This window comes from Vicia villosa, unplaced genomic scaffold (genome assembly GCF_029867415.1).
Source record: "Vicia villosa cultivar HV-30 ecotype Madison, WI unplaced genomic scaffold, Vvil1.0 ctg.000418F_1_1, whole genome shotgun sequence".
Lineage (NCBI taxonomy): Eukaryota > Viridiplantae > Streptophyta > Magnoliopsida > Fabales > Fabaceae > Vicia > Vicia villosa.
In genome coordinates this window covers 212,354-284,442 of record NW_026705196.1, presented here as the reverse complement: position 1 = coordinate 284,442, position 72,089 = coordinate 212,354, and the positions used below count along the sequence as shown (strand labels likewise).

The 72,089-nt window shown below is 33.5% G+C and overlaps 3 protein-coding genes across 7 annotated transcripts; 2 read left to right on the top strand and 1 right to left on the bottom strand.

Moving 5' to 3' along the window:
- The first annotated feature begins 33,217 nt into the window (after positions 1-33,217).
- Positions 33,218-37,788, top strand: LOC131627995 (protein SPA1-RELATED 4-like). 4 transcript variants are annotated; one of them, XM_058898858.1, is made up of 9 exons: positions 33,228-33,373; positions 33,508-33,528; positions 33,681-34,736; positions 35,089-35,246; positions 35,366-36,302; positions 36,431-36,577; positions 36,712-37,023; positions 37,123-37,182; positions 37,278-37,788. In XM_058898858.1, the coding sequence occupies exons 3-9, from the start codon at positions 33,915-33,917 to the stop codon at positions 37,464-37,466; spliced, it is 2,625 nt and encodes an 874-aa protein (XP_058754841.1). In that variant the 5' UTR covers positions 33,228-33,373; positions 33,508-33,528; positions 33,681-33,914; the 3' UTR covers positions 37,467-37,788. The 4 variants fall into 4 exon arrangements, with proteins under 4 accessions (XP_058754840.1, XP_058754839.1, XP_058754842.1 ...); XM_058898857.1 differs by lacking the exon at positions 33,508-33,528 and having other exon boundaries at positions 33,218-33,373; XM_058898856.1 differs by having other exon boundaries at positions 33,219-33,528.
- A 10,662-nt stretch (positions 37,789-48,450) lies between these two features.
- On the bottom strand, positions 48,451-51,370 carry LOC131627993 (beta-glucuronosyltransferase GlcAT14A-like). 2 transcript variants are annotated; one of them, XM_058898855.1, is made up of 5 exons: positions 51,069-51,370; positions 49,985-50,716; positions 49,823-49,898; positions 49,623-49,738; positions 48,451-49,288 (listed from the first exon to the last, which is right to left on the bottom strand). In XM_058898855.1, the coding sequence occupies exons 2-5, from the start codon at positions 50,565-50,567 to the stop codon at positions 48,789-48,791; spliced, it is 1,275 nt and encodes a 424-aa protein (XP_058754838.1). In that variant the 5' UTR covers positions 50,568-50,716; positions 51,069-51,370; the 3' UTR covers positions 48,451-48,788. The 2 variants fall into 2 exon arrangements, with proteins under 2 accessions (XP_058754838.1, XP_058754837.1); XM_058898854.1 differs by having other exon boundaries at positions 51,163-51,370.
- Positions 51,371-59,016: 7,646 nt separating this feature from the next.
- On the top strand, positions 59,017-63,248 carry LOC131627992 (proton pump-interactor 1-like). Its single transcript, XM_058898853.1, has 8 exons — positions 59,017-59,246; positions 59,944-60,344; positions 60,796-60,969; positions 61,086-61,265; positions 61,377-61,571; positions 61,864-61,962; positions 62,091-62,582; positions 62,691-63,248. The coding sequence occupies exons 2-8, from the start codon at positions 59,970-59,972 to the stop codon at positions 62,994-62,996; spliced, it is 1,821 nt and encodes a 606-aa protein (XP_058754836.1). The 5' UTR covers positions 59,017-59,246; positions 59,944-59,969; the 3' UTR covers positions 62,997-63,248.
- Positions 63,249-72,089: the final 8,841 nt, after the last annotated feature.

The following is a 72,089-nucleotide window of genomic DNA, read 5'->3' as shown; positions in this document are numbered from 1 at the left end:
TTAGATTCAATTAGCTTAGCTAATCCGATAGCTTGGGAGATTGAAACAGGGCGGTGGATGGCTATTTCCGAGCGTATTTCAGGTTTTAACCCAGAGATAAAACAGTTCATAATGGCATCAGGGGGTAGTCCGACAACTTGAGTGCCCAACTTCTCAAACTTAGTTTGATATTCAACTACAGTACCTTCCTGTTTTAATTTAAACAAAGCTGCTTGATGGTTCTCATATGTTGATGGACCGAAACGCACTTGAAGAGCATGAATGAAAGAGTACCAATCTGTGAGGAGATGACTTTGATGCAGCCATTTAAACCAACTCAATGCATCACCTTTCATATAAAAGGAGACCAAAGACAATCTATTTTCAGGGGGTAGGTTGTAAAACCCAAAAAACTGTTCAGCCTGGAAAATCCATTCTAAGGGGTTTGAACCGTCAAAAAGGGCAAGTTCGAGTTTGGGTGTTCTTAAAGGGGGTAGAGGTGGGATATTAGGTATTTGTGGGTTGGTAAATGTGTATGGAGAGAAAGGGATAAAGGTTGAGTGAGACGTGGAATATGGGTTTGGTGGGGGAGGCTGTGCGGCTGTGTTAGGAACAGTATCGCTATAAGTGTTAACGGAGGGGATAAAAGGAATGGAGGTTGAAGGAATGAATGTTGTGGAGTTGGGTGTCATAGGAATAGAGAGGAAAGTATGGGAGAGGGTAGATGAGCCTGGAATCGGTGAGTTATGTTGTGGTGTAGATAATGGAACAGCAGGTTGTTCTTTAAGTTTAGTAAGGATGGACATAATGGATTCAAACCTGGAATTTGCAGCTTGCGTTTCATTTTCCAAGCGGTTATGCAGTTGACCGATATGTTGCTGGAAATCCATGGTGGATTTGTGGAATCTTTCATCAAGCTGAGCTTGGGTAGCTTGGAGAGCGTTTTCGAGCTGAAGTTGAGAGGTTTGAACGGCTGCGTTAACAGCTTCATCAACAATTTCACGGGCAGATGGGTTAGGTGGTTTAGGAGGAGCCATGAGCAACAAGAAATGAAAGCACCAATGTTACCAATATTGATTAAGAACAAGGATTTAACGACAGATCTACAAACTAGGAGAACAAAACGTAAAACAGAATTTAAAACTTTTCTTTCTTGCTTTCAGCTGCCACATACTACAATCTTTAAATACTAGGGTTTTCTAGGTTATGCAAGAAGTTTGGGCCTAAACATAAAAATAAATACTTAAAGAGTACAAAAAAAAGCCCATTAAGTGTAGAAATCTTTCAGCCAACTTGGACCCCCTTTTATCCTGCTGGGCCGTCCATCCTTGTTGGTAACAAGATACATCTCCGTAAAATAGTATCAAATAAAATTGTCGATTGCCCATTCCACGAAGTTATACAGAGATGTATATCTAAATATTTAAAGCGGAAATTTTAGAAATCTGTCACATTTGCATGTCAGATTATTCCGGAGATACATCTTCAGAAAAGTCAAATGTGTTATTACTAAAAACAGTCACCTGCATGATCAGATCTCATTTTCATTTTATTCCGGAGATACAACAATTTGTTTTCTGTTTTAGATGACTCTTAGTATTTTATGTTTTTATTTTCATTAGATATGGTGCATCCCGATGTTTTCTCCAAACCTATTGTGCCTCAGGATGCTTCACTTGTAGTTGTGAAGGAGGTAGATGTTGGCAACCATTTTAGAAATTATTGGTGTTACCTCTATTGAGAAGACTTATTCTGTCAGGTTTGTATTTCTAGAGTGCGAAAAAGAGGAGAATTTTACTTAGGCTTTAGAGGTATGTCAGGCAATATTGAAGAATCAAGAAGAAATGCCTAAAGTAATTGTTACTGACCACGACGCTCCTTTGATGAATTCGATTGCAAAGATATTTCCTACTTCTTATGCATTACTTGGTAGATATCACATAACAAAGAATGTGAGAAATTGATTTATAAACCCGAAGTAGGGACAAAACAGACAAAGGGTGAAGATGGAAAAATGGCCAAGAGGGACGTCATAGTGGAAAAAATTGTGGATGCATAAAATATTTTAATAAATTATTCTACAGAAGAGTTATATCACAATGTTGTTATACGATTCAAAAAGTTGTGTGAAAAAATCCATATTTATTAAAATGTGTTGAAAGTACAATTTTGAACCAGGTTAAGGAGAAGATTGTATGTGCTTGGACCGATCAGGTTAGACTCCTTGGAAATACAACAACTAACTGAGTTAAGTCTGCCCATGCTACTTTGAAGAATTGGTTGGGAAATAGTAAGAGTGATTTGTATACAGATTGGGATTCTGTGAACCAAATGATACAAAACCAGCATAATGAGATACCAACATCATTTGATCGTAGCATCACAATGTTGGAACACAGGTTCAAAGACAACACTCTATATTCTCAATTGGTCAACAACATATCTCGATCAGCTTTGAATTATATTTTTCACGAAGCCAAAAGAGATGATAATCTAGGTTCTGGTGGCTTAAAATGTGGTTGTACACTTATGAAAACCTATGATCTCCCATGTGCTTGTGTTATATCTAAGAAGGTGAAACTTGATAGCTCGATGCGAATGAGCGAAGTTTGCACTCATTGGAAAAGGCTCAGTTTCGATGATGATGATGATGACGGTGTCATGAAAGATGGTAAATCGAATATCTCTATCTTGACTGAATAAGATTGATACAAGAAAGATTTTTGAAAGCCGATGACAATATGAAACTCCACATTAAAGAGCAATTGAGGAAGACTGCATATCCGGAGACCACAGACTTGAAACTACTATCTCAACTGGTAAAAACAAAGGAGCGCCTAAGAAGGTCAAACCTACATTGACTGACAATTCAACGATTCAGAGTCCCTCATATTATGAACATGTTGACAAACTTTTTCATGATTCACCAACTCCTAAATCTTATAAAATGTTTTTAAAGGAGCCCACATTAGCAAACCACCCCTTCACCTCCTCCGCCAAAAATCCCATTCATTGAGGAGATGTTGTTTTTCATGCACAAATACATTGAACGAATAATCAAATTCAATTGAGATACATGAAACACATCATGAAGATTAGCAAGCGGCCGTGTCAACGTAATCGGATAGGCCACTTCCCTTATCCTTCCTAAGATTTGGTATGGACCAACAAAATGCAGCGTGAGCTTTTGAGACATCAAAGCTCGACTAACACCAATTATCGGGGTAACTCTTAAAAAATGTGATCTCCCTCTTGGAACTCAAGTGCTTTCCTCCTCCTCCTATCATGATAACTTTTTTGACAACTCTGCGACACTTTTATTCTCTCTTGGTTTATCTTGATCTTCTTAGTCGTCTTTTGAACAATCTAAGGTCCAAGCACAACACTCTCGTCTGACTCATGCCAACACAAGAAGTTTTACACCTCCTACCATACAACGCCTCATATGGTGCTATTCCATTACAAGAATGAAAATTTTTGTTGTAGGTAAACTCAACCAATGACAAGTAGTTATCACAAGCACCTCCTTATTCTAACATACAAGTCCTCAGAAAATACTCTAACAACTGGATAAATCTCTCTGTTTGACCGTTCGTCTATGGATGATAAGCATAACTCAACTTTAGCTTAGTACTAAAAGCTTCCTTCAAACTCTCCAAAACCTTAATGTAAATCTCGGATCTCTATCTGACACAAAACTCGAAGGAATACGATGTAGTTTCACAATATCATCAATATATAATTTAGCTAGCTTCTACAAAGAATAATTGATGCTCATTGTTATAAAATGAGCCAATTTGGTCAATCTGTCAACAATCACTCAAATGGAATCACATCCCTTTGAAGTCTTCGGTGAACCTATTAGAAAATCCATGGAAATATTATCCCATTTCAATTTTGGAATATTCAACGGTGGCATAAGACCCAACATCTTCTGATGTTCAATCTTTGACTTATGGAAAGTCAAACACGGATACGCAAACTTAGCAACATCTTTCTTCATCTCTGACCACTAAAACATCTTCTTCAAGTCTTGATACATTTTGATCTCATATGGATGGATACTCAGCTTACCACAATGTCTTTCCTCAAGAATACTCTTCTTGAGTTCAGGCACATCTGGAAAACAAACTCTATCTCTGAATCTCAACACACCATTCTCGCTAATCATGAAGTCACCACCTTCACCTTGATTGATCAACACTAACCGGTCAATCAGTCCCATGTCAATCTTATATCCTTCTCTTGTCTCAACAAGAATACCCCTAGTCAGATTCAACATACCCAACTTCACACTGATAAGAGTCTCTTCACACACCAAACTCATATCTTTTAATTGCTCAATAAATTCCAACTCCAGTGAAATTTTAATTGTCTAGAAGCATAAGCCACAACCTGACCGTTCTGCATCAGCACACAACATAAACCTAACTTGACACATTACAATACACCAAAAATGACTCACTTGGATTCGAAAAAATTAATACTGGAGCAATCATCTACTTCTTCTTGAGTTCTTGAAAACTTTCCTCGCATTTCACATTCCAAACATAAGCTTAGCCCTTTCGAGTCAACTGAGTCAAAGGAAATGCTAATCTTGAAAAACCTTCGATGAACCTCCTGTAATAACAAACAAAACCAAAAAAACTTATGATCTATGTAACAGACTGCAGAGTATTCCAATGTAACAAGACATTAAATTTTGACGGATCAACAACTATCCCTCCGCTATAAATCACATGCAATATAACTCTCAAATGCTCTACATGTTCTTCATCAGACAGAATATATCAAGATGTCGTCGATAAACACAACCACAAACTGATCTAGACTAGGATGAAAAATTCTATTCGTATACCCCATAAACACATCAGGCGCATTATACACTCCAAACGACATCACTGAATACTTATAGTGACCATACCTCGTTCTGAATGTGGTCTTGTGGCAACCTGCCTTAAAATTTACGTTCAAACGAGTCGCCACCCACTTTGTTTGGGCAAGTGAGAAACCCTTACGAAATAATAAGAGATTAGGGTAAGTAGGTTAATTAGGCAAAGGGAAGGTGTTAGGCACCCTTTTTCTCCCTTGTACTCAAGGGGACCCATTTAATCTTTAGGCTTAGGTTTTATAAAAAAAAGTTTGACAATTGTTAATTAATAAATTAAAAAAAAAACCTTTAGCCAAAAGGGTAAAACCCCAAAGGTTTTGATAAGGTCATTGTCAGATCGAGACAACAATGACCATGGCTAAACAAAATATAGTAAGAATAAGAACAAAATATAGCAGAATAAAAAAAATGACCTCAGAGTATCATCATTGGCCAAAACAATATTTTTTAAAAATGGATGTCTCACGTTAAATCATTGACCAAAAAGAGGAAACCCAAAAGTTTGTAAAAAGGTATTGAAAATAAAAATACCTTTTTAATAAAAGGGTGGACTCATACCAAAAGGTTAAATCATTGGCCAAAAGGGTAAAACCCAAAGGTTTTGATGGGGTCATTGTCAGATCGAGACAACAATGACCAAGGCCAAAAACCGTGGATAGTAAAAAATAAAAGATAAAAGGGCCTCAATGTATATCATTGGCCAAAAAAGGTTTTTTTAAAAGTTTAAAAAAATGTTTAAAAAAAAAAGGGAAGGCCTCAGGTATCATCATTGGCCAAAAAGTTTGTTTTTTTTAGTTTGAGTTGAGGGATTTGCGTTTGAAAAAGTTGGAAAAAAAATTCGTTTTAGAAAAATGTACGTGAGAGTGGGAAAAAAGGTCCTTTTTTAGGGTTGCCAAGACCCTTTTTTTATAGAATTAGAGAATTCGTGACTTCTTATTTGCAAGTCTTATTTCTTACCAATTGTGCTATGTTATTTATTTGAAATAAAAACCCAATTGAAAGCATATGAAAGACGAGCTAATATTTTTATTTAAAAATATATAAATAATTTAAAAGTAAATTATTATATTTTTAAACAAATAATTACAAAAATCCAAAATATTGTAAATAAACCAAGGAAGTTTATAAAACTCAAGTTTAAAAATAATTATGAATTTTGAAATTGGGCCTCATATTTTATGAATAATAAGCCCAATTAAATACACACTTTTACTCAATGCATACCCTCATTTAATCAATAAAATCTAATGACCTCACATCTTATGGATGCTAAGCCTAAGAGATTGAATTGAAGTATACATGCATTTTATAATCTTGATCACACTTATATATATATATATATATATATATATATATATATATATATATATATATATATATATATATATATATATATATATATATATATATATATATACACACACACACGTATTTTAAATGATGTGACAATAAGAAGGAACAAGTCTTAGTGGGTCAAATTTGGGGTATGACAGGTCTTTCGAATATATTTAGGCTTCACACCGATCTGATGATATCCTGACCTCAAGTACATCTTACAAAATACACAAGCACCCACCAATTGATCCATGAGATCATTAATTCACGAAAGAGGATACTTGTGTTGATAGTAACTTTGTTAAGTTGTTTATAGTCAACACACAACCCCATACTGTCGTACTTCTTCTTAACAAGCAACATTGGTGCACCCCACAAAAAAACACTTGATCGAACAAATTTCTTCTTAAGCAAATTTTCCAGCTGTTTCTTTAGTTCACCCAACTCGGAAGCAGACATCTGATACGAAGCCATCGAAATAGGATTAGTACCAAGTACCAAGTCTATGGATAATTCAACTTTGCGCTATGGAAGCAAGTCACTGATATCATCAAGGAATATATCAGGAGAATCACACACCATTGACATATCACTAGTCGTCACATTGTTCTCCACTCTCAAAGAAGGGAACATCATAAATACGTGATCATTCTCCCTTAAAGACATCTCAACTAGATCGGGAGACAAGAATCTCGAATCCACATTCTCTTCGAGTTCGGGAAAAAACACAATCGCAACAACACATGCGCTCTTGCAATTAGAGGCACGCTGACACAACTATCCACACCTGCAACACCTCAAAGAAGCAGAAGCTTCTCCCCCACTTGTTTCAATCCCACTCCTGCAAGTGGTTAGAAAAACAACGAGTACTAGCAGTGTTTCACACACATGTCGCATACCAAGGAACAAGAAAAGTTACATAAACCTGATTGGATGGACCAATCAGATTCTGATACCATTATGTAACACCATAAACCCCAAAACTTAAATATTAAGCATTACACGACAATCTAAGGTGTCACCAACGACAATTCTTTAACAATACAAACATTTAACGAACATGCAACGAAAATATCAACGTCATACAATACTTATCATCGCACACTCACCTTCACTTAGAGTATCATTGCGGTGGTATCGATCTTATTTTAAATAATAAAACATTGCAACTTAGACCTTTAGCCTCAAACTTCAAATTATAATAAATTGTTTTCAAAATAAAGAGTTATCATATTCAACTTTTAACAACTTCAACATAAACCGAATAAAACAATTAAATGAAGGATAGAAAAACACTTAGAAAGGGGGGGTTTGAATAAGTGTAGCTTTAAAAACTTGACAGATAAAAATAAATTGCACAGTTATTTTTATCCTGGTTCGTTGTTAACTAAACTACTCCAGTCCACCCCCGCAGAGATGATTTACCTCAACTGAGGATTTAATCCACTAATCGCACGGATTACAATGGTTTTCCACTTAGTCCGCAACTAAGTCTTCCAAAGTCTTCTGATCACACACTGATCACTCCAGGAACAACTGCTTAGATACCCTCTAAGACTTTTCTAGAGTCTACTGATCAACACGGTCACTCTAGTTACAATCTGCTTAGTTCACTCCTAAGACTTCCTAGAGTATTCTGATCAACACGATCACTCTAGTTACTTACAACTTAATGTAATTCTAAGAGTATTACAAATGCTTCTTAAAAGCGATAATCACAACTGTGATATTTCTCTTAATCGTTTAAGCTTAATCTCACTAATATATTACAACAGCAATGTAGTGAGCTTTGATGAAGATGAAGATTCTGAGCTTTGGATTTGAACAGAGTTTCAGCAAGTTAATTTGAATTATATTGTTCAGGATCGTTAACCTTGCTTCTCATCAGAACTTCATATTTATAGGCGTTGAGAAGATGACCGTTGAATGCATTTAATGCTTTGCGTGTTCCGTACAGCATCGCATTTAATGTTATACGCTTTTGTCAACTACCTCGAGCCTTGTTCACGCTGTGTCTACTGACGTAGCCTTTAATAGCTTTTAACGTTCCTTTTGTCAGTCAGCGTAGCTTGCCACTTGTACTTTCTTCTGATCTGATGTTTGTAAATACAACGTTTGAATATCATCAGAGTCAAACAGCTTGGTGCATAGCATCTTCTGATCTTCTGACCTTGAAGTGCTTCTGAGCGTGATACCATCTTCTGAGCTTCAGTGCTTCTGATCTCATGTTCTTCTGATGCTTCCATAGACCCATGTTCTGATTCTGCTTCGACCATCTTCTGATGTCTTGCCAGACCATGTTCTGATGTTGCATGCTGAACCCTTGAGACAAAGCTTCTGAGCGCTGAATTATGCGTACTCTTTATATATATTTCCTGAAAGGGAAATTGCATTGGATTAGAGTACCATATTATCTTAAGCAAAATTCATATTATTGTTATCATCAAAACTAAGATAATTGATCAGAACAAATCTTGTTCTAACAATCTCCCCCTTTTTGATGATGACAAAAACATATATAAATGATATGAATTTGCGATCAGAAAGAATAGACGGCAAAAGACAAATTACACAGCTATAGCATAAGCATATGAATATGTCTCCCCCTGAGATTAACAATCTCCCCCTGAGATAAATAATCTCCCCCTGAAATAAATACTCGAAGAACTTTAATAAAAGACTTCCCTGATTATTTCGGTAGAGACGATCATATAAGCTTCTTGTCTTCAGAGAATTCATAGCTTCTGACTTCTGCTTCCATTCAGGACAGCTTCAGAACTTGAATTTCTTTGATCTTCTGAACATTCGCAGCTTCTGATTTCTGCTTCCCTCGGATAGCTTCAGAGCTTTGAATTTCTACCAACATCACTTCATGCTAGATTTGTATCAGAACATTGTTGAATGTACCAGAGCATCATCTGAGCATCTCTACATCCTGAAATGTTACAGAACAAAAACTAAACGACAAAAGTCAGCATGAACGAGTTAGAACATAGAATGTATGTTTGAACACATTATATGAATCAGAGCCATATAGGCTGAAATAATGTATCAGAGCAAATAATGTATCAGAGCCATAACATTATATATATCAGAGCAAATAATATATCAGAGCAAATAGAATTTTGTCAAATCAAGTAGACAAATATAGATCAAATTCTATTATCAGTGCTTCTGATTCATTCTTCTTTCTTGCTTCTGATCTCTGAAGCTTGACAGCACTCGGCTTGCTTCAGTTTCCATGGTTTTGCTTCTTGTGTTTGCTTTTTGCTTTGAAGATTCTCTTCACTTCTTTATTCCTGCAAAACACTTAAACCATGTAGAACTTGCAGTTCTTGTTAGTGAATGTGTGGGAGCTTTACCCAGCAACTGATAGATTTAATCAAATCATTTATCATTTATCTTTCTCCCCCTTTTTGTCATAACATCAAAAAGAATATTTCAAAAGATTTAGATGCATAAAACGACAAATAAAATCACTGGAATGTAAATCAAAGAAACTTTTCATTGATAATCAAAAGATATTACAAGAAGTTCCTATGTTTAACAAGATGAGAAACATTCCTAGCAAATACAAAAAAGAATTTCCAAAGAGGAAATCACTACAAAAATTAAAAACAAAACCCTAGCAAGACACACTCTGTGTCAACCCATCAAGAATCCCTGAGGACTCTTGTCTTCCAGACTGGAATCTCCACTGTAGGAGAGATCCCAGAGACCAAGGAGGAAGTGAGGGACAGTTCACAGACAGAGAGCTAATGTTGCAAACGGGGCTTTCCCTCAACATAGAAGTTAAGAATATCATTCTTAACCTCCTCCCATAACTCAAGAAAGTCTTCTGTCTTTGGGTGAAAGTTGATAACAACATCAAAGAAGAGGTCTGACTTGAGAGGTATTAGGAGAGCCATCCCGAGATATGCAGAGATCTGTCGCCTTTGAGTCATAGATCTTCAACAGGCTTAGGGTGAACGCTAGGTTTGAGCTAGGATTTTTTTTTTTTTTTAAAAAAAAAAAATTGTTTGAGCAAGAGACGAAAAAAGAGAGAGAGAAAAACTTGATGAAGAATGCAAAGAGATAGAGAGAGATGAGAGGGAAAGAGAAGAGTTTGAAGAGTATTTAAAAGGAAAATAAAATGAAACGAATGATGAAAAGCATTTAATGTTACGTGACGTGAGGAGAGATAATAAAGACAAATGAGGTGACTAGCACAGTTACCTATGGTCGGTGTCCCTTCAACTGCACGCACGTTTATCCATGAATAGTAACGACAGGTTTACCATCCCGAGATAAAACGTAACAGCTGTTTTGCTTTAAAAGAGGTTCTGAATCAACTTAGACAATGAAACGTTAGTAATAACCGAATCATAATTTCTAAAAGATTTCAATCAGAACTTCTGATATAAAAAATAATCCATTTTCATTTCAGAAGATACTCATACATGAGAACTTCTCATCTTCTCATTCTGGGCATAAATCCATACTGATGTTCTTCAGAATGAACTTAAACCTATCTTCAGCCAGGGGTTTTGTAAAGATATCAGCCCATTGATGGTCTGTATCAACAAAGTTTAAAGATATAACACCCTTCTGAACATAGTCCCTTATGAAATGATGTTTAATCTCAATATGTTTAGCTTTTGAATGAAGAATAGGATTCTTAGATAAACATATAGCAGAAGTATTATCACAGAATATAGGAATGTTACTCTCAAATATCTGATAATCTTCTAACTGACTCTTCATCCAGAGCATCTGTGTACTACAACCAGCAGCAGCGACATATTCTGCTTCTGTTGTTGATAGAGCAATAGTTGCTTGCTTCTTGCTATACCAAGAGATCAAATGACTTCCAAGAAACTGGCAACTTCCTGAAGTACTTTTTCTTTCAATTCTGTCTCCAGCATAATCAGCATCGCAGAATCCTACTAAGTTGTATTCTTTAGATTTTCTGTAAACTAAGCCAACATTAGTAGTACCTTTCAGATACCTTAGAATTCTCTTAACAGCAGTTAAATGAGATTCTCTAGGATCTGATTGGAATCTAGCACACAAACAAACACTGAACAGAATGTCAGGTCTAGAAGCAGTCAGATATAGAAGAGATCCAATCATACCTCTGTATAACTTCTGATCTACCTTCTTACTTACCTCATCCTTACCTAGGATGCATGTTGGATGCATAGGAGTTTTGGCTTCTTTGCAGTCTAGAAGATTAAACTTCTTCAGAAGTTCCTTCACATACTTGGTTTGATGAACATACGTTCCTTCTGATGTTTGATTTATTTGTATTCCAAGGAAATACTTGAGTTCTCCCATCATGCTCATTTCAAACTCAGCCTGCATAGACTTAGCAAACTCCTTTCCAAGTGTAGCATTAGATGTTCCAAAAATAATATCATCTACATATATTTGACAAATTAAAATATCCCTTTTAAAGGTTTTACAAAAGAGAGTAGTGTCCACTTTTCCTCTAGTGAAACCATTATCCAGAAGGAAAGAACTTAAGCGTTCATACCAAGCTCTGGGAGCCTGTTTCAATCCATACAATGATTTCTTAAGTTTAAAAACATGATTAGGAGACATAGAGTCTTCAAAACCAGGAGGTTGATGGACATAAACTTCTTCATCTATATAACCATTTAAGAAGGCACTCTTGACATCCATCTGATAAAGAGTGATGTTATGTTGAGTGGCAAATGAAATTAATAGACGAATAGATTCTAACCTGGCCACTGGTGCAAAGGTTTCTGTATAATCAATCCCTTCTTGCTGACTATAACCCTGAGCCACCAGTCTGGCTTTGTTCCTTACCACTTCACCTTTCTCACTGAGCTTGTTTCTGAAGACCCATTTTGTACCAATTATATTGAATCCATCTGGTCTAGGAACAAGATCCCAAACATCATTCCTTGTAAACTGATTCAGTTCTTCTTGCATAGCAATTATCCAGTCTGGATCTTCTAGAGCATGATCAACAGAAGTTGGCTCGATCAAAGATACAAGACCTAATTGACAGTCTGCATTGTTCTTAAGGAATGCTCTTGTTCTGATTGGATCATCCTTCTTTCCAAGAATGACATCTTCTGAATGACCAGAGATGAGTCTGGATGATCTTCTGACAGATGGTTCTTCAGAAATGCTTAGATCCTCCAGAGAAGCTGATACTCGATCTTCAGATTCTTTGCTTCTGAGAAGCTCTGCTTCTGATGCGTTACTTCTTGGCTCAACTGCTTCAGATATATCAATATCACAATCTGCAAAATTATCAAACTGCTTTGGTTTTTCAGAACCAAGCTTATCATCAAACCTGATATTGATTGATTCTTCTACAATCAATGTTTCAGTATTGTATACTCTGTAGCCTTTTGAGCGTTCAGAATATCCAAGAAGGAAACATTTCTGTGCTTTGGAATCAAACTTACCAAGATAATCTTTAGTGTTCAGAATAAAGCATACACATCCAAAAGGATGGAAATATGAAATGTTGGGCTTTCTATTCTTCCACAATTCATAGGGAGTCTTATTTAGAATAGGTCTGATAGAGATTCTATTCTGAATATAGCATGCAGTGTTTATTGCTTCTGCCCAGAAATGCTTAGCCATATTGGTTTCATTGATCATGGTTCTGGCCATTTCTTGCAGAGTCCTATTCTTTCGTTCTACAACCCCATTTTGCTGTGGAGTTCTAGGACAAGAGAAATCATGGGCAATACCATTTTCTTTGAAGAACTCTTCAAAGGATCTGTTCTCAAATTCACCACCATGATCACTTCTGACCTTTATGATTTTACACTCTTTTTCAGATTGAATCTGAATGCAGAAATCAAAGAACACTGAATGAGTCTCATCCTTGTGTTTCAAGAATTTTACCCATGTCCAGCGGCTATAATCATCTACGATGACTAATCCATATTTCTTCCCTCTGACAGATGCTGTTTTGACTGGGCCAAACAGATCAATGTGCAAGAGTTCTAATGGCCTTGAGGTAGAAACAACATTCTTGGATTTGAATGCAGGTTTGGAGAACTTGCCCTTCTGACATGCTTCACAAAGAGCATCTGATTTGAATTTCAGATTAGGGAGTCCTCTGACCAGATTCAGTTTGTTAATCTGAGAAATCTTTCTCAAACTAGCATGACCTAATCTTCTGTGCCAGACCCACTGCTCTTCAGAAACAGACATAAGACAAGTCACCTTCTGACTCATAAGATCTTGCAGATCTGTCTTATAAATGTTGTTCTTCCTCTTGCCTGTAAATAGGATTGAGCCATCCTTCTGATTTACAGCCTTGCAAGACTCTTGATTAAAGATTATATCATAACCATTGTCACTTAATTGACTGATAGATAAGAGGTTATGTGTTAATCCTTCTACAAGAAGTACATTAGAAATGGAAGGAGAGTTACCAGACTTTATAGTTCCAGAGCCAATTATCTTGCCCTTCTGATCTCCTCCAAACTTGACTTCTCCTCCAGACTTAAGCACCAGGTCTTGGAACATAGACCTTCTTCCTGTCATGTGTCGCGAGCATCCAGAGTCCAGGTACCATGACATGTTGTGCTTTGTCCTTTTTGCAGTCAAGGATATCTGCAATAGGAATAATCTTATCCTTAGGTACCCACATTTTCTTGGGTCCTTTCTTGTTAGATTTTCTCAAGTTCTGATTGAACTTGGGTTTAACATTGTAAGCAATAGGAGGAACAGCATGATAATTCTTAATGTGAGTTTCATGATATTTCCTAGGTTGTGTCACATGCTTTTTGGTGTGTGTTATGTGAAAACTTTGAGCATGTGAAGTGTGCCTAATATCATGGGAGTGGCCATACTTGAACTGATCATACAATGGCTTGTATGTGATTTTCATTTCATCAACAGGTTCAAGTTTGTATGGGGTTTCACCCTCAAAACCAATGCCTACTCTTTTGTTTCCAGACACAGCATATATCATAGAAGCTAGCTGACTTCTGCCAATACTTCTAGATAAGAACTTCCTGAAACTTAAATCATATTCTTTCAGAATATGGTTTAGACTGGGAGTGGATTTTTCTGAATCAGAAGGAGATCCAACATTATTGGATAATTTTAAAAGTTTTTCTTTTAATTCAGAATTTTCCAACTCAAGCTTCTTTGTTTCAAATTCAAATTGCTTTTTCAGCTTTTTGTATTTGAGACTAATCTGAGACTTGAGTTCCAGTAGTTCAGTTAGACCGGAAACTAACTCATCTCTAGTAAGTTCAGAAAATACCTCTTCAGAATCTGATTCTGATGTAGATTCTGATCCATCATCTTCTGTCGCCATCAGCGCACAGTTAGCCTGCTCATCTTCTGAGTCATCTTCTGACTCATTCGAGGTTGCCATAAGACCTTTCTTCTTATGAAACTTTTTCTTGGGACTTTCCTTCTGAAGATTTGGACATTCATTCTTGTAGTGTCCAGGCTCATTGCATTCATAGCACATGACCTTCTTCTTGTCAAATCTTCTGTCATCAGAAGATTCTCCACGTTCAAATTTCTTTGAACTTCTGAAGCCTCTGAACTTCCTCTGCTTGGTCTTCCAGAGTTGATTTAGCCTTCTGGAGATCAGGGACAGTTCATCTTCTTCTTCAGATTCTGATTCTTCAGGATCTTCTTCTCTAGCCTGAAAAGCGTTAGTGCATTTCTTGATATTGGATTTTAATGCAATAGACTTACCTTTCTTTTGAGGCTCATTTGCGTCCAGCTCTATTTCATGACTCCTCAAGGCACTGATAAGCTCTTCCAGAGAAACTTCATTCAGATTCTTTGCAATCTTGAATGCAGTCACCATAGGACCCCATCTTCTGGGTAAGCTTCTGATGATCTTCTTTACATGATCAGCCTTGGTGTATCCCTTGTCAAGAACTCTCAATCCAGCAGTAAGAGTTTGAAATCTTGAAAACATCTTTTCAATGTCTTCATCATCCTCCATCTTGAAGGCTTCATACTTCTGGATTAAAGCTAGAGCTTTGGTCTCCTTGACTTGAGCGTTTCCTTCATGAGTCATTTTCAAGGACTCATATATGTCATAGGCCGTTTCCCTGTTAGATATCTTCTCATACTCAGCATGAGAGATAGCATTCAGCAAAACAGTTCTGCATTTATGATGATTCCTGAAAAGCTTTTTCTGATCATCATCCATTTCTTGCCTTGTCAGCTTTACGCCTCTGGCATTTACAGGATGTTTGTAACCATCCATCAGAAGATCCCATAGATCACCATCTAGACCCAGAAAGTAACTTTCCAGTTTATCTTTCCAGTATTCAAAGTTTTCACCATCAAATACCGGCGGTCTAGTATAACCATTGTTACCGTTGTATTGCTCAGCAGAGCCAGATGTAGATGCAGGTGTAGGTGTAGACTTTTCACTTTCATCAACCATCTTTTACTGAAGCGTTTTTCTCTTCCTGAATCTTTTCTAAACACGGTTAAGTGCTTGCACCTTAGAACCGGCGCTCTGATACCAAATGAAGGATAGAAAAACACTTAGAAAGGGGGGGTTTGAATAAGTGTAGCTTTAAAAACTTGACAGATAAAAATAAATTGCACAGTTATTTTTATCCTGGTTCGTTGTTAACTAAACTACTCCAGTCCACCCCCGCAGAGATGATTTACCTCAACTGAGGATTTAATCCACTAATCGCACGGATTACAATGGTTTTCCACTTAGTCCGCAACTAAGTCTTCCAGAGTCTTCTGATCACACACTGATCACTCCAGGAACAACTGCTTAGATACCCTCTAAGACTTTTCTAGAGTCTACTGATCAACACGATCACTCTAGTTACAATCTGCTTAGTTCACTCCTAAGACTTCCTAGAGTATTCTGATCAACACGATCACTCTAGTTACTTACAACTTAATGTAATTCTAAGAGTATTACAAATGCTTCTTAAAAGCGATAATCACAACTGTGATATTTCTCTTAATCGTTTAAGCTTAATCTCACTAATATATTACAACAGCAATGTAGTGAGCTTTGATGAAGATGAAGATTCTGAGCTTTGGATTTGAACAGAGTTTCAGCAAGTTAATTTGAATTATATTGTTCAGGATCGTTAACCTTGCTTCTCATCAGAACTTCATATTTATAGGCGTTGAGAAGATGACCGTTGAATGCATTTAATGCTTTGCGTGTTCCGTACAGCATCGCATTTAATGTTATACGCTTTTGTCAACTACCTCGAGCCTTGTTCACGCTGTGTCTACTGACGTAGCCTTTAATAGCTTTTAACGTTCCTTTTGTCAGTCAGCGTAGCTTGCCACTTGTACTTTCTTCTGATCTGATGTTTGTAAATACAACTTTTGAATATCATCAGAGTCAAACAGCTTGGTGCATAGCATCTTCTGATCTTCTGACCTTGAAGTGCTTCTGAGCGTGATACCATCTTCTGAGCTTCAGTGCTTCTGATCTCATGTTCTTCTGATGCTTCCATAGACCCATGTTCTGATTCTGCTTCGACCATCTTCTGATGTCTTGCCAGACCATGTTCTGATGTTGCATGCTGAACCCTTGAGACAAAGCTTCTGAGCGCTGAATTATGCGTACTCTTTATATATATTTCCTGAAAGGGAAATTGCATTGGATTAGAGTACCATATTATCTTAAGCAAAATTCATATTATTGTTCTCATCAAAACTAAGATAATTGATCATAACAAATCTTGTTCTAACATTAAAGTCCAAAAAAACATAATAAGCAAACAAACTTTCCCAACCCCAATGTTACAGGATCAAAGCAAAACTTCTAAACAACGACAAAACTAAATGAAGTAACTCCAGGAGCTAACTCCACTTACAGCAACAATGCAAAGCAGTGAGAAATAACATTCAATATAAACAGTATAAAGAACATTAAAGTAGAGAAACATACAACAAGCACACATTCATTACACAATCAACACAACATGGTTTCACACTCACATGAATAATCAATGACATATGCTAGTATGTATTCAATGTACTCTACAATTGACTCATTATGCATGTGGTATAATTTATGAATACTCAGGTTCATCTCGCTCCTCAATCCCCACCATAGGATAAGATCCTCTAGGAACCAGAGCACACTGAAAATTATCGTTAATCGCCATATAGAAACGCTTCACTAATCCCTCAATGGAATTAGCTACTTGCACTCGATCCCCACCATAGAATTAAGGCTCACCAAAACTGGACTAAAGTCAGTACACCCTGATGCATGACTCTCAACAACATGCATTATCACCAAAAAATTCACCATGCATATATTGCCGTTACATATAACATCAATCGCCATACGCAACCATTAATAAATATTATGACAATAAAAAAACAACACCAACAACAACAACTCAACAATTTCATATTAACAAGCATTCAATCATGTTAATTCATTATAATATTAACATGTCATCAAAATGACATAACGATTTGTTAAACGATCATATAAGTCATCACAAACATTCCTATAGTAGGTATATGACTACTTCTCAGTTATTTCACCAAGCACTATCATGATGTATCTCTAAGTGTTATCTTTCTAATGCTTCAAACAACGTGTCATTTGGACACACAGATCAAAAGTTATGGTATAAAACATCGAGAAATCAAACATGATTCAGTTCAAAAATTTTCAAAAATCATAAAGCATCAATCGATTGACATAGGGTGTCAATTGATTGACATCAAACATGATTCACTACTTCCAGATTAAAAATTGTGTTTTTGACTGCATTCAATCGATTGACACAGGATGTCAATCGATTGTTCTGATTCTAAATTCCAAAAATTATAATTTTCAGCATGTACATTAAAATCAATTAATTTCTACTCTCTCCCAAACACTCCCTAACATGTCAAAACAGCTTATTTCGAACTCTTAACATTATAGATCAAAATCCTAGTATAATATCATCATACTTTCATCAAATAACATATAATTTCACCAATTAAACATTACCAACAATACATCAAAACAATCACTCTCACATTCATTATCACAAAGCTCTAAAACTCAAAAATGGTGGAAACTCATAATCATTTCATAAAATAATTAATTTGATATTAACTTACACAAATTTAATTACAACCACATCATAATAACAACAACTCATATGACAAAATCATGGAAGCCACATGAGAGCAAGGACCTCTCTTCTCTACCCCATCATGCCATGCACCCATATTGAAATCCCTTTCTCCCCCTTACCTTGTAATTTTAGGAGAAAAAAATAATCTCCATGAGGTCTCCTTCTTCTAACCCTAACTCAATTTTCTCTTCAAAAGCTCTTTCTCACCTTTTGCCTCTTTTCTCAAATTACACGTACTGATAAAAATTAGGATAATTTTCTCTTACCTCAATATAAACGTAAGGGTTTCTACAGAATTTTTTCCACTTACCTCATTAACGCTTAATTTTCTTAATTTACATTATTTTCCCAACTCCCTAACTCCTTGCTCCCCTTTATTTCTGTCAATTCTCCATATTGACCCACTTCTATCATTTTACTATTTTATTTAATTAATTCAAATAAAATAATATATATTCTAATAATTAATTAACTCTAAATTAATTCTATTCACTTCTAAGATCTCTCCACATTCACACCTCAAGGACATTTATCCCCAAAATCACACAACAAGTAAATAAATCACAGAAAAAGGCACTATTAATTTAAACAAAATTATCTAACAAAAATGGGGTGTTACACCATGCCTTTTCATGTCACAAATCAAAGAAAAAACAATGAAGCATTTCAATAATGGGATTGCATTTAATGCTCATATCCCCATCACGCATTGTCTAAACCAAAACGGCACATGCCATCCGACTCCTCTATAGACATTCTCAAGGGCCAACCACAATTACTAAATGACTCCCCTGACATTCTGAGATTCTGACAAGTCTTGGGAGCAACTTTTCTGTGCAGGCTCAACCCAAGGGCGAGGCAAGTAAGGCCTTCACCTTGGGCCTCACTTTTTTGGGATATATTAGAGGCCTCCAAATAAATTGATCTTTAAATATATAAAACATAGGTGAAACTTTCTAATAATCTGCATGATGGCCCAGCGGTAGAGTTAATTTTGTGAGGTCTTACATGTTGGTGGGTCAAATCCCACTGCCCACGGTTTTTACTCTTTTTTCAATTTTTCTCGTACTCTTTTTTCAATTTTTCTCGTTCTTTAATCAATTTTCATCCATAAGCATTTTCATTGAATGAATTGGCAATTGAAGTAACAATATATATGGTATAATTATTTATTTATTTTAAAATATATATAGCTATATTTTATTTTTTATTTAAGCAAATCATGTGTAACTTTGATTTTAATATCTTATATGTTTTCATTTGGTTATAAAAAATTCACTAAGATCTTCTATAGTTTTCACCCAAATAAAAATAAATATTTTGAATGAATAATTTTGAATTAAATTTTTAAAATCATACTCTTTTTTAATATAGTTTTAAACTATATAAATATAATAAGTAATTATTTTTATTATGTAGTTAAAGAAATCCAAAAAATTATTATATTTAATTCAAACTATTAAGATGATAAAAAATAATATGATATTTTTAATATTAATTAAGAATTAAATTATTAAAATTAATATTATTTTTTAAACTTAATGATACTTTGATTAATTTAAAAAAGCGATAAGTACAAGCGATCTAATAGGATCCAACAACTAGAAATCAAGAGAAACATAGGAAAGAAACTAAGAAAGTTAAAAGCTATCACCCTTCAATCATAAGTGTAGCTATATATTTTCTAAGTCTCTTATTATTCCACCCTCTATAAACAATTGTGTCTATAATTCTATTTCCGACAATAGTAGTATCCACTTTATCTCTAAAACTTTTCTGATTCCTCATTTCCAAAGTTCGTAACTGGTCTATGTACCAGCCATTTTGAGAATGGTAGCTCTAACACTCTTTCCTTTTGTTTGTTGTATCTGAAGGATAGAAAAACACTTAGAAAGGGGGGGGGGGGGTTGAATAAGTGTAGTCTAAAAACTTGAACGATAAAAACAATTTGCACAGTTATTTTTATCCTGGTTCGTTGTTAACTAAACTACTCCAGTCCACCCCCACGGAGTGATTTACCTCACCTGAGGATTTAATCCACTAATCGCAACAGATTACAATGGTTTTCCACTTAGTCCACGACTAAGTCTTCTAGAGTATCCTGATCACAACCTGATCACTCCAGGAACAAATGCTTAGACACAAGCTAAGACTTTCTTAGAGTATCCTGACCACCACGTGATCACTCTAATTACAACTGCTTAGACACAAGCTAAGACTTCCTAGAGTATCCTGATCAACACTTGATCACTCTAGTTACTTACAAATTAATGTAATCAATTCTAAGAGTATTACAATGCTTCTGAAAAGCTATAATCACAACAGTGATATTTCTCTTAAAGTTTAAGCTTAATCTCACTAATATATTACAACAGCAATGTAGTGAGCTTTGATGAAGATGAGGTTTCTGAGCTTTGAGTTGAACAGCGTTTCAGCAAGTTTTTCAGAATAAGTTCGTTCAGAATTGGTAACCTTGCTTCTCATCAGAACTTTATATTTATAGGCACTAGAGAAGATGACAGTTGGGAGAATTTAATGCTTTGCGTATTCCGTACAGCATTGCATTTAATGTTTCACTCTTTTGTCGACTACCTCGAGCCTTGTTTACGCTGTGTCTACTGACGTTGCCTTTAATAGCTTCTAACGTTCCTTTTGTCAGTCAGCGTAGCCTGCCATCTTGTACTTGCTTCTGATCTGATGTTTGTGTATACAACGTTTGAATATCATCAGAGTCAAACAGCTTGGTGCAGAGCATCTTCTTGTCTTCTGACCTTGAAGTGCTTCTGAGCGTGATACCATGAGAACTTCAGTGCTTCTGCTTATGATCTCAAGTTCTTCTGATGCTTCCATAGACCCATGTTCTGATTCTGCTTTGACCATCTTCTGATGTCTTTCCAGACCATGTTCTGATGATGCATGCTGAACATTCTGAGTCAAAGCTTTTGAGCGCTGATTTGTGCATACTCTTTATATATTTTCTGAAAGGGAAATTGCAGTGTATTAGAGTACCACATTATCTCACACAAAATTCATATCCTTGTTATCATCAAAACTAAGAATATTGATCAGAATAAATCTTGTTCTAACAATCTCCCCCTTTTTGATGATGACAAAAACATATATAAATTATATGAATTTGCGATCAGAAAGAGCAGACGGCTAAAGACAATTACACAGCTAAAGTATAAGCATGTGAATATGTCTCCCCCTGAGATTTATAATCTCCCCCTGAGATAGATAATCTCCCCCTGAAATAAATACTAGAAGAATTTTAATAATAAAAGACTTCCCTGAGTATTTCAGTAGAGACGTTCACAGTGCTTGATCTTCAGAAGATTCACAGCTTCTGATCCCTGCTTCCATCGGATAGCTTCAGAACTTGAATTTCTCTGATCTTCAGAACATTCACAGCTTCTGATTCTTGCTTCCATCGGACAGCTTCAGAACTTGAATTTCTTTGATCTTCAGAACATTCGCAGCTTCTGATTCTTGCTTCCATTGGGACAGCTTTAGAGCTTGAATTTCTTCTTACATCACTTCATGCTAGATTGTATCAGAACATTGTTGAATGTACCAGAGCATCATCAGAGCATCTCTACATCCTAAAATGTTACAGAACACAACTAAACGATAAAAGTCAGCATGAATGAGTCAAAACATAGAATATGTTTCAGAACACATAATATGTATCAGAACAAATAGACATAATGTTTCAGATCATATTCTATCATCAGAATATCTGAACATTCTTCCTTCTTGCTTCTGATCCTGAAGCTTCATAGCACTCAGCTTGCTTCAAGAATCCAAGAACTTGATTCATCTTGTTGCTTCTTATGTTGATCTTGAATCTTCAATTCCTGCAACAACACAACTTAAAGCATAGAACTTTGCAAGTTCTGTTAGTAATGTGGGGCCTTTTTACCCGGTAACTGATAATATTATCAGATCATTTATCACATATTCTCTCCCCCTTTTTGTCATAACATCAAAAAGAATATAAAAGATTCAGATGTAGAAAACGTCAAAGGAAAGAAACAGAATCAAACTTTTCATTGATTAAGCAAACAGAGTTACAAAAGATGTATGCAGAATAAGCAGATGCAACAAACAAAGAAAACTACAAAGACCAAAAACTAAGACCCTAGCCTAGACAAAATATGCGCCAGTATGTCATGAATCCTGTCAGTGCTTGCAGTTTTCCTTGCCATGAAGGAGCGAAACTCAGCATTGGTGGCTTCTTGCGTGTCCAAACGAGAAGGTTCACCAGATGAAGAAGCGCCAGAACATCTGCCAACAGGGACAGCAATCTCAGCAGGGCGATCTTCTTGAAGGTCTTCAGCTTCTGCACCTTCCATCTCAACATTTGAGTCTGACTCAGAAGCAGCCTCGGCATATTCTGGTTCGGGCAACTCAGAAGCTCCAACTTCCAACGCCTAAAGAATAGCTGCTAGGTTTGTTGGAGGAGTTGGACCAGCAACTTCTGCAGGATAAACCACTTCTGGAAAGACCATGTGAGGAGCGCTTTCAGAAGGGTTCATTCTGAACCAATTGAACAACCATTGAAAATCTCCAGTCAGCACTGGATACCTTGGTCTCCATACCACGATGTCTCTGCAGGGATTTCCTTCTTCCATCTCATCTGCAGGAATCCTTTCTTCAAGAACTCTTCTGTTCCTGATGAGATGGTGATAACTACTTTCACCAACTTCCAGGAGAAGACCACAAGCACCAGGTGCTTCAGTCATGATCCTTCTCTGGACATCCGTAGCCCTAACCAGAAAATCCTGGCGAAAGGCTTCCCAGAGGTTGCAGGTAGCATACTCATCCAGATGATTAAGGTGAGCAGCACCCAGAATCTCCAACCAGCTATTTACATCAGAGTGTAAAAGCTCTAGATAAGCATGAGTGGTAGGTGTAGGAGGGTTAACAGTGAATATGGAGTCAGGAAACACAAAACTATAGGGGTTAGGTGTTCTGGTGGGAAAAGGGTGTGAGAGCGGTGAGGAGATATCTGTGAGATGGGTTGAGGGGGAAGGGATATCAGATGGTGAAGATGGTGGTTCCAGAGAGGTGAATGAAAAGGAAGAGGTGGTGGAGGTCTGTGAAGAGGGAGGAGATTGAGGGATACCTTCAAGGGGTTGATACACACATCTAGAGTAGTTTCCAGACATCATAGCTTCAAAGGGATTCACCTTGAGAGGATCGTAGGTGATCCTTACCCTTTTTAGTTTGTTTTCAGGTTCATCAGTTGCCTTTCTCTTTTGTTTGCGGTCAGTTTCTTGATTTGATGAGCTTGACGAAGGATTCATGGTGACTTTGCAGATAGTGAAAACCGCTAGGGTTTATGCGAAATGCAGATAATGAGAGAGAAAAAGAAACTGAATGCAAGAGAGAGAAATATGAGAGGGAAATGAAATGTTTGAAGAGTATAAAAAGAAAAAAAATAAACTGAAATGATGAATGGCATTTAATGTTACGTGACATGAGGAGAGAGACTTATGACAAATGAAGTGATTAGCACAGTTACCTAAGTAGGCATCCCCTCAACTGCACGCATGCTTGTCCAGAAATAGTGAACACGTGTTTACCATCTGGAAAGCCAGTTACAGCTGTTTTACTTTTAAAGAGATTCTGAGTCAACTTAGACAATGAAACGTTAGTAATAACAGAATCACTACTTCTAATTGATTACAATCAGAACTTCTTATAAAAAAATGCAATCACATTTCAGAAGATACTCATACATAAGATCTTCTCATCTTATCATTCTGGGCATAAATCCATACTGATATTCTTCAGAATGAACTTAAACCTATCTTCAGCAAGGGGTTTTGAAAAGATATCAGCCCATTGATGGTCTGTATCCACAAAGTTTAAAGATATAACACCCTTCTGAACATAGTCCCTAATGAAATGATGTTTAATCTCAATATGTTTAGCTTTTGAATGTATGATAGGATTCTTAGATAAACATATAGCAGAAGTATTATCACAGAAAATAGGAATGTTACTCTCATATATCTGATAATCTTCTAGCTGACTTCTCATCCAGAGCATTTGTGCGCTACAACCAGCAGCAGCAACATATTCTGCTTCTGTTGTTGAGAGGGCAATAGTAGCTTGCTTCTTGCTGTACCATGAGATCAGATGACTTCCAAGAAATTGACAACTTCCAGAAGTGCTCTTCCTTTCAATTCTATCTCCAGCATAGTCAGCATCACAGAATCCTACTAAGTTGTATTCTTTGGATCTTCTGTAAACTAAACCAACATTAGTAGTACCTTTCAGATACCTCAGAATTCTCTTAACCGTAGTTAAATGAGATTCTCTCGGATCTGATTGGAATCTAGCACACAAACAAACACTGAAGAGAATGTCAGGTCTAGAAGCAGTTAGGTATAGAAGAGATCCAATCATACCTCTGTACAACTTCTGATCTACCTTCTTACTTACCTCATCCTTACCTAGGACACATGTTGGATGCTTAGGAGTTTTAGCTTCTTTACTTTCAGAAAGATTAAACTTCTTCAGAAGTTCTTTCACATACTTCGTTTGATAAACATAGGTTCCATCAGAAGTTTGGTTGATTTGAATCCCAAGGAAATACTTGAGTTCTCCCATCATGCTCATTTCAAATTCAGCCTGCATAGACTCAGCAAACTCCTTTCCAAGTGTAGCATTAGATGTTCCAAAGATGATATCATCAACATATATTTGACATATTAAAATATCCTTTTTAAAGGTTTTACAAAAGAGAGTAGTGTCCACTTTTCCTCTAGTGAAACCATTTTCCAGAAGGAAAGAACTTAAACGTTCATACCAAGCTCTAGGAGCTTGCTTCAATCCGTATAATGATTTCTTTAATTTAAAAACATGATTTGGAGACTTGGAGTCTTCAAAACCAGGAGGTTGATGGACATAAACTTCTTCATCTATATAACCATTTAAGAAGGCACTCTTGACATCCATCTGATAAAGAGTGATGTTATGTTGAGTGGCAAAAGAAATTAATAGAAGAATAGATTCTGACCTGGCCACTGGTGCAAAGGTTTCTGTGTAGTCAATCCCTTCTTGCTGACTATAACCTTGAGCAACCAGTCTGGCTTTGTTCCTTACCACTTCTCCCTTCTCGCTTAGCTTGTTTCTGAATACCCACTTAGTGCCGATGATGTTAAATCCTTTTGGTCTAGGAACCAAGTCCCATACATCATTCCTTGTAAACTGATTGAGTTCTTCTTGCATGGAAATTATCCAGTCTGGATCTTCTAGAGCTTGATCAATAGAAGTTGGCTCGATCAAAGAAACAAGACCTAATTGACAGTCTGCATTGTTCTTAAGGAATGCCCTTGTTCTGATGGGATCGTCTTTCTTCCCAAGGATCATATCTTCTGAATGAGCTGATGCAAGTCTGGGTGATCTTTTGACTATTGGCTCTTCAGAAATCCTGAGATTCTCTAAAGATGCAGCAACTTGATCTTCTGATCCATTGCTTCTGAGACTATCAGCTTCTGCAGCTTTGCTTCTTGGTTCTACTGCTTCTGATATATCAATATCAAACTCTGCAAAATTCTCAAACTGCTTTGGTTTTTCAAGACTAAGCTTATCATCAAACCTGATATTGATTGATTCTTCTACAATCAATGTTTCAATATTGTATACTCTGTAGCCTTTAGAGCGTTCAGAATATCCAAGAAGGAAACACTTTTGTGCTTTAGAATCAAACTTACCAAGATGATCTTTAGTATTCAGATTAAAACATACACATCCAAAAGGATGGAAATATGAAATGTTGGGCTTTCTGTTCTTCCATAATTCATAAGAAGTCTTATTTAGAATAGGTCTGATAGAGATTCTATTCTGAATATAACACGCAGTGTTTATTGCTTCTGCCCGGAAATGCTTAGCCATATTGGTTTCATTGATCATGGTTCTGGCCATTTCTTGTAGAGTCCTATTCTTTCGCTCTACAACTCCATTTTGCTGTGGAGTTCTAGGACAAGAGAAATCATGGGCAATACCGTTTTCTTTGAATAACTCCTCAAAGAATTTGTTCTCAAATTCACCACCATGATCACTTCTAACCTTTATGATTTTGCACTCTTTCTCAGATTGGATCTGAGTGCAGAATTCAAAGAACACTGAATGAGACTCATCCTTGTGTTTTAAGAACTTTACCCATGTCCAGCGGCTATAATCATCTACGATGACTAATCCATATTTCTTCCCTCTGACAGATGCTGTTTTGACTGGGCCAAACAGATCAATGTGCAAGAGTTCTAACGGCCTTGAGGTAGACACAACATTCTTAGACTTGAATGCAGGTTTGGAGAACTTGCCCTTCTGACATGCTTCACAAAGAGCATCTGATTTGTATTTCAGATTTGGGAGTCCTCTGACCAGATTTAGTTTGTTAATTTGAGAAATCTTTCTCAAACTAGCATGTCCTAATCTTCTGTGCCAGACCCATTTCTCCTCGGAAACAGACATAAGGCAAGTCACCTTCTGCTTCTCAAGATCTGAAAGATCAATCTTATAAATGTTGTTCTTTCTCTTGCCTGTAAATAGGATTGAGCCATCCTTCTGACTTACAGCCTTGCAAGGCTTTTGATTGAAGATTATATCATAACCATTGTCACTTAATTGACTTATGGACAATAAGTTATGCGTTAATCCTTCTACAAGAAGTACATTAGTTATGGAAGGAGAGTTACCAAGACTTATGGTTCCAAAGCCAATGATTTTGCCCTTCTGATCTCCTCCAAACTTGACTTCTCCACCTGGCTTAAGCACCAGGTCTTGGAATGTAGACCTTCTTCCCGTCATGTGTCGCGAGCACCCAGAGTCCAGGTACCATGACATTTTGCTTTTTGTCCTCTTTGCCGCCAAGGATATCTGTAACAGAAATTATCTTCTCCTTAGGTACCCACAATTTCTTGGGTCCTTTCTTGTTAGTTCTCCTCAAGTTCTGATTGAACTTGGGTTTAGCATAATATTTAACAGGAGGAACAACATGATATTCTTTAGGTTTGTCAGCATGATATTTCTTAGGATGTGTCACATGCTTCTTGGTGTGAACAGTGTTAAAACTCTGTGCATGTGAAGTGAGCCTGATATCATGTGCATGGCCATATTTGAACTGATCATACAATGGCTTGTATGTGATCTTCAGATCATCAATAGGTTCAAATTTATGTGAGGTATCACCCTCATAGCCAAAACCAAACCTTCTGTTTCCAGAAACACCATATATCATAGAAGCAAGATGACTTCTGCCAATACTTCTAGATAAGAACTTTCTGAAGCTCGAGACATATTCTTTCAGAATATGATTCATGCTAGGAATGGATTTTTCTATTTCAGAAGGAGATCCACTATCTTTGGATAGATTTAAAATTTTTTCCTTCAGTTCAGAATTTTCCACTTCCAGCTTCTTAGTTTCAAATTCAAACTGCTTCTTCAGCTTTTTGTATTTGATGCTAAGATGAGCCTTGAGTTCTAGAAGTTCTGTTAAACTGGAAACTAACTCTTCTCTAGATAGTTCAGAAAATACCTCTTCAGAATCTGATTCTGATGTAGATTCTGATCCATCATCTTCTGTAGCCATCAGCGCGAAGTTGGCTTGCTCTCCTTCAGAGTCTGATTCTGATTCTGATTCAGAATCATCCCATCTTGCCATAAGACCTTTCTTCTTATGAAACTTCTTCTTGGGGTTCTCCTTCTGAAGTTTTGGACACTCGTTCTTGTAATGTCCAGGCTCATTGCACTCATAGCAGACAACCTTCTTCTTGTCAGATCTTCTGTCACCAGAAGATTCTCCTCGTTCAAATCTCTTTGAACTTCTGAAGCCTCTGAACTTCCTTTGCTTGCTCTTCCAGAGTTGGTTTACCCTTCTGGAGATCATGGACAGTTCATCTTCTTCTTCAGATTCTGATTCTTCAGGATCTTCTTCTCTAGCCTGAAAAGCGTTAGTGCATTTTTTAACATTAGATTTTAATGCAATAGACTTACCTTTCTTTTGAGGCTCGTTTGCGTCCAGCTCTATTTCATGGCTTCTCAAGGCACTGATAAGCTCTTCCAACGAAACTTCATTCAGATTCTTGGCAATCTTGAATGCAGTCACCATTGGACCCCATCTTCTGGGTAAGCTTCTGATAATCTTCTTTACATGATCAGCCTTGGTGTAGCCTTTATCCAGAACTCTTAATCCAGCAGTTAGCATTTGAAATCTTGAGAACATCTTCTCAATGTTTTCATCATCCTCCATCTTGAAGGCTTCATATCTCTGGATTAGAGCAAGAGCTTTAGTCTCCTTGACTTGAGCATTTCCCTCATGGGTCATTTTCAATGACTCATATATATTATAGGTCGTTTCCCTGTTAGATATCTTCTCATACTCAGCATGAGAGATAGCATTCAGCAAAACAGTTCTACATTTATGATGATTCTTGAAAAGCTTCTTCTGATCATCATTCATTTCTTGCCTTGTAAGCCTTACGCCACTAGCTTTCACTGGATGTTTGTAACCATCCATCAGAAGATCCCATAGTTCACCATCTAGACCAAGAAAGTAACTTTCCAGTTTATCTTTCCAGTATTCAAAGTTTTCACCATCAAATACTGGTGGTCTAGTATAACCATTGTTTTGCTCAGCAGAGCCAGATGTAGATGCAGGTGGATCTGTTGGAATTTCACCAGCCATCTTTTACTGAAGCGTTTTTCTCTTCCTGAATCTTTTCTAAACACGGTTAAGTGCTTGCACCTTAGAACCGACGCTCGGATGCCAATTGAAGGATAGAAAAACACTTAGAAAGGGGGGGGGGGGTTTGAATAAGTGTAGTCTAAAAACTTGAACGATAAAAACAATTTGCACAGTTATTTTTATCCTGGTTCGTTGTTAACTAAACTACTCCAGTCCACCCCCACGGAGTGATTTACCTCACCTGAGAATTTAATCCACTAATCGCAACAGATTACAATGGTTTTCCACTTAGTCCGCGACTAAGTCTTCTAGAGTATCCTTATCACAACCTGATCACTCCAGGAACAAATGCTTAGACACAAGCTAAGAATTTCTTAGAGTATCCTGACCACCACGTGATCCCTCTAATTACAACTGCTTAGACACAAGCTAAGACTTCCTAGAGTATCCTGATCAACACTTGATCACTCTAGTTACTTACAAATTAATGTAATCAATTCTAAGAGTATTACAATGCTTCTGAAAAGCTATAATCACAACAGTGATATTTCTCTTAAAGTTTAAGCTTAATCTCACTAATATATTACAACAGCAATGTAGTGAGCTTTGATGAAGATGAAGTTTCTGAGCTTTGAGTTGAACAGCGTTTCAGCAAGTTTTTCAGAATAAGTTCGTTCAGAATTGGTAACCTTGCTTCTCATCAGAACTTCATATTTATAGGCACTTGAGAAGATGACCGTTGGGAGAATTTAATGCTTTGCATATTCCGTACAGCATTGCATTTAATGTTTCACTCTTTTGTCAACTACCTCGAGCCTTGTTTACGCTGTGTCTACTGACGTTGCCTTTAATAGCTTCTAACGTTCCTTTTGTCAATCAGCGTAGCCTGCCATCTTGTACTTGCTTCTAATCTGATGTTTGTGTATACAACGTTTGAATATCATCAGAGTCAAACAGCTTGGTGCAGAGCATCTTCTTGTCTTCTGACCTTGAAGTGCTTCTGAGCGTGATACCATGAGAACTTCAGTGCTTCTGCTTCTGATCTCAAGTTCTTCTGATGCTTCCATAGACCCATGTTCTGATTCTGCTTTGACCATCTTCTGATGTCTTGCCAGACCATGTTCTGATGATGCATGCTGAACCTTCTGAGTCAAAGCTTCTGAGCGCTGATTTGTGCATACTCTTTTTATATTTCCTGAAAGGGAAATTGCAGTGTATTAGGGTACCACATTATCTCACACAAAATTCATATCCTTGTTATCATCAAAACTAAGAATATTGATCAGAACAAATCTTGTTCTAACAGTATCAACCAGGTAAGTTCATGATTCCAATTAACAGGCATATGGGAAATTTGAATCCATTTAAGTACCTCTGGCCAGATGCTTCTTGTAGTTTGGCAGCCGAAAAAAAGATGGTTCATTGATTCTTCCTCAGAACAGGAACAACAATTCTTATTATCAATCATTCCAAAATTAAATAGTCTATCCTTGGCGACAAGTTCACCATGACATGCAAGCCACATGATAAACCACGATCGAGGTCCGGTACTGTTGCCATAGATTAAGTCCTTCCACGCAACTTTTTGATCACTGTGCTGCAGGATTTTATAAGCTCTACTCATGTTGAAATTCGCCCAACTCATTATCTCTTCCACTTCCTTTCTCTTGCTGATATCCTTTCTCTTTCTTAAGGATGAATTTCATGATCTATGTATGTGAAGGCTTGGATTCAACCTCTATCGAATTTATAAATCAAGTTTATATTATTTAAAGATTTAATTGAAGAAAATAATAATTAATTCAAACTATTAAGATGATAAAAAAAAATAACATGATATATATTTTTTAATATTAATCAATCATTAAATTAATAAAATTAAAATAGTTAAAAGATTATAAATTAATTTTTTATCATTTAAAGATTCAATTGAAGAAAATAATAATTCAAAATTCTCATTGATAATTTCTTTTATTTTAAAACAAAAATTAATACAAATTTTACTAATATATTTTTTCTTTTTAAAAATTTTATTTTAAATTTTGCCTTAGGCCTCCAAATTCACTAGGCCGACTCTGGTTTTGTGTCGGCCAAAGGCTAGGATTCACTGTTGTAGTGTTAACCATACAGGTATCCCCTAGGTCCACTGAGTCGAAAATAACAAATGCCGATTTAAGATTGACACTGATTAACAACATCGTTTCAAGATCGACATTCTTAGTTCAAAAAGCACTGTGATCACAACCTTTAATCCATAATGTCATCATCGTAAGACCCATGAAGCTTTGCGTAGTTTCCGCAATCCTCTCCATTTCTAGTTTCACAGTAGAATAATCTTTATCACAACAGTGAAACTTCATTAGCAAATTGAAGAAAGTATTATTCACATGAAAATATTATGCCCAAGTCATTTTGAGTGTAACAATGCTAAAAAATAAAGAAAATAAAAAAATAGTGATATCTTGAGTCAAAGTAGCTTGTGGTTATTATTGATTAATTAGAAAATAGATTGTTAACTAATTAGAAAATAGATTTCTACCTTTCATTATCTTAGAGATTGTTTCGTGTCGGCTAAAAACTCAAGGACCCATTACTCGGCATCAGACAAAGACCAAATAACACGAGGCTCACTTATCCAATTTGCTCCATCAATCTCAAGGTACAAATACCTTCACAAAGAGTTTTTAGGTACATAATCTCTAATTTCCACTTCTATTACGGTTATCTTAAACCTTAAACTGACTTGTGTGTTGGAGTGCTAACTATGTATGTACCTCCCATCTGAACCGTCGTATCAGAGATTAGTAATGTCGATTCAAGATCGACACCGATCAATAACGTTGATTCAAGATGCACTATGATCGCAACTTTTGAAGTGTAAAAATTATCTTAAAAAGTGTGAAAATTAAAAAAAAACACTTAGGCTCTGTTTGGTAAGCCATGATTTCGAGCTTATAGCTTATGTCTTATGTCTTATAAGCTCATATGATAATTTAGACCCGTTTGGTAACGGTCTTTTCATCACGAGCTTATAGCTTATTTTACTAGCTTATAGCTTATTTTCCAGACGCTATTTCAAATAGCGTTTTAGCTTATGTCTTATAGCTTATCATTTTTTCTTCCTTTTTTATCCTTATTATTTTAATTAAAATCCATTTTTAACCCTTATAATTTATTTTAATTTAAAATAAAATAAATATATATTAAATATCTTTTATGTCATTTTACATTTATAAGTTAATTGAACCGCTAATTTTACCAAACACTTCAATTAGCTTATAAGCTATCCGTCTCAACCATCCGCTATAAGCTATAAGTCATCAGTCATCAGTCATAAGCTATAAGTCATCAGCTAGCTTATCAGTCAACCGCTATTTTTACCAAACAGACCCTTAATTTGTATAAAACGGAAGAAGTATTTTCATTTCTCTAAATTTTCAATTTATATTAACCCAAATTCAATTTATATTAACCCTTAATTAACTAATAACAGTCCTGAAACTTATAAACTTTTGTCTCCAGGTTGTCGTCAATCAAGACAATAATTTAAAATAATGGACGAAGATACTTTTATTAGTAGTGTGTTTAAGACCATACTTTGCTAACACCTAAACAGATTTTTCATACTTGTTATAGTCTCCTTTTATTATAATTAAATAAGTAAACTTTTTCCACTTTGGGACATGAGACATGTATTTTAAAAAACAGAGATACCACCACCACCATATACTACTACACATTAAATATAGTATTATTACTTTTTCTAAGATTTTCAAACAAGGCCCACATTTTATTAATTATTTATTATTAAATTTAATCTAATCCCTTTACCTTACTTAAGGTCATAGTAGAGCCACGTAGTTTATTTGTAATAAATATAGTAATAAAAAAGCGGGAAGATAACAAAGATTAAGTGGTAACAAGAGGGTCCAAAAGGGTATATATATATATATATATATATATATATATATATATATATATATATATATATATATATATATATATATATATATATATATATATATATATATATATATATATATATATATATATATATATATATATATAGGATAAGCAAATATGGAAACAAAAGTAATTAGGGTGTGAAATGTAAATATGGATAGTTTCCTTTAGAATAATTCTCAAACAATGTTTTTATTCTAAATAAATATTATATTAAATATCTTTAGTATTATTTGTGGGGAAGGTTTAATTTGTTTTGTACTTGTGTTTCATTTTATTTTATGTTTTTGTTTTTGTAATGTGTGTAATTTATGAGGTTGTGAAGGTTCAATGTAGTTGTGGAACTAAACTTTTGTTGTGTGGTTCTGTATTGAGTTTGGCCTAAGCTGAAACAGGAGAGATCCTCTTATGGTGACACTGGTACAAATCTCTTATCTCTCTCTCGCTCTCTCTCTGCCACTTTCTCTTTGTCTTCTACATGTTTGTTTCTATCTCTTCATTTATTAACTTTGGTGATGGGTGGTGGTGGTAAATTCTGATCAATTTGGATAAAGTTCAGTACTTTTTGGAGAAGGGTATGTGTTGTTTTATTTTTTTATTTTCATGCTAGTGTTCTACTTTTGAAGTTCAAAATATTGTTTTTTTTAGTTGGGTGTTCTCAATTTCATCTTTGTGCTGCTGAAAGATTTGTCTTTGAATTGTATCTTGATACTTTTTGTGAATTCAGGTTGATAGCTTTGAAGGAAGTTGTGAATTGTGATCAAGTTTAGTGTTTGAAAGGTGAGAGATTGATCTTGTAATTGAGTTTTTATTGGGTTTTTTGTGGCCAATGAAATGAGGTTTGAGTTAACATGGTGGTGATGGAGTTGCATGTGTGTGAAAGAAGTTGGAAGAGTTTTGTTTTTGTTGGATTTGTTGAGTTTTGTATACATGCAAGTGCAATTACTCTAAGTGGATAAAGATGGAGGATAATTCTGAGAGTTCTAGGGCTTTGAATAGTTCTGGAGTTTCAGATAGGAATCAAAGGCAGAACCCTTTTTCCGGCGAGGGATCGGAGGATTCTAGGTTTAGAAAGGAAAGAGATTGGATTCATGGTGGACTACAACTTGATCTAAACAAAAACCTAGGAGGGTTTTGTGAGGATGAAGTTGAGAATGACCGTTTCTTTTCTTCGGTAGAATGGGATGATATTAGCTTGAGGCAGTGGTTGGATAAACCCGATCGGTCGGTTGATTTCTTCGAATGTTTGCATGTGTTTAGACAGATAGTAGAAATTGTTAATGCGGCGCATTGTCAAGGTGTTGTTGTTCATAACGTGAGGCCTTCGTGCTTTGTCATGTCGTCTTTCAACCATATCTCGTTTATTGAATCGGCGTCTTGTTCGGATACTGGTTCGGATTCTTTAGGAGATGGAATGAATGGCGAGCAAGGCGGTGAGGCTAAAACTCCTACGTCTCACTGTCCTCGTGATATGATGCATCCGCAGAGTTTAGGAGGCGAAGATTTTTTGCCTGCCAAGAATTCGATGGCTGCTCGGTCTGATTCTAGTTGCATGCTGTCAAGTGCGGTGTATGCAGCTCGTGCGTCGTTAATAGAAGAAACAGAAGAGAATAAAATGAAAGATCGGAGGAAGGATGAAGAAGTGGAAGTAAAGAAGCAATCGTTTCCGATGAAACAAATACTGCAAATGGAGATGACTTGGTACACTAGTCCTGAAGAGGTTTCCGGTACTCCGAGTTCATGTGCTTCCGATGTTTACAGATTGGGGATTCTTCTATTCGAGGTATTCGAGGTTCATTGCTGAATTTGTACAATTATTAAGTTCTTATTTCAATTCGGTACTTTGCACCTGTTTGGATTGGTTTATTTGAGTTTATTTATTGACATAAGTACTTGTGAGATTGTTCGAGAAAGCTTATGGAAAACAACTTATGACATGTTTCGTAAGTTGTTTTCATCTAATTTTCATAAGCTCTCCAGGATAGCTAATGAAAATCGCTTATAACTTATACAAGAACAGTTTGGCTTTATTCTATCTTTTGTTATAGAAATATTCTATAAGCGCTTAATTAAGCTGTTTATCCAAACATGGTCTTTGTATGTTAGTCTAACTTGCTTGTCCTACATGTGAACAGCTATTCTGTCCGTTGAGCTCGAGAGAAGAGAAAAGTAGAACAATGTCTAGTCTTAGACATAGAGTTCTTCCTCCGCAGTTACTTCTAAAATGGCCTAAGGAAGCTTCGTTTTGCTTATGGTTACTACATCCTGATCCTAGCAGTCGTCCAACACTAGGGTAATTTATCTTCATCGCATTAATCTTATATATCGAGTATCCATTCGAAAGGATTGTTTTCTTTTTCGTAGAACAATACCGAAGATATCTTCTAAACCGTTTATTTTCTTGTGTATCAGTGAGTTGTTGCAGAGTGAGTTCCTTAATGAACAGCGTGACGATATGGAAGAACGTGAAGCAGCGATAGAGATTAGACAAAAGATAGAAGATCAGGAGTTGTTACACGAATTCCTTTCGTTACTTAAACAAAGAAAACAGGAAGTTGCTGAAAAATTGCAACACACTATTGCTTTTCTTTGTTCGGATATCGAAGAAGTGGCCAAGAAGCAAACTAGGTTTAAAGAGATTTCCGGTGTTGAACTAGGGAGCGATGAACGTTCAGCATCAACTTTTCCGTCCATGACCGTTATCGATAGCGAAGATTCTGCGTGTTTAGGAACTAGAAAACGAGTCAGACTAGGGGTGCATGTTGATGAAAGCGACGATAACACAGGGAATGATCAGAAAAGTTCGGGAAGTTTTCTTTCAAAAAGTTCACGACTAATGAAAAACTTCAAGAAACTCGAGTCGGCGTACTTTTTAACACGATGCAAACCAACGTATTCCTCGGGGAGACAGGCGGTTAGACATTCATCTATAGCAAATGATGGGAGAGGGTCTGTTGTCATAAATGAACGAAGTAGCATCAATAGCCTGGCCATGAAAGAGAAAGGAAGAGACGGCGCAAGTGGTTGGATAAACCCTTTCCTCGAGGGTTTGTGCAAGTACTTATCTTTCAGTAAGGTCAAGGTAAAAGCCGACCTGAAGCAAGGAGATCTTTTGCATTCGTCCAACCTAGTATGCTCACTCAGTTTTGATCGCGACGGAGAATTTTTCGCAACCGCCGGTGTGAATAAAAAAATCAAAATATTTGAATGTGATACAATCATAAACGAAGATCGCGATATCCACTATCCGGTAGTAGAGATGGCTTGCAGGTCAAAGTTGAGCAGTTTATGTTGGAATACATACATCAAAAGTCAAATTGCTTCTAGTAACTTTGAAGGTGTTGTACAGGTAAGTCAAATTCCAATGATAGGTTGTTTTTGGTTGAACTCCGTGATCGAATTGTGTTTTTAGTAACTGTTTTCTTTTAAACTGTGGTTGTTGTTTTAACGAATGTTGTAACTTGTTATCTTATTCAGTTATGGGACGTTACGAGAAGTCAAGTACTATCTGAAATGAGGGAGCACGAGCGGCGAGTGTGGTCGATTGATTTCTCATCAGCAGATCCAACGATGTTGGCAAGTGGAAGCGACGATGGTTGCGTTAAGCTATGGAGTATCAATCAGGCAAAATTCCATTTTCGCACTTGGTGGATGTCAAGCTTTGAAAACTAAACGTACTGCAGTTATATTGCTTGTTTTGTATATTTTTGTGCCGGATGTATGATGAGTTGTTTCTCTCACCTGGGCTGTTACTGCAGGGAGTTAGTATTGGCACCATCAAAACAAAGGCGAACGTATGCTGTGTTCAGTTTCCTCTCGATTCTGCTCGTTACCTTGCGTTTGGTTCCGCGGATCACCGGATATATTACTACGATCTACGCAACTTAAGAGCGCCACTTTGTACTCTAGTCGGACATAATAAGACTGTGAGCTACATCAAGTTTGTAGACAATGTCAACCTTGTCTCCGCATCCACAGACAACACTTTGAAGCTTTGGGATCTGTCTACGTGTACATCTCGAGTTATAGACTCGCCGATTCAATCGTTCACCGGTCACACAAATGTTAAGGTACACAAACAATAACTTGCAATTTTGCTATACGGGTTAGTATCGTGTCCGTGTCTGTGTCATATATAATCTTGATGATTGATGTTTCTTTTACTGCAGAACTTCGTGGGATTATCGGTATCGGACGGTTATATTGCTACTGGTTCAGAGACAAATGAGGTATATATATTTTGCATGTCCTTTTGTATCATCTTGTTTTTCTTCCTATTCGTTTATAAGTACCGACGAAGATAAGTGTTATCTATGTGGATTAGGTGTTTATATACCACAAGGCCTTCCCTATGCCGGCATTGCAATTCAAGTTTCAGAACACGGATCCGATTTCCGGCCACGAAGTGGACGATGCGGCACAATTTGTCTCCTCGGTTTGTTGGCGTGGTCAGTCGCCAACGTTAATCGCGGCGAACTCGACAGGGAATGTTAAGATTCTGGAGATGGTTTGAGTTAACCTCTACACAACAATCTTAAAATGATTCATAGTTTTGTGTGAGTAAGAGAACTAAAAGAACATATTCAATTGTTATAATATAGGGGTATACAAGTTCCTTCATTATTACTTGCAAGTTGTAACATAACAAATTTTTGCATTATTATTGTTAGATTATAGCGGAAACAGGTGAAAGAGAAGAGTGAGATTGATAAGGAGAAAAAAAAAGTGTTGTAGATAAAGTGGCATATGGAAAAATGTAAAAGAGGTCAAAATCTATATGACATTTTATTATGGTTTTGATCCATATTCAATTTTATATACTTTGTTTTCCTTCATGGAAGCTGAAGCTACTCATTTTAATGTAGAATTAGATGATATTTAGATATAAATGTTGCTTTTTCTCGTGTTAGTTTAAACTCCTTTTGAAATTTTCTGTTAACATCGATGTTTCAACATTAAACATAACATCATGACAAATGTTATGGCATGTTTTGGCATCTGATCCTGATACATAACACTAACATTCACATGCTACTTTTGCACGCATATAAATCACAAAGTCACAACCAACACAACTTCTAAGTTGAGATTGATGTCTCAACACAGACAACAATATCAGGATAGATGTCTTAACATCATCTGTTGACAGATCACATATTTACCAACCAGAAATAACATATGCAGAAAATTAATGCAGAATGGTAAATAACACAGAGGAATTACTAGCCCAGTTCAGTGTAAACAACACCTAATATGGGGGCTACTAAGTCAGGAAGGAAGTCCACTATCAGCAATATTAGTTCAAAACTAAACACCCTCATTTACAACTTCTCGATTAATCACTATCCAGCGTTATTTCTGCCTAGAAACCGACATCTGGACTTGAGAAATCGCCATCATACTTCCAATCACCGCAACGATGTTTAACAGTCTGAGTCCTAGTTACTATATCAACGACCTTTCACCTAACTGAAGATCACACTTCAAATAAACAAGTCACAAACTAGTGACAAGGGAAGACCACACTTCCAGTATAATATATTTAATCTTTCATCACAATTACAACTATGAACAAAACTTGATCTTGCTTAAAAACTTTGATCAAGAACAACACTCAACTCTATGCTTAAAATCTTAAAGAGTGAGAACAAAAACTTAACTCAATACCTAAATTTTTTAAATGAGAACAGATAGTTTGACTAACAGTCAAGCAACATACAATCTGTCACACAGTATTAAAAATACGTGGGAGACTTGAACCACACAAGACTCTCAAAACAACAACTTTTTGCTTCCCCTAATTTACAATTTCTTCCGATGATTTCCATTAAGTTTGGGTTCTCTTTAAATAGTCTTCAGGAAGTCCATAGGCTTCGTAATCTTTGCCTTAATCTTTACTTAATCCATACGCTAGAGACAACACCAAATCTGCAGAGCCCCTTTTTGAATCTTGGAAAAAATCTTTAAGTTTCCTAATTAGTTCAATCAACCAATATTAGAAACTTTAATTCTAATGTGATTTGATTATAAAGTTTCAGATTAAAATCTTCTTGACCTGTAAATATTATTGAGATATATCTTAAAACAAATATAACAAAATCAAATCAAATTTGTCAAGATTTAAAAAAGCTTGTACAAATGTTATGGTTGAGAATGCATTGACATCTGTTAGAACATTTGTCTTCAATATAAGCTCAATTATGTTGTATCAGTATTAGTCAAGATATTATGACATCTTGCTCGGCATCTGTTAAGAAACATGTTTTAGCAAAATTGTTGGCAACCACAAAACCATGGAGCTAACACTTTTAATCATTGACTTTGGCCAATTTAAAAGGTATTGAGAGATACAATTAAGTTGACTGTAATCAATTGCATTATGTTAGTCAAGTGACTTCAAACACAAGAAGATGAGGGATGGGTGAATTATGATGATTAAAAATTGAACTAATTTATAAAAAAAATTATTTAAAAAAATTATTTTAGTTTGATAATCACACAGGGATGATGCAACAAATATAGCAGGGATGATATAACAAAAATAACGAAAGAAGATTAAGATGAAGAGAGAGAATCGCTGTGAAAATAACACAAACAAAATTAAAATAGAGAGTGCATCCGAGATTTATACAAGTTCGACCTAACAAATAGCCTACTCATGTTCCTAAGAGTTTTCTCTTGTGAGCTCAATTAAACACACTTGAGTTTTCACAAGATTCACCCACAAACTTTCCATAACATACAATGAAAGCTTCAACACTGGCTAAGTTGAAGAACAACAAGACACGACTTTTACACAACTTATATATGGGTTTATCTTGCAACCTTTACAAAATAATTCCACAAGAGTATCATACTCTTGGATACAACAAATTAAAGCACAACGCCGATTACAAAAAAACTCTTACAAGAGGTTTTTCGTTCTTTTAGCACTACGACAATCTTTGTGAAAAGCAAATATGAAAATAGAACGAGCACAAGAAGAATAAAAGGTTTGGCTCAACAATAAAATGATCCATGACCCAAATTAAATGAATGAATTGATTAACCCTAGCTTTAATCAACAAAAAACCTTCAAAATACGACAACCTAATCCAACAAACAAAATCCTAAAATGAATATATGCATTAATCGAAGTTGAATGTCAACCCTAAAATATAATATATGTTTTAGCGAAGGAGGTGCCAATCTCCCAAGAAAGTCGAAGCAACTACCAAGGCTATTCAAGAATTGTTGCACGCCAAGTTTATCTCTGAGGTAAGATACATTTATTGGCTTTCTAATGTCTTGTCAGTCAAAAAACCTTCAGGAAAATGGATTATGTGTGGCGAGTACACAAATTTTAAACGAGCATGTCCTAAAGATTCCTACTCACTGCCAAACATAAACAAATTAATGGTCAATTCGACTAGGTATACTCCAGCTACAATCAAATAACCATGTATGAGCCGGACTGAGGGAAGAAGGCATTCATGACTACCAGTATTATGTGATATCTTTTGGGCTGGAAAATGCAAGAGAAACGTACCAGAAGATTATGAATAAGACCTTCCAATAAGAGAGAAAAAATATACTAGAATTTTAAATGTATGATATGATTGTGAAGTATGGTGACAAAGATCTATAGGAACACCATCTTAAGCGTATATTCCAAAGAGTTCGATAGTACAACATGTGGCTCACCCAGAGAATTGAACCTTCGAGGTTGATGTTCACTATCAAAAATAAGTATTTTGTTCATCGTATTCACTAGAACTGGTGCGGTATTAATGCCTTTCAACAGTTAATATAATCTTCAGCCGATTAAACAATAAGGTAATATTATGAATTGATACTTTACAGTGAATGGTACACCTAAGTCTATGTCTAGAGTTTAGAATCTAACAAATGGTTATCTTAGATCAAGATTCGAGCAGTATTTTTCAATATCAATTCCAAAATATAAAACTAAATGGTGAAACAAAGATAAAATCAATATTAATTCATAAATAGATTGTATATAACACCATGAGAAATAAACATACATACTGTTATGGTGAACTACGTCCAATCCCAATAAAAAAGAGATTTAGCTACTCATGCTAGCTTGGTACAAGTGAGAAGAATAAAGATGAATGAATATCAATTGTAATTTTCTGATGATTGATGCATATCTAGCTTCAATCACTACTACGGAAAACCCATTTAACAACGGTTGGAAAGTATATATAATCATACGGGTCCAAACATTGTTATGTAGAGTGTTGTCCTAAATGCGTTACTTACAATCACGGTCCTGAGACCGTTGTTGTATTTTATAAAGCGCGCGCGATATCACAACAGTTAGTTAAACAAACCGTTGTGATAGAACTAATGGTCTCAAGTTCAATTCTCAGCAGCGACATTTTGGAACATAAATTATAATTCATCACGGTTACATTATATAACCGTTGTGGTAAGTACCCAAAGTTTGTTATATACTTCGTAGATTGCTTGTTTTTCCATACACCTCAAAGTATATACTTCGTACCCAAAGTATATAATCTAAAAATTAAACTATTCTTGAAAACCAACTTAATCAAACCACTGTTTTCCGAATTGCATGTCTCTCATCATTCATTTCCTTCTCTTTAACACATGAAATATGGTTCAATGGTATGATTCAGTTCATTGCATCAATTCCTTCGATTCTAGTTTAATTTGAACAATATCTATTTATTAGCTGGGTCTATCTCATTATCAACGTTTATCATTGTGATTGTTATGATAACTTATCATCATAACAATCACGATGATAAGTGACGATAATGAGGTAGACTCATCCAATAATTAGATTTTATTCAAATTATACTATAAGAGAAGATATTGATGTTATGAAGGAATCAGGTCATTGAATCACATTCTAAATGCTAAAGAGCGTGAACTGAATGATGAGATGCGAGAAATCCGGAAAACATTGATTTATATAAGTTGATTTTTAAATACACCTTAATATTTAGATTATAAGTTTCTATGTCAATTTAAATAAATGTATTTTCAATGGAAGGTTACTGAAACAAACAATCTACATAGAATATAATAAACTCAAACAACATCATACAACAAAATAAAAAATTATAAATTTGTGAGCAATAAAAAAAATATATTATAAATTTCCAAGACACACATTTTATTGAAACTAATCATGGAACAGGAATCAACTCTGAAGTTCATTTAGTTTGTGAAGCAATGAAAAAGAAATATAAGGAGGAAGAAGCTTACACAACAACTTCATAATTCTATTTCTTCTCATTGTATCTCAAACTAGATGAAGTTTAATATTGTTGTTGTTTCTTCATTAACTAAAATGTGTTAGTTCTTGTTGAGTCATACAATAGCCATGAAAAACTTCTTGTTTGTGAAGCTATGAGAAAGAAATACAAGGTGGATGGAGTTTCCATCATAGCTCCATGCTTCTTGTATTTTTTCTATAGCTACACAAACAATATGTACCATAGCCAAACTATGGTCTTTTTTAAGGCAATGAAGACGAATCTGAAAAAAATAGAACAATTAATCAACAAAAACAACATGCAACAAACGAGATAATGGGGAACTATCTAACAATAAGATGTATGAAGATGAATACCTTAATGTATGAAGCAGAAGACTCACGACTAATAGCGAAGAAGAATAGAAAAAATTGGTGCTAGGGTTCCACTGAAGGAAACGACGCTACTGTCAATAAGTGAGAGTTAATTCGCTTATATATGAGTAAATTATTTCACAACGGTTATCTACCAAACGTAGGAATAATATATATGATGGCGCTGAGGTTCGAACCCTTGAAAGCTTGATGGTTTTACCACGATTGGCTGCTTAACTGTTGTTATATACAATTAATTTTTACTCAAAAAACATAAATAATATGATAGCGCCTCATTTTAGGGATGTCACCACGGTGTAGTAAAGAACCGTGGTGACCATGACGTTATTGTTAACGAGTTTTGTAGTAGTGGATTCTTCAAGTTTCACTCTTCCCTTATTTCTCTTATATAATATCCACTACGTTTTGTAATAGTGGATTCTTTAAGTTCCACCCTTCCCCTATTTAATAGTTTTAGTATAGTTTAGAGTCAAACCAGCAATCTTCTCCGCACTAAAACTCACAATAACTATTAAATTACATGTTAAATAATTAATTTTTTTAAAAAAAGTGTTATATTATATGCTATGTACTTCATTATATTTATGTACCAATGTATAATTGAAACCTAGGACCGGCTCAGAACCAGAACAACTAGACCCATGATTCAGAGTCTTCAAAAATTAAGAATCTCATTATTTTTAGGATTTGGACTTTAGAAATTATAAAATATAATTTATATATAAAGTTAGTTGAATGAAATTATCGCAATCTAGTTACAACTTAGTCGTTCTATGTTTTAAATTTCAACTTTGAGATGTGGTTTTAACTCCTCTATCAGCCATATGCAATTTTTTTTTTTCAAAAAACTGCCAAAATAAAAAGCTGGACATAAATCAATTAAGTATTTTTTTATTTATATAATGTAATTTTATCTGTTGTTAATTATTTTTTTTACTTTTATTTCATTTTTTTAACATAAATCTTAGATAATATTGATATTTTATAAATAAATATTTTAAGATTTATTATTAAATTTTTATAATAAAATATAATACACTATGTATTTAATTTATTATTATTTATATAAATATATATTATTTTGTGTTATTTTATAATCATATAATTTTTTTAATAATATTAGTATTATTTTTAATTAAATAATTATTATTAAGTATATATAAATTAAATTAATATATTTAAAAGATTTTTAAACAATAGTTAGTCTAATCTACCAAAATATTTTTAAGGCCTTATAATTATTTTAATTAGTTCAACTTTCTTGATACTACTATATCAATTCAAAAAAAAATTTGAGTGTACGATTTCAAAAGTCAAACTCATTTCATTTATTAATGTGTGTGAGCTGATTCGTTTTGTCAACTTAATTCTAACATCCACTTATATATAAATTTATATATAATTAATTAATTAATTTTAATAAAAGTCTAATCAATTTTTTAAAAAATTTTATTTGATAACATAATTGATAAAATTATAATAATTAAACATAATTTTTTTTTAAAAAATATTATTTTAGTGTAATGTACGTTTTTTCTTCTTCTTTGACTTTTTAAACGTACGGACGAGTTCGTCTATGTGAAATGTACCAAGGTACAATCGACTTTTACTTAAAAACGTATTGGACCGTTTTCATTGACTTTATGAAAGTAAGGAGAGTGAAGATACATTTACTAAAAATAATACTAGTTGGATTAATCAATTTTATATCACTTATTTTTTATAACTTTTTCTTTCGTAGACTAAAGTGACGGGTTAAAAACGATATTAAAAAACTGCTATCTATGTCATAATGTCACACACCTAAACTTGCACGAAGCCAAAGTTTAATTTTGAAAGCAAAAGAAATATTCACAAAGTTTATCAAATAAAATTATGTTCAAAATATTCCATTAAAGAAGGTGATGATTTAACAACCGCAAAATTTTTAAATGAATTCCTTAGAGTGTTGATAATGAGACATATCATGGCCACTAAACCATATAGAAGAAAACAAAACATAATCTAGATTTTGTTCAAAAAAAAAAAAAACATAATCTAGATTTAGAAATCCTTTTTATGATAATTAAGAGGGTTGACAAATTGATTAAGAAATATAAGTTCTTAAATAATTTAGAACTTGGTTGAGTAATGGTATCTTCTAGATATATATAATTAATTTAAAATTTTAATATATTTATTAATAAATTAAAATAAAAAGATAACATGACATAAAATATTTAAATGATGAATTTATATATAACTATTTTTTTTTTTAAAACTGAGTATTAACCTAAATAAAAACGATTTTTGCTGTTGTTGATGTGTTTGGATATTACTGTGGAAACTATTCAAATTAAATTAAATTTTAACTAATGATTTTAAAGTCGAACAAATCACATATTTAATTTTAAAAATTATTTATTTGATAAATAGTATATAATGTATCAGATTTTTATTTGTTGATATTTTTAATAATATTTCTTAACTTAATATTATATAATACTTTACTTTATTTATTTATGATAGTGCAAAATTGTAGGTGGAAAAATAAAATAAAATAAAAATTAAGAGGTATAAAATAAAAGCTATTCAATTAGAAGTAATTCAAGTAATATTAATTAGTTGGTCTTGCATTAGAAAAATTAATAATTATTTGAAAATTGAAAGGGGTTAATCATTTGGATTTGATTAATCAATATATGTTGATTAATACAATTCTTTGCTTATACAAAAATTATATTCAATTTTGGATAAAGTTTGTTTACTAATTGATAGATCATTATAGAATTATGGAATAAGAAAAAATTTAGGTGTAATTCTTTAGGTGTGGTTCTTACTATTTTTCAATGAAAATATGATAAATATACTTAAATATTATTTAATAAGTAAAAATAGACGAAATTTACTTACGCATAAGAGGGAATTATACACTTGTTATATTTTCATTGAAAAATGATAAGAATCACACATAAAGAATGGTTGCTATGGAATAAATGGGGTAATTTAGTTTATTTTGAAGCAAATAGATATGGTCTAATGATATTCCTTGATATTAAAAAAATAACATCTCATTTATATTTATATCGGCACTTATTAATCTTTTGAGTAAAATGGATAGAATAATTTAAAGTATTTTGTAAGAAGATAATAAATAATCACACAATATATTACAATATATTGTTTATCTTAATTTAAAGTAATACTTGAACCTTGATATCCCCATTTGCAATTATTTTTTTCTGACCATATTTTCCTATTTATTAGGTAATTAGGGGTGGGAATAGACTGGGCCGAGTTAGGCTTTGCCAATTCTGAGTCTGACCTGTCAAAAATTCTAAAGTCTAAGTCTGGCCTGTGGTCTATCAAAGACTTATTTTTAGCCCTAAGTCTGACCTTTTCGAAGACCTGTTCAGCCTAAGAGCCTACATAAAAGCCTATTTTATTTGAGCATTTGTAAATAAAAAACTTAACTAATGTTTAAATAGACTAACAAATTAAAAGATCGACAAAACTAAATGCTTATTTGCGTTGACTTATTCAAGTTAATCGATTAACATAAATTTTTTGATACTATTTGTTTAAGAGAACTTAAGAAAATAACTTATGACATTGTTCATAAAGTTTTTGCAGTTGATTTTCATTCGTTCATCAAATTGACTAAGCTTGATTTTCGTATTTTAATTTAAATTATGAATACAATATAATAATAATGATAAAATTATTCATATATATTTAAATAGGTCAGCCTACTAGACTTAAGAGGCTTTTTGTATGGCCTATGGCCTAACCTTTTTAGCTAAATAGGCTTTTTAAAAAGCCTAGGCCTTTTCTATTTGAAAAAAAAGTCTGGCCTGAGCTAGGCCTGTGTAGGCTAGGCCGTAGGCCCCTGTTAGTCGGTCTGGCCTATTCTCACTCCTATAGGTAATCTAACAAACTCCAAAGCATAATTCTTCGAACATATTTGACTTTACTTACCTTCAGATGTCTCCATGAAGAACCATATTTATGAGTTTTACAACTCTTCAGCCATATTCAAAGTATAACATTTAATGTCAGCATAAACGTTCATTTAAGATAATATCATCTCCCTCCATATGTTATTACAAAACAAATAATAATCAGATGCCTATGTAATCGTCCTCTAACCTCTCACTACTACTAGTATGCATAGTAAAAACCTCAACTTTAAACTAAATATTATCCGCCATAGTTTCTAAAAGTTTTATCTCCATGTCTTTACTCGTTCTCCCTGAACATGACTTACTGAAAGTAATACATCTATGAATGATAAACTTTGATCCTCTAAGTTCTATTTTCCACAACTCACAACTCTTACCATCTCTTAGACAGTCATTTAAGATGCAATCTTCAGCTTTACAATCAAGTTGAATTAACTTGATTTAATTAATAAGCAAAGTTTTTGATGACATTTGAATAAGTGTAGATTTTAGGTTTTCTACTACAAACCACATTAGGTATCTGGAAGTCTATTCTTATGAATGGTGACCAGGTAAGCTGTTTTGACATCAACCTTACCCAAAACAACTATGACAACTCAACAGTCAAATGCATTTTTATCCCTTATCTCTTGCAAAACTCAATAAAGTGCTATGAAACAACCTTCGGGCATCCACCATGACATGACCTTAAATCTCATTCTTGTTCTTGTCATGAAGTCTTTACTAGCTGCTGATGAATAAAAAAATCATTGGAACATTCTAAAAATATAACTCACATATTTTAGATCTTTTAGTCATGACCAATTCACCATGTGAAATCTTCAACACCCCGTGTTCAACTCTACTCCAATAGACTAAATCATAAAACATGCTTATGGATAACAAATTTTAACTGAGCTCTTAACATACCTAAAGTTTTAAAGAAAAAACTCATAAACATCGAACATTTAAAGTATGATCGTCCCAATACCACGAACCCTGCAAGTCTTATTGTCACCCAGGCGAACTACTCCATCTTCCTCCACCTTCAAAGTCTCAAAGTATTCTTTTCTTGGACACATAAGATAAGAGCAATTTGAGTCCATGATCCAAATCTCTTTAGTCTCTAAACTCAACATCACTAATACTTTCATAATTATCCTTATTTGAGCCAATTGTAATCTAAATAGAATCATCATTGCCCCTCCTCTCGGGAAATTCCTCATGAAGTGACCAATTTTATGACAAGTGAATCATTTTAACCTTGACTTGTAAAATCTATTTGATTTCAACATCTCTCTACACTCACTTGGTCCTCTTAAGACACTCAAGTCTTCATCACTATCGTGAATATTTAAATCTTTCACCTTTGAAAGTTTCTTGAATCTCACAATCGTTTAGACTTCATCCAAAGTAATACTACCTTCCTTATCATAAAGAAGAGCATCCTTGAATTGTTAAAATGGTCTAGGTAATAAGTTTAATTAGAGTAAAGTTTTATCCTCATCGTCTATCTTCACCTTAAATCACTAACGGTCTTATAAAATTTTGTCAACTGCTTTATTATAGATTTATTTTGTACCATTCAAAATGAGTATAGTTGTTGTTTCAGACACAACATATGAGGCAAAGACTTGATCATATACAATTATTCAAATTTTATCCATATCAAAGTCTTAGTCATCTCCTTAACGACTTTCCTTAGAACTTTATCCTCTACGCAATAGATAATGACACTTAGAGTCGTGATCTTATCCACCATCTCAAGCTTTGTCTATGTTAAAAAAGTATGACCTTTTCTAGGAAACAATTCAACTGGAACCAAACCAAACCATGTCCCCTTCTATCTTTTTAATAACAAAAATTTACTAAAAAAACAGATCAGGTCTGAACAGTGAATACCCTAATGATAATTTAATAAATAGCTTGCATAGATTATGGCCATTTGAGCCTAAAACAAATGCTCCAATCATTTTTTTGTCTATAGAAAAGCATAAAGATCATATGATTCATGTGTATAAAGTAACAAAAATGATGGAAAAAAAACAACTATAAAATCCCTTGACCATGATGCTTCCAAAAAATCATATAACCTCTATGTAAAAGGACCTACAAAAATGAAAGATGGTCCTTAATTCCTCATGCCATCTTAGGTACTTTTATGACTAAATCAATGCCTTGGATTTTTATGACCATCAAGCTTATATTATGAATGAAATGCAATTGCACTTCAACCTCACTCCAACATACTTTGGAGCATAAGAATAACCATGAAAATTCCAAATAGGATCTATTTACATTGATCCTCACCAGATTTAGCCTTAGATGTTAATCCAGCTAGAAGTTGTTGAAGCCTTTGAGCCCCCGGACCGGGTTTGAGCTTATAAACGTTACCGACCTCGGTACATTTTGGTTTACCAGAACACCAACCACCAAATGTGAATAATCCGTTTCGCTTACGTAGATATTTTTTATCGATCAATTCCATGGCCGGATCGTCTTGTTTGAATTTTCTAGCGAAGGCGGCTCCGCTCGCGATCATTTTGTCCGTGTCGTTTATGTTAAGGACGTGAGGGTGCTGTTTAGGAGGCATGTCCCATGAAATATAATGCAGGTCCGTGTTAACGATCGTTTTAGATAACTCTGGCACATTGCACGCGACAGTTTGGAAGTAGCCTTCGGGCGATGAGAGAAAGTTTGTGTAGTACATTAGAAGGGTTCTTGGTAGATTATCCCAACCCCATATAACGTATTCCACGAAATCGTGCGATAGAACCATCCATGCTGAACCTGAAATTAAGCTACAATAAGTCAACAAAAAAACTTTGAAAAGCAAACTATTACTATATAACTAAGCAATAAATAAGCTAAAAACAGCTTATCCACTGTCATTAGCTGTTTCTACAAGTTCTTTCAAATACTCTCGCAAATACTTATATCAGAAGATAAGCTCAAATATGTCAATCCAAACGGACTCTAAAATGTCATTGTTTGACTAATGGCTTAAGAATAACCATTGCAAATTGTAAAAGCACTATGTTTTGTAAATTGCAGATAGATATATATTGTGCCTTAAGAAATTGTTTCCTATAAGACGATTAAAGGTGCGAAGAGAGAAACCAACCAGTAAACAATTTAAAAGCAGTTGGCAAAGGTCTCTTCGGATTGACCCAAAATACATCCGTCTTTGTTGAATGGTAAAGCCCCGGATCAATTATTAACGGCATCGCTCGTTTATCCCTGCACGATATAGTCCAATTCATCATTATAGACACATTCAGGCTTCATATGTCATCATAGAGAGTGGTAGCAGAAAAAACTTACAGTTTCCATCCTAACCGACTTGTATGATCGATGAAGTTAAGGCTTCTATCTAAATTTGAGAAAGAATATAACAGATCTGCAGAAAAAATCGCAACCTCAACAAGTTTGAATCAGAACAAAATTACAAATACAAAAACAATGATACAAGATTGAGAAACAAACCATCTTGAGTGACGAGAGGATAATCGGAAGCACTAAGATTAATAAACCAATCCCAATCTTTACTTCTCTTAAGCAAAATAGCACAAGCATGAAGAGTATTAGCAACCATCGTCGGTCCCCGGTAGGTAACCATATTAGCCTTCGAGATCACAAACACATTCTTAACCTCAGAGAAAATATGCTGTTTCTCAACCCTAGAAGCGAGTTCCAACCTTTCCTCCAAGGGCGACTCGAGGTCTAAATGAAGGACATAATGGTTTAACGGATGGTAAAGCGCGTGAAGAGTCCTCCAAAGCTTCTCCAAATCGCCTTTAGAACCGGATATCAAATAAGCGAAACGAGGGATTGAAGGCTTAACGGGAGCCGGAGCAGGGGAAATCTTTCTTTCGACAAAAACAAGTGAAGAATTTTGGTTTCTATGTGTGTGTAATGGAAGGAAAAAAAGCGAATTGATCGAATGAATCGACGAGACGAGTCCCATGTTAAAGGATGTTGCTAGAAAAAGCACACAAAAAGCAGATGTAACAAAGAGTGGAAATAACCATTTCTTTTCCATGTTTAAGATTCCCATTGTCATCACCATGGAAATATTCTATATTCCATGAATCATTCAAACATAAAGTGAGAATTCTAATTCTTCATTAAAAACACAACAAACACAATTGTTGCCACTAAAATTCACCACCCTTTTTAGATATCTTCTCAATAATCTCTTTTAGCAGCTGAATATTTCTGTTGAAACAACATCAAACGTTAAAATTCAATAAATTTCTAGTCCAACTGAAACTATAATTTATTGCAATAAAGAAACATCAATCAATAAAGAAACATCCAAAGGGGTTAAACATCAATCCATAAAGAAACATTAGCATAAAAACAATCGAAGAAATGAATATTAAATATAATAAATTCTTAGACAAAACAACATATTTTTTGTCAAAAGAAGAAACAAGAACATGTTTTGCTAACAACAAAAAAAACAAGGATCTAGAACATGGTCTATAAATATCGATGTTTTTAACCAAAAACGTTTGAAAAGGAAAGAAAGTGAATCATTGAAAGCATAGAAGAGAAAGGTAATTACCATGCATGTGAAGAAGATTGATTACTGAGTTAATGATGATGAATCTAGTAATCTAGTAGATCAGAGTGATGAGAAGATGAACATGAGAACAAACCTGTGTTTGTGATGGAAGAAGCGTCCACGTCTAAAAGAGAAGAGAATTGTAGGAGAGAGAAAGGGTCTTAAACTCTAATGTAGAAAGTGGAACACCACAACAAAAACAGCACCAACAACATAAGTTACTATACAACATAAACATATAAAAAAGAATTATTAAAAGAATCGAAGGAGTTCCATTTTGTTGTAACTATGTATGTAATGGACGTGTTGGATTGGACAAAGTGGTTCCATTTATTTAGGGGCTTTCAACATTACTTGACATTTAACAATGCTAGGTGGCGTGACATTTTATAATAACATGTTCCATTTTCATGTGACGTGAAAGAAGTATGTGTATTGGTGGTGTCGTATTAGCATATGAATAATATAATTAATAACATAATTGTAATAGTTTAGTATTTAAAAAATATATATTAGTAATTAATTTTTGAAGTTTTTTAATAATTAAATTATGATAATAACCACTTTATAATTCTCATTAATTTTCTTTTATAAAAAATAAAATTTCATATGTACAACTCATATGATAAAAGGCTATACCATCGTTAAATAGATAGAATGTAAGTTCGAATGCGAAAATGTTTATCTTTTTTATATTTAGTGTGTGTTGAGAAAAGTGAGATGTTTGAATTTAATTTAATTAATATTTGTGAACTAATATGATAATACTAGTTATTAATTAAGTTATAATATCAAACTATGAGAAAATGGAGAAGAAAGTAGAATGGTAACTTTTATGTCTTTCAAAGTAAAAATGGTGTGTCTTTACATGAACCAAAAGGGGTATTTATACTAAGTAGAAATATTACTATTATACTAAGTAAATAATTGGTATTACTATTCTATCTTTGACAAATTATATGTCACCAATTATTTGTCATTACTATTTAAAGTTTGGCAATTTGAATAGATATTTTTAAATAATATAATAGTAATTTATTTAATTATTATAACACTCCCCTTTGAAATATTTATGACGGTGCTCCATTGAAGTCTTGTTGAGGAGAATCCTATGAGAACATAAGTTGCCTCGTTAAAAATCTTATTAGAAAAAACTCACTGGGATAAAAACCTTAATAAGAGAAAAAAAATAGTACAATATTATGCTCCTCCTCAACAGAACACATATAACTCTTCTTTAAAGATCTCGAAGGTGACACATTCTAATATTTTATACATGCTTCTTGAAAATTGATGTAGGAAGTGCCTTTGTAAAGAGATCTGGCATATTATCACTTGAACGAATATACTGAATATCAACCTCTTTGTAAACCAAGGAAGAATCTGGTTTCTCCTAGATCTTTCATTTCAAGTTCTTTCTTTAAATAATTTCTCACTTCTCTGATTTCTTTATTAGTCTCAATAATATTTAAATCACCAACATAAACAATCATTATTACAAATCAGAATATTGTTTTTCTTATAAAAACACAAGGGCAAATAGGATTATTCTCATAGCCTTCTTTAAGTAAATATTCACTTAGCCTATTGTACCACATGTGCCCGGATTGTTTTAACTCATATAATAATCTCTGCAACTTAATTAATTGCATACATTTATCTAGGTTTTGATGTCTCAGGCATTTTAATTCCTTCTGGAATTTTCATGTATATATCAGTATCAAGTGATCCATATAAATAAGCAGTAACAACATCCATAAGATAATTATCAAGATTGTTAAATACTGATAAACTAATTAAATAACGAATAAAGTAATGGCATCCATAACAGGAGAATATGTTACTTCATAGTCAATTCTATGTCTTTGGTAAAAACCTTTTGCAACGAGAAGAGCTTTGTATTTGACAATCACATTTTTCTCATTTCGTTTTCTTACAAAAACCCATTTATACCCGACCGGTTTCACATTTTTAGGTATAGCCATAATAGGGCCAAATACTTTTCGATTTTTAAGAGAATTTAACTCAGTACCTATTGCATCCTTCTAATTTTTCCAGTCATGTCTATTTTGACATTCACTCATAGTTCTTGGCTCTGGATCATCATTTTCATTTATAATTTCACATGCAATGGAGAATGAAAATATTTCATTTATATTCAAACATATTTGGTTCCACACAATTCTAGTATCAACATAATTAATTGAAATCTCGAGATCATTCTTATTTTCAGTTTCATTATCAATGATCTCATTATCATCATCTTGTGATTCTTCGAGAGCACGCTTTTCAATCGTGGATTTATTATTATCTAGTGTCTTTTTAAGATCACTTTTAATCAAATTCACCTTTTCTATTCCTTATCTTTTTCGGGGATTTTTTTCTTTGGATTCCATAGGTCGGCCACGCTTCAAGTATGCCTTAGATGTACTTGCTACATTATTTTGATTTGAAATCTCAATCCTAGCTGGGACATTTATAGCTAGCACGTGTGACTTTGTTACTCTTTTCAAATCAGTAAATGAATCTTGCAATTGATTTGCTAAATCTTGTAAGTTGACTATTTTTTTACATTTTCTTTCCACGATATATTATATGAGTCCAAATGTAATAAATGAGGTACATACCATGTTATGTCATTTTCTAGTTTTTTATTCTCTCCTCATAGAGTTGGAAATTTTGTTTCGTCAAAATGACAATCAACAAATCTTGCTTGAAAAACATCACCTGTTAAAGGTTTAAGATATCTAATAATAGATGTGATTCATACCCCCACATATATACCTAACTTCCTTTGAGGTCTCATCTTTGTTCTTTGTGGTGGTGATATTGAGACATATACTGCACAACCAAATATCTTTAAATGAGAAATATTTGGTTCCTTACCAATTGCAAGTTGATAAGGGGTATGTTTATGATCAGCACTTGGCCATAGACGGAGGAGTGCTGCAACATGTAAAATTTCATGACCCCAAACAATAACTGGTAGTTTAGTTCTCATTATTAATGGTCTAGCAATATATTGAAGACGTTTAATTAATGACTCAGCTAAACCATTTTGTGTATATACCTGAGGAACAAGATGTTCAACAATAATACCAATTGACATGCAATAATTATTAAATGATTCAGATGTAAATTCATCGGCATTGTCAAGTCTAATTTTCTTTCTAGTATAATCAAGAAATTGAGCTCTAAGTTTAATTATTTGTGCAAATTTTTTTGCAAATGTCATATCACGACTTGACAGTAAGCATACATATGACCACATATGTCTCCTTGAATTCTTTCAAGAAATGCATGTGATTTTGTCTTAATCTTGTCAGGTGAATGCTTTGTTATTAGTTTGTCAAGAGAGCAAGTTTCACATGGTCTATCTTCTTTTGTAAGTTTTAAATTTTTCAATGGATGACCATGTGTACTTTCAACTATTTTACGCATCATTGTTGAACCAGGGTGACCTAAACGATCATGCTATAAAAGAACAATTTTAGAATTTCTTTTACTACTAAATTGCATTCAATTTCACGTGTATGTATATATATATATATATATATATATATATATATATATATATATATATATATATATATATATATATATATATATATATATGAGAACATGAGAATGAATCTGAACCATTAGATTTTAAAATAAATGGTTTAGATTATGTGTCAATCTTTTTTTCTCTCTCCTCTATTATTAAAATAAATGATGGAGGAAAGAGAAAAAACAATGACACATAATCTTCACCATTTATTTTAAAATCTAATAGTTTAGATTCATTCTCATATAACTTATCCATTCTCATAAGATATGCTATATATATGGGAGTGTATCCGATGAGAACTGATATCTATTGTGAGAAACGAGAACTATCAATATCAATCGTCAAATTTAATTGACGTCTAAGATTTAAAAATTTCATATCAAGAACAACATACTAGATTCTTTTCTATTAAGCTTAACATTTAAACATTCTATAAAAAAGAAATTCTTACCATAAATATTTTATTTTTTGATTAAATCATTATTAAATTTTTTTAATAAACATACTTAATATTTAGTTAGAATATTATAAGTACAAAATATAACTCAAACGTATTCACTATTTTTATTTAAATTTAAAATTTCTAAACTTTAAATATTTTTCAAAATTAAAGAAAATTCAAAAATCATAAAGAAAAAAAATAGTATTATTATATTTTTATATACTTTTTTAAACGGCCAAAATTATATTAATTTTAAATAGTTAGAAGCATAAATTATTTACTACTCTTTCTAGTAAAAACATATTTTTTTTCATAAAATTATATCATTTAATTTTGTTTAAAAATTTTAACTCTGAGAAAATTAATTTAAGTAAAAATCTATTTTCTCGTTATATTTCAAATTTTATTTATCAAAGTATATATTTTCACAATTTATTTTATTGATTAAATTTCTCTAAAATTACTTTTGAAATCAAACAGGACTCAATATTTTAATAAAAATTTAATTATCACAATCAATATTACTAATAAATTTTTTTACACTAATTAAATATCTCATTCCCTTAATTAACAGTAACTTAAAAAATTGATTTTTTAAACAATTGGTAATTGGTATTCGGGGAAGTGGTAATTGGTATATATATATATATATATATATATATATATATATATATATATATATATATATATATATATATATATATATATATATATATATATATATATATATATATATATATATATATATATATATATATATATATATATATATATATATATATATATATATATATATATATATATATATCAATGTGAGTTAGTTTGGCCCATTGTTAATTACAAATAATTATTTATTTTCTTTAGAAAATTAAATTATTTTATTATTTTTAATTTTTGATAATTTTAGTAATGAACTACGTAATTAGTATTAAATTTTTTACTTAGTAATATTTAGTATATTGATATTAAAATATTGTATGTCATGTTTGGCTTTAAAATTAAGTCCCAAACAATTTAGTTACCCAAAATAAATTGTAAAAAAATATAAATTATATAAAATGCGAGATACAATATTAAAATATGTTTTTTTTAAATTAATTATATAAAAAATAATATTTACAAAAATTAAATGACACAATTTTAACACTAGAAGCGTAAACTATTTACTTATCCTCCTAGTATTAAAAATAAAAACAAAACAAAACAAATTAATACTGTTTTTTTGATTTTTAATTTCTGAATCTTCTTTTAATATTGAAAAATATTTAAAGTTTAGAAAATTTTAATTTTAAATAAAAATATTGAATACATTTGAATAATATTTTCTTGAATACATTTAAAGTTTAGAAAATTAAGTATGTTTATAAAAAATATTTTAATAATGATTTAATCAAAAAATAAAAATATTTATGGTAAGCATTTCTTTTTATAGAATATTTAAATGTTAAGCATTATAGAAAATAATTGAGTATGTTTTTCTTGATATGGATTTTTTAAATCTTAGACGTCAATTAAATCTGACGATTGATATTGATAGTTCTCGTTTCTCACAATAGATATCAGTTCTCACCGGATACGCTCCCTATATATATATATATATATATATATATATATATATATATATATATATATATATATATATATATATATATATATATATATATATATATATAAATAATACAAGCCGATCAAAAGGAATCTTATTTTTGATTTTACATTTCTAATAAATGAAAAATGTTTCTCTTTATATTTAAATCATATTTTCTATAATAGTGAAGAAAAGAGTAATAGACTCTATGATATCAATCTTAAAGTTACAATCTATAACATTAATTCTAAAAGGATTAAATAAATTGAGTTAAATCTGACGTACCTTTGAAATTGTCATTTAAGCCAAATAAATGAAAAACATATTTTTTTTTTTGGGTACAAAAGAGGGCCTTACTTAGATCCACCAAAGTCTTCCTTGGAGTATAAAGAAAAACACTTCTCTTGCATGATAAGTACCGAGAAACAATGAACTAGAAATGATTTTTTATCTTGATACAGACAATAAAACTTCACAAAAAAACATTAGATTCCATCATGTACCTCAATCTACCTCTCACATTCAATATTTAGAGATGATATCCATAACAGTGGTTTCTTGATATGAGGTTGAAGATGATGAATAACATTTAAAGAATCTCACACAATACAACTGCATAATTCTCAACTCTCAACTCTCCACATTCTATGAGGTTTTCTTGAATCTCGAAGATAGTTGGTTGGTGAATGATGAAATCACCTTATGACTTCTCTCAAGTTTCTTTGACAAAGATTGATTGGTTTTAGATGAAATTTGTGGGTTCTCAAAACATAAATATTCAATGGCTTATCAAGAGGTTTCTCTTGATTGTGATTCGAATCACATCATTCTCTAATTCGAATTAGAGTAGAATAGTTAAATTCTTCACTTCTAAGTAAGTTCCTAACTTGAATTAAAATATTTTGTTAGATTCGAATCAAGACATTCAAATTTTTTGATTTAAGACTTCTAATTTGAGATTCAAGCAATACTCAATATTTTGACTTACATCTATTTGCAAAAAGTCTAAAAACATATTTATATGGATCCAAAACTAGCATATTAAATGGAGAGGCGGTTTGTGGTACATATCTAACACAATATGCATAAGGTTACACACAAATTACAACATAGGTAACAAAATATTTTTATGATTATGCGGGCTTAATGAACTACCCACGGCCCATATGGGCTGGTCCTAATGGGTAGCAGGTTTTTCAAAGCTGAGCTAAAAAAATCCTGAAAAATATGGGCTATAATTTTAAAGTCTTCCTATGATTTTGCGGGCCTGGCAGACCGACCCATATGGGCTAGCACATTTTGAGAGCTCTAACATTCACAACATAGATAACAAAATTTACAACAATTGTTAATGAATACAACAATTTTTATTTGCTAATAAATGTAACGACGATTTTTATCTGCTAATGAATGCATCCGTTTCTATTTTCTAATGATTGATATTGAATGTATTATTTGTTGCTAGCAAATATTATTAAATGCATTGGAGAAAAAACATGCATATGCCGTCTAATTATGTTTGTTGCAACACTATTATATAGCGAGCATCGAATGATTTAGATTATACCAACCGATTAACTTGCTTTTTTATAATATATTTTTTTGGTTGTACTTGTTGTATCTACCATAACTAACTATGACTCTTTAACCCATGTGAGACTTCAACTTCTTACATAAGCCTTCAGGACCAAGGGTGTTCTGAAGGGTAAAAAGGCCAATGAAACAATTATAACAAAATCAACTTTAGACAATTTACATAGATTTATCGAAATCATCGTCTTTAACCTTTCTCAATATCAAATCAAATAATAAAATCGGTCAAACCCTTTAATTATCTTATCAAACTCATTGGGTTCGATTTTTCAAAAAATAAAATAAAATTACCAAATCTCTAAAGCTTTATAGTTACCTACCTACATATTCACCTAATATTCCCCAAATGAGAAAAAATCCATTCTTGTATTCAAACATAGCCTTGGAACATTTTTGTAGTCAAAGGTACAAACACTAAATCCCTATAAAGCATATTTTCTACTTAAAGAAACAAACCTTCCATTGATTCCTAGAATAATAACAACATATAGGTAATGGTAATTTTAGAATCATTCTAAGAAGAACCAAAATCACAAAAACCCAAAACCCATTTTCTTAATTTTCATTTTACCTTTTTACCCAATTAAAGAAAAATTTAAAAAAAAATAAAAAACAAAATTGAAAATTCCAAAATAACAGTGTGAAGAAAAAACATTAGCCCTACGTTTTTACCGTTTCGAAGAAATCGAGGTAGCGAAATCAACTGTCGAACATGCAAAAATCTTTATCCTTAATTTGTTTATGTATAAATACCGACACGGTAAAATGTTGTATTTCTCTTTCTCTCTCTCCCCTCCCTGTTTCTCTCTCTATCTCCCTCTCTCCGAAACGGGTTCTGATTCAACCTGCACGTGGAGGGACTCAGGAAGAAGAAAACAGAGCGAGATCTGACCCATTTTTTCAATCTCACATTTTTTGGGTTTCTACATAATTTGGAATTGAATTCGGAGACCCTTTTTCAAAAGGGGTCTTCTTCTCTACAAATCTCCTTACCTCTCTACACTGGTATTCTCTTCTTTTCTATTCTGTTCTATTCAATTCTCTCTGTTTTTTTTGCTTCTGCAGTTTTTCTTTTCTTCAGCTCAAGGTTTGTTTTTGTGCATCAATGATGGAGTAATTGATTATTCAGATCATGCCCTTTAGTTTTTATTTTTTGATTTTGATGTCTTTGTCTGAGATCATGAGATTTGGATTTTGCATGTTGGGTTTGATGAGTTTGATGATAATTGAATAAGATTGATTTTAACCCTAAAAAATCGGATTTTTATTTTTATTTTTATGAATAGTCAATCTGGATTTTGATGTTTGTGATTTTTATTGTTTGCATGTTTGAGATTAAGATGCTAAACTTTAGATCTCTTTTTTTGATGTCATGGGCTATGCTTGGATTGGTTGTCTGTTATCAAATTGAAGCAATTCTTTTATCTGTTGAATTGAAGTGTTGATTGTGTTCATATTGGTTTGTTCTGCATGTGATGTGTCTTTTTTACTATTGGAATTTGCTGCATGTGTATCTGTTTGTGTGTTTTGGTTGTTTGATAATGATGTTATGATGTTTATGTTTCTGAAATTTTTATCTTTAATTCATGATCAGCATTTGAGTATCGGTTTTTTGGATCGACGATTGAGTTTTATACATGCTGCTGAATCTTAGATACATTGATACGTTATATGTTTGTTTGATTTATTTATTTTGATTTAGGTTGCTAGGATTTTGTAGTTGGAGCCATGGCGGTTGAGATTGCGGGATTTGAGATGGTTCAAGGACCGATTGAGAACGGCGTTGAAGGAGGCAAATCTGTTGCGCATGAACAGGAGAATGGAAAGCTGGAACAAGATCTGGGAGCTGGTGAGGCTATCAAATTTGGCTCACATGGAGATGAATCTGCTAAAGGGGAAGCTAATGATGTTGCTGATTCCAATACCCCGAAGAACGCTGCTGAAGAGTGGCCTGCGCCTAAGCAGATTCATTCGTTTTATTTTGTCAGGTGCAGGCCTTATGATGATCCATCCATCAAAACTAAGATTGATCTGCTTGATAAAGAGATCAGCAAGAAAAATCAAGCTCGGTTTCAGATCACTGAAGCACTGAAGGCAAAGCGGGTGAGTTGGTGGTAGTTCATCATTGTTTTTTGTCAGATTCGTAACTGTACAAAAACCTAAAAAGACAAAACCATTTTACTTATTATTACTGTGATGCCTGTAAATGATATGCTCGAGTTGTCAATTAGTGCGAATGAGTCCAATAATTTATTTTCCGGTCTAGAAGGCATACATGATTTAGTGTCTCTTAACTCGAGGCGCGTTGAACGGAAACGGTAAGAGGCACATTTTGTTCTCCTATGTTGGAAGCATACACGTTTTGGTGCCTCGACATTGAACAATAAACCATAAAAGTAACGTTTTTTCTCCACTGCCGAAATTTTATCTTTCAGTCATCTGACATGTAATTAAAATTAATGTGGATTGCGCATGACTCGGCCATGGGAAGTTTTCTCTATTGAAATTTTATAATCTTAATATAAGTATATTTGATTTTTACTCTTCCCTGCAGTCGGAACGATCAGAGTTGATTTCTCAGATTAAGATTCTAAGAGGTGACAGCAAGCAATTTCAGACTATCTTTGATGAGAAAATGAAGGAGATTGAGCCTCTGCAGCAGGCATTGGGAAAGATGCGTAATAATCGCAGTGGTATATGCTCATCTGAGGAGGAACTCAATGATGTTGTATGTCATCAGTCTCCTAGTTGTTTTTTAATCCAGAGCTCACTTTACCTGCGTTGTATCTAATTCCAACCTGAGTTCTCTACTCACTCATTGTCGGTATGCTTTTATGGATACAGATATATAGCTTACAGTACCGCATTCAGCACGAGAGCATTCCATTGACTGAGGAAAAGCAAATCCTCCGAGAAATCAAGCAGCTTGAAGGGACAAGGGAGAAAGTTATTGCTAACGCTGCAATCAGGACCAAGTTGCAGGATACTATTGGGCAGAAAGATGTCATCCAAGATCAGGTTAAGGTAAGATATCAGTTTTCGTTAGTTTGCTAGTGTTTTTTTAAGAGTTCTGATTTTTTAATTATATCTATATTATTAGTTGAAAAATCCTTGGGATGTTTAATTTTCTTGCAGCTTATAGGTGGGGATTTGGATGGTGTGAAGAAGGAGAGACAAGCGATTCGGTCCAAAATCCTTAAAATTGATGATGAGCTGAAAACCATCGACACTGCTATCCAGACTCTGCAGGAAGAGCTTGCAGGTGTTACTCAGAAGAGGGAACAGACTTTTGAGAGCATTCAGAAGCTTAGGAAACAGCGTGATGAGGGGGTATGTTTTCCTTCATTTGGTTGTGAATTAATTTTCTGTTGGTGTTTTCAATCATACTTTTTGTGAAGTTTGTACCTAAAATATGCTGTTTAAGTTTTAGTTGAAACTGCGATAACAATCACAAGTTCTATCAAACAGACACTTGTTGAGCATAGTGTAATTTTTGTCCTTGATGTAAATTTAATTTAACCAAGCTTGATGCTGTTGCTGATGTAACTATGCAGTAATTTTTGTCGTTATTTCTAACTCATTTTTTTAATTTCTGAATTTGAATTGGTATTTTCTTTTTCAGAACTCCTATTTCTACCAAAGTCGTACACTTCTGACCAAGGCACGAGATCTGGCCGCTAAGAAAGATGTTAATGCTCTTGATGAACTTTCACAGACAGAGGTTAGTTGGTGCTATTGAGTCGTCGATGATGGCATTTCACAGTAACTGTCCTTTTTCCATGTTTTCCCTGACTGATATCGGTTGTGGTTGGATCTAATTTTTTATTTTATTTTCTCTCCTGATTGCAGGTTGAGAAATTCATGTCACTTTGGAACGGTGGCAAAACTTTCAGGGATGATTACGAGAAGAGAATCTTATCATCATTGGACATGCGACAGCTGAGTCGGGACGGGCGCATGAGGAACCCTGACGAGAAGCCACTGCTGGAAGAACCAAAACCTGCTGTGACTGAGCCATTACCAAGAGCCATCGCGAAACAGCCAAAGGAGGAGCCTAAGCCTTCTCCGGTAGAAACTTTGGCTGCTCAGAAAGAAACCAAAACTAAAGGCAGGGATTTGAAAACTAAGTCGGATAATGATGATTATGAATTTGAAAATCCTCATAAGGATACCCCTGCTGCGAAAGAGCCTGAAATCGATCCAGCAAAGGCAAAAGAGATTAAAAGAGAAGAGGAAATTGCAAAAGCGAAGCTGGCTGCGGAAAGGAAGAAGAAGTTGGCCGAGAAAGCTGCAGCCAAAGCAGCTCTCAAAGCTCAAAAGGAAGCTGAGAAGAAGCTTAAGGTAATTTACTTTTTGATGTGATTCTTATTTTATTAGTTTCTCTCCTGCTAATAGCTTATAGCTTATTCTATAGAGATAAAATTTTGAAAATGTGATTTTTTTTTCCAGGACCGTGAGAAGAAGGCGAAGAAGAAATCAGGAGCTGTTACCATTCCCCAGGAGGAACAGGAAGCTGCAGAGGTCGAGGCAACCGAACCCGAAAAGGTTAATGATGTTGTTGAGGCCGCGGCTCCAGTGAAGGAAAAGGTGACAAAGGAGAGCAGTCTGAGGTCCAGAAGCCGAGCAAAGGGACCAGAGTCGATTCCAAAAGCTATTCTGAAGCGCAAGAAGTCCAACAATTACTTGATATGGATTGCTGTTGCTGCTTTGTTAGTCGTGCTGCTGTTGGTGCTCGGATACACCTATGTTCTCTAAATAAGAAGTTTAGTTCTAGAAGGAGCTGCGAAACCGATTTTCCTATTGGGTGGCTAGGTTTGTGAGGTAGCTTAAGTTATTTCTGTTCTATACATCCTCTTAGGGGAGTTGAATCGACAAAACACATTTACTTTGTTGTGTGCTTTTGCTCCTGTCTTTTGGAAAAAAGCTATATACACTAGTTTGGATACTTAATTTTCAAATTTTGTTCAGATATCATGAGTTTTTATTGGAAGGTTTGTTTTGTTTCAATATTATTTTTATTATCCGGTCTTGAGACCGACTAATGGAACGACTAATCTAAGAAAACTATCTCAATATCCACTAGAGGGGTGCATTTAAAGCCAAAGCAAAGTTTTATATGGACAGGGCTAATACAAGGATTGTTAGCATTTCAGCAGAATTCGGACATGAGAATCTTGAGAGAAGTACACTCTCAAGAATTGAAAACCTTGAGAAGAGTACACTTTCAGGACTCGAGCCTTCACTAACTGACAAACCCTTCATCTCAAGACTCGAGCCTTCACCAACCGGCAAAACCCTTCATCTCAGGACTCGAGCCTTCACCAACCGGCAAACCCTTTTGAGAAAATTAGATACCTCAAATTTAGGATGCTTTTTATTTAATGGAATTTACATAGTTTTACTATTTGATTAGTTGGTTTGACCAATAATTTACATAGCCACTGAAGTTGAAATTAGTTGGAAGCAAAGTTGTTGCTCCATTAATAATATAATAATGTGATTTTAGACTTAGGCATGAGAATGGGGCTCAAGTTGTTCTGATTTTTGACTTATGGGTAAAGTAGAGTTTGGTCTATAAGGTTTTGTGGAACTTGGTTTGTCGTGGTGTGTGGATACAATTTTATAAGAGTTTATGTACTATTTTTCAAAATTAAATAATGTTATGCATTTATATACATTATATATAAAAAACTTTATATCAAATACATCAAATTTACCTTCATCAAATATGTGTTTTGAAAAACAATGATTTTACATAGAAGTTTTTTATGTCTTTTTTATGGGATTCTATGATTTTTTTTTTTTTTCTCTCTAGACACTTTAAATATTAAAGTAGATTAATGATTTTTTTATCCATATATATTTCCAATTATGTTGTATTTTGTTTTCAATATGTATTAAATATTTTTATCTAAATATAAGTAATTCTTTCTCTAAAGAATAAATTTGTAAAATTATACATTTTATTAATTTACTGATGTAATAAAGATGTTATAAGATTTTTTTTAGGTTTTTCACCACCGATTTAATCCAGTTTGGAGGTCAGTTCTTGACTCAATTGGGTCCATCTCTCTCTCGATCGCAGTTGCAAAGGATCAAACTGTTATTCTCCATATCAAGTCTAACGTCAATCACCACTGAATCAACTAAGATTAATGTTAGCAAAATAAGATTTAAACGAGACTCTTACAACTCTTTTATACCTTTTTCATCCCAATTTTTCTATTCTCCATCTGTTCCAATCTCTCTATTCACCGTCCTCATTTTTATTTCCTTATTTTAAATTCGAGGATTTTATTCTCTATTTCAATAAATTTCTACAATTTTTTAAAATTTATTTAAATAAAAAATTAAATGTATTTATTATTAATTAATACTCTTTTTGTAGATTTAGAAATTTATAAAGATAAAAAATTAAATATATTTTATTATTAATTAAAATATATTTTATCCTATTAAAAAACACTTTTTAGATTTATCAGAAATTAATGTATTTGGTTTAAACAATAGACTAGATACATTAAATAAATTGATTCTCCAATAAATTTATTTTTTTTATAAATAGTAATATTATATATTTTTAATATTTATAAAAATATAAAAAAGACAAAAAGTAAATAGGAATTTAAAATTTCATATTAAATTAAAAATATTGTGATAATTTAGTCGGAATGAGATTTATCCTGTCCTCAAAATGTTTTTTGGGGGAATTTCTATATCTTATTGTTCTGGGCAAGACAAAATCTTAGTGAGAATTCTAATCAACAGATGCAAATTGATATTGTAAATGAACATATGTGGAAATATATGTTAGAATTAAAGTGAAATCTTTAGAATATATGTTTGAATTCTAAAGTGTAACTTTTATTAAAATTGTGGTTTTGTGGTTCTTAATTACATTACACTATTTTATATAACTCATTAATTATGCGACATAATATAAATAAAAAAATATAAATGAATTTAATGATAATAAATAGGATATTATTAAACTTTATTTTTTAAATTTAAAATAAGTAAATGTAAAATATCATAATATATGGTAATAAAATAAAATCATAATATATTTTTTTCTATAAACTGCATGAACAAAAAGTATTAACATATATTGACTATAATTTCAAAAAAAAATTATCGTAATAAATGAAAATTTTAAAAAATTATTATTAATCAATATTTGGCATAAAAAATTTACTTTATAAATTCAATAAATAAGCCATGTATCTAGTCTATTTAATTATATATATTGATTATTAATTTAAGAAATAACTTTTATGTTATAATAAAGATTAGTTAGAATATTAATAATTGAGTCATGCTAACGAGTGTCCCAGAAGGGACACTCTTTAAGAATTTCAAATAAAAAAATTATATTAAATACAAAAACATACCTTTATTTGTTTAAAAAAGCCATTTATTTTAATTTTAACAAATATTTTCAAACAAAAATATATATTTTTAAACTATTAACGAGTGTCTATGAAATACTCGTTACCATTTCCCTTAACAATTTTACCTTTTTTTTTATAATTTTTTAATCCATCCCTACTTCAACTTTTATGAGTCTTTGATATTTTAATTTTAATATAAATGTATTTTCAACTAATTTTATATAAATAAATTTAAATAAAAATTATTAACTCGAATGAATTTAAATATGTTTGTTTGAATTTATTGAAAAACATTTTTAATATTCTATTTATATCATGGTGTGAACATTTTTCAAAAAAAAATTATGTTAAAAAAACCATTTTAAGTTTTTTTTTATAGAAAATGATTTTTTATAGAAGAAATAAAAATACGCAATCAATTTTTTAAGAAAATAGTTATTGATAAAGGAAAATGATTATACTTTTATACTCATCTAATTTAAATTTTAATCTATATGAAATAAGTTTATAAAAATGAACTTATTGATTGATACTTGAAGGAAAACTCATCTAGAACTCTCCAATAATTTGGCGGTTTGAATGTAGTTAGTTAGGTGTTGTGAATAATAGGACAGTACGGGGTATCAATTCAATATCCTTATCTTCGCCTAACTATTTTGACTTTGAATGCTTGAGTTGAGTTTGAGGTAATGTGTCAAGGCGCGATCATATCAACTCAGAATTTGCTTACAAGACTTAAATAGGTGGGTCACCTTTATCACACATTTATTCAATTGTAAGAAATTTAAGAGTTTTTTAGCTTTAAAAGTACTTATTTATTTTATATTTTTAAAAATGTTTTTGAAGATATTAAATGTACTTTTCAAATTTGACTTCTCATAACATAAATATACATTAATAAAAATTATAATTATAATTTTTAAAAAAAAATGTATTTAAACAATAATTTTTATGAAAAATTAATTGAAATAGCTTTAAATTAAGTGATTTTTTTTAAAATTTTGATGTTTAAAAAAATTTATAAATAAAAGAAGTTTAAAACAACATTTTAAAAAATTGATGTTATTTTTTTCAAAAAGTTTACAATTTACTCATTTGATGCATTTAAAAAAAAACTATTGATGTTATTTTTACAATTTTTAAAATGTTAATTTATGCCTATTTTATAAAATAATATTTCTATTGATGTTATTTTTACAATTGATGTCATTTTTACAGTTTGGTTTAGGATTTATTTGATTAACTTATAATTTAAATAAATTCTTAAATGGATAATATTCAACCAGGTGTATGCAAAATATTTCTTTAGTGAATTTACAATTCTACCATTTTCAGAATTATAATTATATCTTCATTCTTAAAAGGATTTTTTCTCACAAAAGCACTTAGACTAAAATATTAGTGGAAGAAAGTGAAATAAAACATTAGTGAGAAAGAGAGTGAGAGAGAGGTGTGTCAAAACACGTTTATGGATGATATAAAACGAGAAAAGGGACCTCTATTTATAGTCTATACGCTGGCTCAAAAAAGGAATTTAAAATAAGTGTTTTTTATGATCATCTAATCAATTGACACATCTTCACAACCGATTAGAAGTTTGAAATATAATCGGTTGTAAGTTTAAAAGTCATTTTAACAGCTCCCATTTCATCTGGCACAACTTGAAGATTTTTTTGAAGGTACTTTCTTTGGTAAAGACATTTTGAAAAACATTTTAATGTGTGTGCTTTAGCCATGAACTTCTATGATTAGGCTGGGGTGTCTTTCGTTGATTTTGGTTGATTGTTGGATCTTCTCTAAGAATTGCCCCTTAATATTCTCTTACCCAATCCCTTTTAATTTTTGGTGGAGGTTGGGGTACTTCGAAAAACTCAGCGATGCGTGTCATTTGCGCTGCCATATGGTGGTTCGCCTGAGTGGTGTTTTGAATCAAAGGGTTAAAAATGGTACCCATAGTCTGTGCAAGCATCTGAACCATTTCATGGTTGCTTTTGTCCACTTGTTGCCTCATCGTTGCTGCTGAGTTGTTTGTGCAATTTGGCTTTTGGAACGAAAATCCTTCCCCAAAATGCTGGCTAATTTAACCCATGTTATTGACAGCAGACCCATAACCTTGTAATGAAGAGGTTATGTTCATTATAGGTTTTGAATATGTCTAACTGAAATTATGCAAACCTGCCATGAACGAAGTTGGCACGCCATACGGTTGTTTGTGATAATTCAAAGACATGGTAAAGCCGTGGGAGGCTTAAAGGTCTCTGGGAAATGTTTCCCATTGGTGGAGGGGTCACTGGTGGACCTTGTGATCCTTCATATGTCAAAACAAGAATAACTTGGGCGTTCGATTGCATTGGAATCAAACTTGTTGAAGATAGTATAACATCTGAAACAGGCGCTGAAATTGTAGTTCCCCCTGTCGAAGAGACTGAGGGTGGTACTTCATTATTGTTAGGGGGATTTTGATTAGTTGGCTGATTCTGACTTGTCATTTTTCTAACGTATCTTCTATTAGGTATTTCTCTGTTATTTGTGGCTAATTTACCACTTCTACGCCTCATGTAACAAAGTAAAATACAATAAGGTAATGAAGAATTCTATTTCTACTAAAACAAGTACTTTCAAGCATAGGTCCCACTAGGTGAGCCAATTTGGTTACCGTGAAAATTGATAAACAAGTGTTAGTCATTCAAAATATTAATCTTTTGGTTACTCACAGGATCGACTAGATTGATCTTAGGACACGTGCTTTCAATTTTAAACTTTGTTCTTGAGAATGAAGAATAATTCGACCATGCTCATGTTCTTACTAAAATGTTTGTTTTGATCCAAGTAATTCTTACGAAAACTTGTAAAGGAAATGTAAATAAAGACAACTGAACATAAATTGCAACAAGTAAATGAACAAATTCTGGAAATATAAATTGAAACTGAATAAAGATGGTGTTTTACACGTACATTTCTCCAAGACTCTTTTCTCAACACGCATATACTTTGAGTTTATGTGAGATTTTGTACAGATGAGTGAACACACTGAATCCTAACACTAAGACTCCTATATATACTAATTCGAAATAACTGCTCTCAATGGTCTTTCGATCATAGCATGCCACTTTTCGCCTGACATGTCTTCCTTTCGCCCCAAAGCTCCACGCGTCTCTTGATAAAGTGGATAAGGACGAAAGTCAGTTATTCCTTCATTTAAACTCAACTTCCCCGTCGAATGCTACTCTCACTCGTCAAACCAACTACCAAACTTGGCAAATATTTCTATGTCCAAGTCCAACACTTCTCTCTATAAGGAGTGACTTCGACGGGCTTTCAGCAAATGTGCCGTTTTTGTCGAAAGATTCATAATATCCAAAAAGATATTTCCTTCCCTTTATTATTTATATGGTGTCGAAATATCCAACTAACACTTGTAGAATGCCATTAGCTAATTCCTTAAGTATAGCTCTTCGTAAGACAATCTTTCTCCTTATAAACATATGATATTCCCCCCACCAAGAAGTGACTCTACCTCTAATACTTATAGGTGAAGGACCAAGTTCTAGTTTGTCTATCTTATGTGAGCTTCTTCGGTATGATGGGTAACCAGGAAGAAGCGGTCCTTTAAAATCTTCATGCTATCATAATAGGTCTCGAAGAATTTGGTGTTTTGCCTCAAAGAAAGCAGTCTTGAACCATGCGTATGATTTGGACTGTTTTGAGTCTTAAAGAGATGGAAGAATAAAATCACACCTAACTCACCATATGGAACTCTAAAGGGGGTGATCAGTAAGTGGTTCATAACACTAACTTCAATCTTATTAAAAGGAAGAAGGAAGTATATAAGAGAGGATAAGCACCCATGAAAGGGGATGACACATCTATCATATTGGCTGCCTATTATGTTATTTCCGTCTATGTGAAACACTTCCAATTAGATGAAGGACCCACGTCAATCGAAGTCGAGTCTAAAACACCGTCACGTACAAAATCAAAAATGGTCCACAATATTTCTCGGTCCACCCAGTCGCCCAAGATGTTGTTAGGATTGAATAATTAGTATTTTCATGTGTTAAAATAACTACCGTTTGATCTGAAGTCGAGCTTATTATATGATTTTTAGTGATTTTTTGGTTAGAGTTGAACTCTAGAAGTTTGATGCTAATTGTAGAGCAAATTGAATCACTTTGGGTGTTATTTGTGCAGGTATTAAGGCTGGAAGGTAAGGACGAGGAAATATGAAGGCGTAAGGACACTGGAGACGCAAAATCACAAAGAAGTGGGATAAAGCAGAGGCCGAGCCGCAGCAAAACTGGGCGAGACGCGCCAAACCTTCAGGTCCCAGTTCGCGCCTCGCTACTCCGTGCCGCGCCGCGTTTGCTTCGTAAAAAGAAATAGGGCTATAAATAGAATCCCTAATACTCATAAGTGAGAGATCTGGGGAGGGAAATTTAGATAGCATTCATATTCCAGAGCTGAAAACAACATTCGAGGGAGAATTGAACATCAATCAAAGACATTCCCTTGATCAAGATGAATCCATCTATGAAGTTTTGTGTGTTCTTCATGTCCATGGAGAGCTAAACCCCACTGTGTTGCGTTTAAGGTAGTAGTTAACCTATGAATATGCAATAACTTTGATTAATTCCTGTGAACAATTGTTTAAGTTGTACTATCAATAAAGAACCTTGCTTTTATTTTATATCATTGTTGAACTATCAATCGAGAGATAGGGTTCATACTTTTGCCCTGGGTTTTTATATTGACTTGTTCCTAATTCGCAGAGATGGGATTGTGAATAAGTTTTCATAAATCATTGTGTTTAATTCCCTTTATCCTTATTGTTATTCTGAGAGATCGAATATCATACCGGTAGAGGTGGTTCTAAATTGATCTTAGACATGAGGTCAGTTTTGAGGATGAATGAAGATAATAACTTATATAATGGTTCACTTGTGGATTAATTAATCAATTGCATACGAATAGGTTGATGAACCCTAGAACTCAACATATTCATCATCATTGTTAATTACTTTTCAAGCTTTCAGTCAATTAATTATTAATTTCTTATACGCACTTTTAGACTAAATAATCAAAACCAATGCTTTTTACCACTAATTATAATTTGACTATAGAACGGCAGTACTATTGACTCAGTCTCTATGGATACGATATATTAGAAAATATTTACCCAAAATACTTTCAAAAAATTGGCGCCGTTGCCGGGGATTGGTGTCAATATTGCACGCATTGCAATAGTCGTATTATTTTTAGTTATTTACTTAATTTTAGATTTTTTGTTTAGTTACTTAATTTTAGATTTTTTGTTTAGTTACTTAATTTTAGATTTTAGTTTAGTTCTTTTATTTTAGATTTTTAGTTAGTTACTTTATTGTAGATTTTGTTATTGAAATAGTCTTTTAATTTTGATTTTATTATTATTATTATTATTATTTTTTTTTATCTTGTTATTTCACTTGTTTGCTAGTTTTGTAGATTTTTGTTTGTCAGAATGTTGGACCCAAATATAAATGTTGCGATTCATGCTCAAAACGAGATCCTAACTCAACAAATGGAGTATCTCCTTCAAAGTGTGTCACAGTTCACACCTCAAGTTAATGAGTTTCATGATATCGGATGGTGCACACCGGAAGATGCGATGGAGTATCATATGGCTAACCATGAATATCAACAACAAAGGCTTTCACACTATAACCAAGGTTATCAAAGAGGACCCTCTGAGCTAAAGGAAACCATGAATCAATTCACGCAATTCTCTTTAGACATTCAACAAAACCGGGAAACTCAAGATGTTCAACTTACCAAATTCTTAACCGAGCAAAACGTAAGTCAAGTCTCAACTTTTCAAAACCCTATGACTTGTGTAGACACTTGCAATAATACTTCTATAAGGAGTGTAAAATTGATTGGTGAGGATGTTGGAAAGAAGAGAGTGGAGGAGGAAGTTGATGACAAGGAAGGTGTTGTTGAAAAGGATAATATAGAGTATGTAAACATCAAGAAAAATATAGAAGTTGGGTATGAGCTCTCAATGAAGCTACCTTATCCAAGACCTCCTAAAAAAGTAGATGATGTGTTAGTCGAAGGAACAAAAAAAGAGGATATAATCAAAGAAGTTGTGAATGAGTTAGAAACTTCAAAAGTTGAAACTTTTTTAAAAGAGAATATGGTGGACTTAGAGTTGAAGAAGAGTAGTAATGCAAAGGAGCATAAACTCTCATTGGAATTACTTCCTCTACAAGTTCCTAATAAAGAAGGGAATGAGATTCATTACTTTCGGCCAATGGAAATGTTTAGCCGTTTGCAAATCACCATCCCATTTTTAGAAGGTTTAGAGTTAAAGCCAAAATGTGTCAAATTCATCAAGGATAGGTCCTCACAAAAGAAGAAATTAACGGATAAGGAGGTTATCTCTCTTAAGGAGAGGACAAAACAAATGAAGGAAGAGAGA

Excerpts from the sequence above, each read along its gene's own strand:
- LOC131627995 (XM_058898857.1), top strand. The coding sequence starts at position 33,915 with ATGGAGGATAATTCTGAGAGTTCTAGGGCTTTGAATAGTTCTGGAGTT. Across the intron at positions 36,303-36,430 it reads ACTTTGAAGGTGTTGTACAG|TTATGGGACGTTACGAGAAG; the intron begins GTAAGTCAAATT and ends TATCTTATTCAG. Across the intron at positions 37,024-37,122 it reads CCGGTCACACAAATGTTAAG|AACTTCGTGGGATTATCGGT; the intron begins GTACACAAACAA and ends CTTTTACTGCAG.
- LOC131627993 (XM_058898855.1), bottom strand. The coding sequence starts at position 50,567 with ATGGTGATGACAATGGGAATCTTAAACATGGAAAAGAAATGGTTATTT. Across the intron at positions 49,899-49,984 it reads TCCTCTCGTCACTCAAGATG|ATCTGTTATATTCTTTCTCA; the intron begins GTTTGTTTCTCA and ends TTTTTTCTGCAG. Across the intron at positions 49,289-49,622 it reads TGCTTTTAAATTGTTTACTG|GTTCAGCATGGATGGTTCTA; the intron begins GTTGGTTTCTCT and ends GCTTAATTTCAG.
- LOC131627992 (XM_058898853.1), top strand. The coding sequence starts at position 59,970 with ATGGCGGTTGAGATTGCGGGATTTGAGATGGTTCAAGGACCGATTGAG. Across the intron at positions 60,345-60,795 it reads AAGCACTGAAGGCAAAGCGG|TCGGAACGATCAGAGTTGAT; the intron begins GTGAGTTGGTGG and ends TCTTCCCTGCAG. Across the intron at positions 62,583-62,690 it reads AAGCTGAGAAGAAGCTTAAG|GACCGTGAGAAGAAGGCGAA; the intron begins GTAATTTACTTT and ends TTTTTTTTCCAG.